Source organism: Carettochelys insculpta, chromosome 1 (genome assembly GCF_033958435.1).
Source record: "Carettochelys insculpta isolate YL-2023 chromosome 1, ASM3395843v1, whole genome shotgun sequence".
In the NCBI taxonomy this organism is placed as follows: Eukaryota; Metazoa; Chordata; order Testudines; family Carettochelyidae; genus Carettochelys; species Carettochelys insculpta.
In genome coordinates this window covers 232,671,969-232,730,669 of record NC_134137.1, presented here as the reverse complement: position 1 = coordinate 232,730,669, position 58,701 = coordinate 232,671,969, and the positions used below count along the sequence as shown (strand labels likewise).

The 58,701-nt window shown below is 48.2% G+C and overlaps 1 protein-coding gene across 1 annotated transcript; it reads right to left on the bottom strand.

Moving 5' to 3' along the window:
* Positions 1 to 9,790: 9,790 nt before the first annotated feature.
* LOC142012615 (scavenger receptor cysteine-rich type 1 protein M130-like) lies at positions 9,791 to 40,347 on the bottom strand. The gene is made up of 14 exons (XM_074993229.1): positions 40,002 to 40,347; positions 39,427 to 39,741; positions 36,527 to 36,844; positions 28,709 to 28,837; positions 24,969 to 25,280; positions 21,708 to 21,758; positions 21,307 to 21,621; positions 20,913 to 20,948; positions 20,404 to 20,541; positions 19,152 to 19,232; positions 14,565 to 14,648; positions 13,674 to 13,763; positions 12,149 to 12,301; positions 9,791 to 9,915 (listed from the first exon to the last, which is right to left on the bottom strand). Exons 1-14 carry the CDS (start codon positions 40,345 to 40,347, stop codon positions 9,791 to 9,793), a joined length of 2,493 nt encoding a protein of 830 aa, XP_074849330.1.
* Positions 40,348 to 58,701: the final 18,354 nt, after the last annotated feature.

The following is a 58,701-nucleotide window of genomic DNA, read 5'->3' as shown; positions in this document are numbered from 1 at the left end:
GTGGAGGCCTGAAAGAGACCTTAAAAGCACCTTGCCTCTCTTGCTGCCTTTCCCAACCTTTTCCAGACAGGGACCCATTCTGACAATTCAGGAAGACTTAGTGACCCGAGGCAATTCAAAACCTGTGTGGGGAAGGGGAGAGAGGAAGGGACGGAAGGCAGAGCCAAAACTAGCTGATTTTGTGCCTGGGGCAAGAATATAAGATTGTGCCCCTCATGTTTATATATTCATAGCAGTTATTTCATAGAAAAGGGGAAATATATTCATAAAATAATAACACTACATTTACTACAGTTAATCAGAGTTGTGGTGGGGGAAAGACACTCATCTCCTAACTGCTCCCTCTGGCTTAAACACCACAATCGGGGCTTGGGATATCACACTCAGGGGCTAGAGGGGTCACATTGAGGAACTAGGAGTCACTTGGGCTTCAGGGGAGTAGGGAAAGCAGGGAATATATCAGCCATCCCAAGAAGTCCCATAAAAAACCTAAAGTAAAAAAAAAGAAAAGAAAACCTGATTGAGTCTAACTACACATTTCCCTTCTACTTACATATCTGCACACCCAGGTTGTGTTGTGGCTTGAATATTTGCTGGAGCAATTTATCCTGCTCAGGATTAAACTTGGTCTCTCTACTCTGGCCACACAAAGAAAAATCCCATCAGCAGGCAACTGCTTCAATTCAAACCATCTCCCATTGGCTCGCTTAGCTGCTTCCCACTAGGAACCCACTCTCTCTGGGTTTAACCCTTTATAGGCATTTATTCATGACAAGTCCTAATGAAAATGGCTATGAAATCCTGTCTTGTTTTCTAGAATTTTTTTTTCATAAAATTATTTTCATAATTTTTTGAAGTTTTTGTGGATGAAAATTTAAGCCCATTTTTCTGTTTTCAGTTTTCCCAGCCATCCTAAGGGCTGGTGGTTTTTTCAAACTTTTAAACATGCTCGTGGCTTGTTAGATTATGAACTTTTAACGAGACCAGCAGTGGACATTAAAAAAGTGGTGGCCTGCCAGGGTTAGTGCCTGGTCGGCCTCCACTGCTTTATTTACCTGTGCCTCCACAGAAGATGGGTGATCACAGCTCTCATTGGCAGCGGATCACCGTTTGTGGCCAACAGGAATAGCAGGGACCTGTGTGGACTGCCACTCCAGCTAATTTTGTTTGAATTTCTCTGGCAGTTAAATTTCACATTAGCTGCGCTAGAAAATTCCTTGCTACAGAGTCCCTACCTTCTAGTCCCCCAGGCACAGAGAGGTTGCAGAGCTATCTGTGATCTGTACATACCAGGTGTGACACCACGGTTTGTCTCTAGCAAAATGTTTGAGGTTTCTAAAAATTGATTCACATCTTCAGCTTCACTGGTTTAAACCTCAGCTCCCAAACTGCAGCCTCTCAGGCTGCAGGAACTTACAGACGTATACTACTACTAGACTGTTCAATATCCTAACACACGGGTCATACAAATGACACTGAACTTGGCCCAACACATTTGACACACACAGCACAGTAACACTATTTCATATTGTATGGACTGTGCTCATGGAGTTATTTACAAGTTCCATGCGTAAGCACAGAGCTGGACTGGGGAATAAAGCTCGAGTGCACAGAACAGAATAACCTCCCCCTCTTAAAATGTCTCTGGCGTTGGTTGTTTGGTTGGTTGGTTGCTTTGCTTTGCTTATTGTGAATTTTTAAGCACTGAAGCTATTTGTGTTACTAAAATCAACTCTGGGCTCACAGTGCTACAAGAACGGGACAACTTTATAAACTAGTCAGAGTCTATAACTAAGTCAGATCTTTGATTATTGCCCATACATAACTTCTCTCTCTCTCAGGGTCATGTACAGGAAATCATTGAGGACACAAATTTACTTTAACTCTTGCCCTTTGTATCATGGACGCCCAGAATAAATGGAACTTCTAGTGGAACTGGAACTGATTTCCTAGTTCTAATCTGCCCAGCTAAGTGAGGGAAATAAAAACAACGCAGGCACTTACCCATAGGGACTTGAAGAGAGAACAGAAGCAGCCAAAACAGCTGAGTGGAGAGTTGATCCTTCAAGGCCATCCCCACACGACTCCCCCTGACACAGCACTGACTGCACCTGAACACACTGCCTGGGCTTCTCTGCATCTGACAAGTGACAACAAAGCAGTGGCAGGAAAATATATAGATTCAGACGCTGGCATCAGCTGCCAGAAAGACCCAATAGAAACAACACGCACCTTTTTAGCCATTATCAGAGAGTTTATCTCAAACTTTAGGCAGCTAAAACATCCAATACAATTCTAAAACTCCAGTTGTGACCATATATGAGTGACGAGTCCGCATCTGATGTCACGTTCGCTTCAGTCTCATATCTTCATGTAACCAGCCTCCTTGCCATAGGACAGAACCGTATGAAAAATGATTTTGCCATTTTAGGAGAATAAATGCAGAGCCTCAGATGCTGCTCATTTTATAAACTAGTTTAGAAGTTTTGATGGAGAAAAGCTCTCTGAAATTATAAACCCCAAAGAGATGTGCAGGTCCCATTTCAGCCATTCCACCAATGCCACAGACCAGGAACGTTACCAATACTATCAGAAACACGGAGAACAAGCCCTGCTCCTTCATTATTGCTGTCTGAGGAAGTTTTCCCCTCAGTTGGTCTGCTCCCAGGGCATGCAGGTCTCTTGCGCTTCAAACAATGTGAGTGGTGTGGGAAGTCTATGCCCAAGGGTGACCCACATGCAGTTTACTCAAAGTGCCTAGCGAGGAGTCATCTGCAGGATAAGTACTCAGTTGGAAGAGGAGTGAAGCTGTGTGACAGGGTGTCTATCAGGCTCCTAGGTGTTTCTGCACTTCTCGGCGGTTTCATGGAGACCTCAGAGGCTCATGGTGGCCCCTTGGCTTTCTGAAACCTTCTAAAGGCAAGGGTCTCTGATTACCAAGCCCTTCTCATCACAGGCAAGTCCTCAGTGAAGGTGGAGCAGAGCCCCATTACAGGGTTGCAGCTGCCCCTGTTTACCCAGCGGGTCAACCCTGCAGGGGAAGGGTGGGGGGAAGTGCAGTTTCACCCACTAACCTGGACTCTGGCCCAGGGTCCCTGCGAGAGAGGTGGTTAGTGGGGTTCTTACCCCTGCCCTAACATAGCAGCCTCTCCCTGGGCCACTTCCTTCTGCTCTGCTCTGCTCTGCTCTTCCTCATGCCCCTCCCAACTCCTCACCCCTACTGCCTGTGGCGGGGGGAAGCCTTTTATAGAGAGTCCAGAGGCTTACCACAGCAGCAGGTGCCTGATTAGCCTAATACTGCAGGATGATCCTTAACGAGCCCCAGCTGCAAGCCGAGTTAGGGACTAGGAAGGCATTGACCCATTTCCCCCGTGTGCCTGCCTTCTATTAGGTTCTTGCAGCCTGCAGGCTGTGGTCTGCCACACATCCTCCCCACAACCCCGCTCAACACCAGGCGGATGGGGAACCCAGGATGCTCAGCAATGCATGTGGGATAACCCATCCGCATTCCCGTGTCAGCTTCCAGCCCAGTGCTGGACACTGAACGGAAACGGTTACAGGGATATGAACCATGAGGTTACCCTGGCGTTCTTCTCCTTACTCCACTGCAGCCACTGAAGCAGAGCATGAGCTGTCACCAAGATGAACCCGCACCTCAGCAGGTAACAGCATAGTGTCACCATGGCTCACTTTACAGCTAGGCCCTCCCTCTCAACTATTGCATATTTACGCTCGCTGGAGAGCAGTGTCCTGCTAAGGTATAGCACCGGGTGCTCGTCTTCCCCAGCCATTTGTGACAGAATTGCACCTCGCCCTACGTCCAATGCGTCGATTTGCAAGATAAACTCTCGAGTGAAATCCCGGGCTGCTAACGCTGGGTTGCTGCAGAGAGCAGTCCTTAAGTCCTCAAACGCTCTCTCTGCTGCCTTGGATCAATTCACTGGGTCGGGCTCCTGAGCTTTAACCAAGTCTGTTAGGGGGCTGGGGTGTGTTGCAAGGTGGGGAATGTACCTTCCAAACTTCCCCACAACTCCCAGGAAGCCTCGAACTTGCTTCTTCCAACTTGGCCGAGGATATTGTTGAATGGCCTCTAATTTATTTCACTGGGGCTTCACCACCGCTTTTCCCACCACTCACCTGAGGTACTTGGCCTCTGTGAACCCCATAGCACATTTGGCTGGATTTTCCATGAGGCCCACCTGTCTAAAGCTATCCAGCACAGCCTCTGTCCTCTCCAGATGGGTGTCCAGGAGGGTTGGAAAGGCAGCCACAACTCTGTTCAGACTTACCAAGAGAGTGTGGAACAACAACAAGCTGCACACTCACATCAAAATGCAAGTCTACAGAGCCTGCATCCTCAGCACCCTCCTCTATGGCAGCGAGTCTTGGATCTTGTACACCCGTCAGGAGAAGAGGCTGAATGTCTTCCACTTGTGCTGCCTCAGGCGCATTCTTGGGACATGAACAACGCCATCCTCGAGCAAGCTGGAATTCCAACCATGCACACCCTGCTCAGGCCCCGGCGGCTCCGCTGGCTTGGCCGTGTCCACAGGATGAATGATGAAAGGATTCCAAAAGACATGCTGTATGGTGAGCTAGCCTCTGGCAAAAAACCTCCCGGACGACACCAGTTGCACTACAAAGACGTCCGTAAGAGCGACCTCAAGGAGGCAGACATCGACCCAGATAGATGGGAGGAGCTGGCAGACAACCGCAGCAGCTGGAAGCAAGAACTACACAAGGGCCTTCAGAAGGGCGAGATGAAGATCAGACAGCTGGCAGAGGAGAAGCGAGCCTGTAGAAAGGACAGCAAGGACCTGCCAGACACACACTACATATGCAGCAGATGTAGCAAGGACTGTCACTCGCGTGTGGGCCTCCACAGTCACAGTCAACGCTGCAAATGAGGATCTTAAATGGAGTTACGAAGGGGGCGATCCATAGTCTACCCAGACTGAAGGAGGCCTTGGAACCTCTTTCCCCCCTTTGCTTTCGGGTGTCTCTCCTCTTGGTGAGGTGCGGTCTGAGTGCCCCTAGTTGCCATTGTGGAGTAGAGTCTCCCTTTTACCCGTCTTCCCTCCCGAGTCTCAGTTATGCGGGGTTGGCTCCCCTTTGCCTGTCTCACTCTCCAGTCCACAGTGGGGTCCCACACTGGAACTGCCTGGGCACTGCTTTGACTTCCTGCTGCCCGAGGCCCCCACCTGGGCATCCTACAGGCCCCTTTTCACCCTCTCCTGCCCCGGTGCCCATTACGCAGTGTTGCTGGCCTCTCCCGCCTTCACCCTCTGCTTCTCCTCAGGCCCTGTGTGCACTGGGGCTGCTGCTTTCAGCCTGTCTGGCCCCAACTTCCCACTGGACAGGTTGGCCACTTCTTTCCCCTCTGAACGCTCTGCTTCCCCTCTTGCCCATGATGCAGCGCAGCCGCCCCTTAGTCCCCACTGATCTTCTGCTTCCCGTAGTGGGTTTCCCACAGGACAGCTGCCCTGTCCTCTCCTCAGAGTGCCGCCGGCCGGGAGAGGGACAAAGGGCGGTTGTACTGCAGGAGGATGACTGTGGGGTAATGAACGCGAAGGTGGGGGTGAAGGACAGCTATGCTGCATCATGGGGAGTGGAAGCAGCCGAGGGGAAGAGGCAGGATTGGCCAAACTGCCCAACGGGCACTAGAGGAAGAAATGTTGTTGGGGAGCCACTTCCTGCTCTTTCTCGCTCCGGTTCCCTGTTTGGGATTCTCCAGGCCTCTGCCCCCCACCTTCAGGGTTGGAAGCCCCCCGTGCCCATTATGCAGCACACGTGCCCTGTTGCCCCGTCCTGGCTCTTCTCCAACTTGTGTTCCTAAGGCAGCACAGCCCCCGCCCCCGCCCTTTCCTGCTGTGCATGGGTGTTACAGAGCAAAGCTGCTCTTTCCTCTCCTGACCGTCTGCTCCCCCTGATGTTCTTACAGAACGGAGCTGCCCCTCCAGAGTGGTGCCACTTAGGCCTCATAGCAAGCCCTTTCCCCCCATCGCCCTCTTGAGCCCGGGGAACTCTTCAATCACCTCCTTGGCCTCCTAGATTCCCAGGGGGCGTTATGCAGCGTGGCCAGTCCTTTCCCTCCCCTTTCACACCACCGTAGCCGCTGTGTCCCTTGAGAAGTAAAAGGGTCTTTGTCTCCTCACATCCAGCCCTTTCTGCACTACTATAGCCACCCCAGCCCCCACTTCCAGCCTCCGTTTCGTCTCACATCCCTCCTGCAGTGGAATCGCACATTTCCCCTCCTCAAAGTCGGCCAATCCCATTTCCAATGAGGCAGAGTAGCCGCCCCGTTCCTCCTCTTGACCCTATCCTGCCACTAGTGCCAGTTATGCACTGTAAGCGTCTTTCTCCCCCTTCACTCTCTACTTCCCCTCAGGCCATTTCTGCAAAATAGCAGCCCCTTTCCATGGGTCGTTTTCTCTGGCCCCCTCATAGCCCTTATCACGCAGGGCTGCTTCTTTCACCTCTTCTCCCTCTCTAGCCCCTTATGCAGCATGGCCGCAGCTTTCCACATTATCCCCCTCTCTTACCCCTCGTGCCCAATAGGGTCTTTACTACCCCTTTCCCTCCTTTGCTTTCACCTCTCTCTCCCCTTGGAGAGGAGCAGTCTAAGCGCCCCTAGTCGCCATTGGGCAGTACAGCCTCCCTTTTCCCTGTCTTCCCTCCCGAGTGTCAGTTATGCAGGGTGGGGTCTCAGGACTGGACACACTACTCCATTTGAGGCCTCATCAGCTCAGCCTACAACAGAAGAATTATGCCTCATGTGTTGCTGATGATGCTCTTTTATTGCATCCCAAAATGATGTTTGCTTTTTTTGCAACAGTGTCACACTGTTGACTCATGTTTAGCTTGTGGTCCGCTATGACCCCCACATCCCTTTCTGCAGTGCTCCTTCCTAGACAGCTGCTTCCCATTTTGTATGCATGAAACCGATTGCTCTTTCCTAAACGGAGTACTTTGTGTTTTACCTTATTGAACCTCATCCTATGTACCTCATACTATTTCTCCAGTTTGCGCAGATCATTTTGAATTATAATCCTATCATACAAAGCACTTGCAACCCCTCCTGGTTTGGTATCCTCTGCAGTCTTGAGGATTGTAATCTCAGGCTGTCTACACTGCAGGGTGTTTTTCAACATTACTTATTTCAACTTTCTAATGTCTAAATACAAAATGCTGGAAAATTGTGTTCACGCAAAAGGAGCCTTCACATGAGCACTAACAAAGCACAGCTATTCACACACATTCCTCTTCGACCTTGAAAGGGAGGGGGAACCAGCAAAAGTCATTCGTGGAACTGGAATAATTATTTCATGGGGAAAAGCTCTCATCTCAAATTATCCTGCTGGGCTGTGTGAGTGCTTTGGGGGTTGTTTCAGAAAAAAAGACTATTTAAAAAAATAAAAAAGCACTGGAGACAAGCCGCCTCTGCCATGATCAATCTAGTTGATGAAGATATTGAACAGAACTGGTCCCAAAACTGATCTGTGTAGAACCTCACTTGTTATGCCCTTCCAGCATGATTATGAACCATTGATAACTATTCTCGGAGACCATTTATTCAACCTTTATTCACCTTATATTAGTCCCATTTACATTGTATTTTCCTCGCTTATTGATGAGAAGTTGATGTACTACTGTATCTCATACCTTATTAAAGTCTAGTTATGTACATTTACTGTTTCTCCCTTCTCCACAAGGCTTGTTATCCTATCAATGAAAGCTATTACGTTAGTTTGACAAGATTTGTTCTTGACAAGGACAATTTCCCCACCTTTGGTATTCACAGGAGTGGCACCCATCTCACTGAATTTACTTCTTCCACTGATCCGATGAAAGGCAAGTGACTAAATATACATACACGCACCCTGGATTCTTATTTTTGCTCCAGATCTCATGCTGTGGGTCTTACCCACGGAAGCTCATTACCCAAAAAACACAATTGTTAGTCTTAACGTTGCTACAGGTCTGCTTGTTTTACTTGCCACCTTCTTATCTTCCGGATGTGTGCAGATGGGTTCTTTAATTATTTGCTTCATTATTTTTCCTGGCACAGGAAAGTTGACTAGTCTGTAGTTTCCTGGGTTCTCCCTATTTCACTTTTAATAGATTGGAATTATATTTGCTCACACTGGAAAAAAATTTAGACAAATGTGTGTAAACTCCAAGAGATTATTGTTCTTATGGAGTTTATAGCTGGGATTTTGAATCCTAGATTAACTCAGCTTTATTCTTGGAGGCTCTCAAGGTATATGTATGGGGCCCAGACAGGTCGTGGAGCCACTTAGAGTAATTTCCTCCGAAATAAAAGGACTGCAGTAGAGGAGTGGATAGAACTCTCCACCTGTCCAATATTACTAGTGAGATACTTGGTATCTTTAGCTTAATAACATCACTGGAGCACACAGGGGGGTTTCATCTACTCCTGAGTAACCTGGGAAGTAAAGAAGGTCAAGTTACCTCTCCAGAAAACTATACCCATAGCAGTTGGCCAGTGAGATTATAAAAGATGAACAAATTAGTCCTTGCAGCTGTGAAAATCTGATTTCTAAAGGTTATAGAAAGCAGATTTGTTTCCATCAGACTTTGGTTCACCAAGCTGGGCTTCCCGGTCCAATTCACTGCTGTTCACTTTCCCACAACAGGAAGCGAAGAGCACAGGTACCGCTCTGGTGGGACTCCAGAACAGGGGTTCTCAGAACTGCTCCTGCCCCAGAATGGCCAGTAGAAGCTCTTACTGCCCTTTACATACTGCCTTGGGAATGATAAATAGACTGGGTTTCCTTACAGACCTGACTGTGTATGAGAGGGAGGGTACAGCTGGTCGCTTAGGAAACAGGTCACATGCTGGCCATTCACACCTGTCTGTGAGGAGAGTGGGTGAGATCCTGCCTCTCGTTTCATCCCCTTGCACCGTTCCAAAGTAGCCCTGTGCAAGGATTGGAATAGTATGTGTGTGATGTTGATGTAGGGCGACATTTGCCCAGCTGTGCATTCCATGGCACCCTGCACCCAACGCTGATTCATCAGACCTGAGGCTTGGAAATAAACCACTTATTCCCATTCATTGTTTCCTATCTTTTACCTGGAGTACCTGGTGCTCAAGATCATCTAATAACTTTTAATTTAATGTAATGCCAAGCCTTTTGCTATCACCCTGACTTCCTTTACAAACTCCCTGCCCCAACGTTAAACATTTTTAGCAACACAGAACTCATCACATTTCACACTGAAGCTCTGGCTCCTGGGTGCTGGGCACTCATTATTTTATTTCTGTGGGTGTTTGAGCCCTGGGGCATCCAAGGAATTGGTTCCTATTGACCACACAGCTGACAATATTTGTTCTCTGTCCAGCAGCCCTTAGCCCAACCCGCAATACTGAGAAATGGCACTTTCAATTATCATATTTTGCGGGTTCAGTCTCCATCTCCCCAGGGAGCCTCCTTATGTACCTTGTAAGAAAGCATCCTTCCTTGAACACACTTTACAAAGGAATTAATATAAAAAAAACAAAATTTCACGATGAAGAAATATTCAAAATAAGAAAGCAGAATAAGCTTCAGGCAGTCTGGTCAATGAGAAATTACAGGGACAATCACAGGCCCTGTCTCAGTCTCTCTCATGTTTCTTGCAATTACATGAAAGCCCACTAGAAAAGCTGAGAGAACCAGATCCATGGCAGGGACTGTCCTGGTGCCCTCTTGCCCAGGGAGCATTTTGAAGAAAAAAAGTTTAATCATGCAGCATTTACATCCTCACGGGGTATGTGATGATATTCTTACACTGATGTCTCAGGGACACCAGCTTCAACGTCATCATAACCCGGGTCTTCAGGAGGTAGGGGTGTGGCGTCTCTCTCTGTCCTGGAGGCCCCTTCAATTCTTAAGGAGTGCAGACTCCAATCTGAAAATATCAAAGGAAGCACAATACAGCCAAAGTATCTGTTTTAAACCCATGTGCACTTACTTAACTTGGGAGCAGTCTATAATATGGGCTGTGAATTTTCCCTGTTCCTCTCATTGGAACCCTGATATTTTAGTCGATGATGCCAGTCTGTTCCACAAAGAAAACATCTGGGATCAGACTTTCTCCAAGCTGTGACCTGTCTGGTGCAGGGGCATCATGAAGATGTTGATCACCTGTATTGACTCCGTGGGTGTTCCAGGGCTAGAAAACTTAGCAGGTGCTCAGCACCCTCTGGCAATCGTTTCCTCCTCACCCCAGCGCCTCTCAACCACCCGTGACCCTGCTGATCAGCTCATCCCTACTTGCCGCAATCAGCTGCTTTGTGGCATTTGGATGCTCTGGGGGTGGGGGGAAGGAGCACAAATGGGGCACGCTCAGGAGGATGGGTGAAGAGGCAGGGTGGGGTGGAATGGGGGTGGGTGGAGGCAAGGCAGGGGCAAGGGCTTGGGAGAAGGAGTAGGATGGGGCACAACTGGGGGAATCAGGCATCCCCCGGCAAAAGGGGAAGTTGGTGGCTTTGATACCACTGACTTTGTGATGCCTCCCTAAAGCTTCAGCATGGGCAGCTGTAAGTCCTGATGGCTGCCACAGTCCCGAAAGGGGCACGTGCCAAGTGAGGTCTGCCAGGGAGGAGCAGTGCAGGTCTCCTACCCCAGGGGACGTGCAAGGGAAGGGCAAGGCACCCAAAAGTGGATGATGTCACAGAGCTTGTCCTGACGCAATACACATGTGCACACTATCCTCAGCAGGTATCAGACGATGTCCGTTTCGTCCCCACCCACTTTCCTCTGAGGTGCAAAGTGGGAGCTCAGTCCTCAGCCCCAGACTGGGAGATGCTCTGGTACAACTCGAATGGAGACATTCCATATTGAAGAGAATGATTTCAAACCTGCTACCAGGCCCCTAACTAATCCCACCACAGGGACCTTCTCTTCCCATTACCACCCAAGGAACCGACACCTTGTTTGGGGGAAGACACACAAGCCCTGATCTGCAAACACTGAAGTCGGCATGAGGGTGCAGTGTGTGGGGTCTATAGCGATCCCCAGAATTGGCTTAGCTCTCCCCAAAGCCATGCAGTAGCAGCTGCTGCTCTCCAGCTGACTAGCTCTGAAGGCAGAATGAGCAGAGTGGCAGCTTCTGTCTGGGTAGGCCATTGAGGCATCTGAGGGCAGCCTCTTGACCATGTCCCTCCCTCTGGGATGTGCTACCCAGAGCAAGTGGATGGTCCGAGTCTCCCTTCACTAGGCTCCTGGGCCCAGCCTGCCATGGTTGCTGCTCCCTGCAGGGTTGGCCAGCTCTGGAGCTGGGTGCCCCTGCCGGAGTGGCTCTTACTCTTTGTGATTAGCCAGTGCCTAACACATTTCCACCCAGAACTGGTTCATGTGGGTCAGTAGGAAACAGACTTCTCAGCACCACCAACTCACAGTGTTCAGAAATCAGGAGACAGCGCTCAAATATCATGAGATTAGCTTCAAAGTCTTGATATTTAAAATAAATCATTTTGGTTTCTGTTTGTTTTCTGGTTCCTGAGCCTTGACATTAAAGTTGGTTCATGATTTGAAGCTTCTTTCTGCAGCTTCCTTTTGTAAACAGAGAGCTGAGCTTCCATGTCAGTATCTGTATCTTGGAGCTGCATCTTTTCCCAGATATCAGGTACGTCTACACTAGAAATCTAAGCTGATCTATGTTAGATCACTTTCTGAGCCAGCAGTAATTATTGTGATTGTTCATGTCTGCACTGTCCTCCTTTTGCCTGTGGTGCACACTCTCACCAGGAGCTCTTCCGCTCACTTTAGCAAGGTGGTGTTGGAGCCCGAGAGCCTGGGCCCTCGGTTCCCCTCCCCAGCTCCCTGCTTCTATCCACTGAGCGCATGGCTGCCCATTGCCTAAAACCAGCCCAGCTGGGAGAGGGAAGGCAGCCAAGTGAAACCTGTCTGGAAATCAGCCTGGGCAAGACCAGGCTTTAGCTGGAAACCCCCTCCCCTCCACTCCCACCCCCACCAGTTTTCTTGTCAATTTCACAGCTCCAGCACGGAGCCATGAATTTGAGCAGGACGCCCAAGAGCTGATGCAAGTAAGACAGTATTTGTACAGAAATGCGGTGCCTAACTCGGTAGTGAAACAAGCGATCATGACGCAAGAATTGTAGCAGCTTTTCCCCACTCACCTTTCTGTGACTCCCTCTTCCTGTCATTCACCCCAGCGACCCCAGTAACTTCCTGGGTATTCTGCCCTGAACTCCAGTTATCCTCAGGGTCAGAAATGTCTCTAACATCGTCATAACCATCGGCTGGGACATCTCCATCCTGAGCAGGAGCCTCTGGAACAGAAACAGGAATCAATGGTGATAAGAAGAGACTGTCCACTGACTAGAGACATAATTTACCCATTACACACCTTGTAGGAAGAGCCCTGAACTACTGACACTTCCAGGGTGATAAGAAATCAAAAGTCCCCCCTTTTCTTCCTGCCATCTCAGTGCCAGAGGAATTTTACACAGATCACATTTATCTAACATATTAAGGACCTGATGTATCTAAATTGCTGGAAGGAGCCTAAGAAACTCATGGATATGTGGGAGATCTGTAAGGAGGCAGCAAGGATGGGGATTTACTGTCTAGGCTAAAGGAAGATTTCCCCACTCCATTTTGTTATTGTACTAATTACATAGTTAGTAACAGATAAATGGAGAACTGGGCAAATTTTTTCTTTTATCCACTTCCTAAATTTTTTACTATTGTTAAAATCTAGTTTGATCCATTTCCCTGAACTAGTCTGGCCCATGTAGTACCCTTGAGCTGCACCATCAGCCTGGGGCAACAGATGGGTCTGTGAGTGAAATCTGTACATTTCTTCACCTGTCACAGTATGTGGGAAGCTCACGGCTACATCAGAAGACTCGACACGGGCAAGGATGGTTGAGAGGGACCATTACTGACAAGCAGAAGGCTGTGCTGAGAGGGATTACCCCCTAACGTTGCGAGTCATGTCAGTGCATGTGAAAGTGAGTGCCAGGAACAGAGACTGGAGTTGTTCAGCACTGGCCGGAGCTTAACAAGCTTCTTCTGGAGTCACACTGTTTAGCTAATATGACTATTCCGATCTGCAGTACCACAAGCTTTACAGCTTCTTGCTTCCCTGAGTGTATCTCTGCACTGACTGTCTGCATGCATAGCCATGCTGTATAGGAAAACAGTTTGTCAAACAGCTGCTTGCAGAAGGCTTGATCCTGTAATAAGCCTGGCACCCTGAGCTCCTGCTGACTGCAGCAGGACCAAGGATGCTTAGTAATTTGCAAGAGCAAACCCACAATGCACAATTTTTCCATCAACAAAGACAATTACAGGTTGAACCCCCTTAGTCCAGTAACATCCTTAATCCTTTTAGTTGGGCAAACAATGGGTGTGGCCAAACTTCCTATGAGCCTATAAAGTACGTTTACAGCCACCAGTCCTGGCTCTCAGTGTTCTGTGCTGTTATTTAGCTGTAATTTACCTCCACATGTCTTCTAACAGCCCAGGAAGCAGTGGAAGTGTTAGTAATGCAGCTAAACAATATTAACCTCCTGTGGTCCAGCAACTTCTCTCATTTGGCACTAGTCAGGTCCCAAGGCCTCCAGACTACAGAGGTTCAACCTGTCTTATTTTTTTCCTGGGCTAATGCTCCTCCCAGGAGGCAGATTCTTTCCTAACCTTTGTCATCTGAAGTCAGGGGGGCATCACTCAACACAGGCTCCTCCACATCTTCATAACCCAACTGAGAACCAGCTGGGGAAGCTCCCTCTGGAACAGCAAAAAACACACTCAGCTTTCCTGGAATACACCCAGTTTCCCCGCAGGTTTCGAGCTCCCCATTAACTGCCTGTTGCATTGGAGCTCAGGCTGTTTTTCTGGGCTTTTGTAGAAGCCATCACAGGTTAATCAAGGAGAAGAGGGAAAATCCTGGAAATACTGTGATCTAGGGATTGTGCCACCTTTACTTTCACATGAATATCTAGGGGCTCAGCCCTTCCCCGCTGAATCCAACAGCAAGGATTTTTTGTGCCTTTCGGTGGGATAAGGTTCTGTGCTGGTCCTGATCTGCAGCTGGACACTCCAGAAGACAGAAGCAGTCACACCAGAACTAACCTTTGTGAATACCGTTGAACTCTATAAACTTTGTTTCAACTCTTAGTTTATAGGGGTTAGATTGTGATTATGCCTTGTGTTCACACCAAGGAAGCAGCTGGGTAAATCACAGGCACAGATTAGGGGTGTATTTAATGGAAAGCACCAAATGTAAAATTCAGATTTTTCCATGCCAAATGAATATTCCTGGGCTCCGTTATTTGCACCTTCTCCCCTGGGGGAGGACAATATGAACTCACACAGGAAGGAACAGGTACTGCTCACAAGTTTCCATCACAGGGTTTACTGGAAATCTTTGAAAGCAGTTAAATCTGATCCTATCAGAATGAATCTACTCAGTGCTGGCCCAAGAAACAGAGTGCAGGAAAGGGATGGAGGGAAATCCTTTACACGACATGCCTAGGAATTAATTTCTCCATCCAGCTTTGGTTCCTTGTCTTTGTATGACCCCTTTACCTTGTTCCGATCTGGGATTGGTTTCCCCGTCGCTGTCCCCATTATAATACTGCTGTTTTGTCACTGAATCCACCGCAGTAGAGTCTGGAGAGACAACAAACAAGTGAGAGCTGTTAACCTGACCACTTGCTGATGATCCTAGAGTAGGATTTCCAGTGTCAGTATATTCCAGGCATGGTCAAAGAGGGGCTTTTTTACAGTTGAAGTGCAGCTAGCAGAGAAACTATAGTCCAGTGCACTTTGTGACTAGAATTCCTATTAACAGAAAGTCTTTTAAAAAACCATGCAAATCACTGAAAGAATTTCAAAACCAATTTTTGCTCCGTCTGACTGGTGCTGGTCATACAAGAGTCAGAGCCATAGAAAATTTCTCACACGTGTATTTTATCAGAAAGCTGCATCATTTAACAGTCAAACTTTTTGCTGTGTGGACATTGGGTGCTAACAGACTATTCCTCATTTCAATAGGTTTTGATATAAGTGTTTCCTGGATGAAAAGGATGTTTTCAGATTGTGGGTAACACTGGTACAAGAAAAAAAATCCAAGTGTTAAGTCATTATGGGAGGAAGATTTTGCATTCACTGTTAACATGCAAACCCAGGGATGCCTTATCTGCAGTGCATCACTTGCACACGACCAAGTGAGAAACCTGAAATGACATTACATAAAAATTCATTATGGTTTTTTTTCTTAAACACCTTTCTGAGTCAGAATTACAGGGAAAAAACACCTCAGTCACATGAAAATCAGGCCTAAATGGTCAAGAGACACTATTGTCAGTGTTCAGTGAAGAAACTGACACAGCGACCAAAGCTAGTTTTGTTAGGGCTTGGAACACTGCATATGCTCATTCATGTGAACCACTGTGCAGTGCAAATGGTTGGTTTGCACTTTTGCATAGCTCAGTTGTAAGTAAAATAAAATCCTTGTTTTAACTCTTGTGACTTGGTCCTATGTTCCTATGGGAACATCTGGAAGAGGGGCAGGAGGCCCAGTGAAACCATTAAATCTGCCAGGCAAAAGTTCAGCAGTTCCAACCAGGGAATCGGGTGATGGTATTATTTATTACCCATGGCAGAAAGCAAACTCTTGGCCCAAAGGCAACGTCTCTAAGAGTTGGTGGAAACTTTGGGGGAAGTAAACTACAAGGTATGGTAGCTGGGAGGCTGGAAACAAATCTGTCACATTAATCTTTTGAAACCTTGGCAACCCCAAGAAGCACGTGTAGCTGTCCAGAGGCCCTGGTCCAGGGAGACAGCCTGCACCAGCTGTTGACGATATCCCTAGATTTAACACTAAACCAAAAGAATGAGGTATCTCAGATGATCAACCAGTACCAGGTTGTGTTCTTACTAGAGCAGGATGGACAACTGAGCCGTATCACCACATTTTCAGAAATCCGTGGGCCAAGGTAACACTAAGGCCATACAAGCTCCCAGCAGCAATGAGGGAAGAAATCAAGGCCAATCTGAAGAGAATATTGGAACTGGGAATCATTAAGGAGACCCACAATGATGGTCCAGCCTGATTGTGTTGGTGCCTAAACTTGACGGCACCCCTAGGCTTTACAAACGACTAATGATTTCCACTGGCTGAACGAGGTACCTAAATTTGATACATACCCCATCTTCTGCATTGCTGAGTGAGTTGACTGCCTGTTCAATGTCCATTTTCTAACCCTCGATTTAACAAATGGATCCTGGCAAATCCCCTCGGTCAGTGAGGCAAAATTAAAAACTGTGTTTTCTTGTGCTTGGGCCAGTATAGTCTTCTCCATTTCAGACTGCATGGGGCACCTTCCACCTTCCAGCTTCTCATGGATAAGCTCCTGTGCCCCCGTACCAGCTACGGGAGATCACTTGGAAAAGGTGGAAGTGGAACTGGATACCCTAATGTGGGCCATCCTTAGAGCCAAGCTGGCTGCATGTGCTATGGGGCTAGCTGAAGCTAAATACCTCGACCACGCCATAGGAAGGAACATGGAAAATCCTCGACTGAACAAGCCTGAGGCTTTTGAAAATTGGCCCTGGTTCAATTGGAAAAAAGGAAATCCAAACATTCCTGGTATGGTACGACACTACCAATGACTTATCTCCCACTTTGCCCCCAGAGCATATCTCCCAGCATATCTGATAAAAGCCTGGAATCGTGGTATGGCTAAGTGGACTGATGCAGTGGAGAAAGCATTCACAGATCTGTGACTAGCCCTCTGCAGTAATCCTGTGCCTATTCCTCCAGTTTTAACAAAGAATTAATTCTCAGACAGACATATCCAAGGTGGGATTGGTAGCTGTCCTATCATAGATGGCCAGGGACAAAGAACACCTGGTCCTCTACCTTCACACAAAACTCCTGCTGAGAGAACAGAAATATGTAGCAGTCAAAGGGGAATGCCTCCCCATTAAGTGGGCCATGGAAATGCTGTGTTACTACCTCCTGGGCCAATAATTTATCCTTGTGAACAACTATGCACTCCTTCAGTGGATACAGAGCACCAAAGAGAAGAATACAAGGGTAACCAGGTGGTCCCTGTCCCTGCAACTTTTCCATTTCCTCATACAACACCAACCCAAAAGCTGTCATTGCAACGCAGATGGTCTGTGGTGGGTACCTTTCCCAACCCAATGGTGTTGAGCCGTATGGTAAGGGGATATCTGATAGAGTCAGGCCAGAAGGCTACAGGAGAGTGGCAGAAGGAAAGTGCATTAGCTCCAGATTAAATAGGTTTCTTCTCCTGTGATCAAATAAAAAGGGCTCATCCAGAACAATCAGAGGTTTTCCAGGACTAATTAAGACAGGCTAATCAAGACACCTGGAGCCAATTAAGAACTTCCTGGTACTGTTTAAAAACACCTTTCCACTAGCTCACTGAGTGCAAAGAGCAGGGGACAGAAGTCTCTGTGGAAGGTCTGGGAGGGACAAATGCCGTCATGTACCAGGACAAAAAGCCTGCAGTAAAGGAGGTGCCGGAAAGGGCTGCGGAGAATTGCAGCTGTCATGCATCTGATACTGGGAATATTATATACAGGTGCTGTCAGGGTTCCTGGGATGTAACGCACAGATGAGGGGAAGCCTGGGTTCCCCCCGACGCCCATTCCCTAACCTCCTATATGCCATGACAGAGAGAAAGTTGATTCAGAGAGTGGGACACACCACAGGGGAAGGACTAATTTGGAAAAGTGCAGGGAAAGGCAAGGGCAAGTTTGTGATCCCCGGGAAGGTGTCTAAACTGAAGACTGCCATGAGCCTGAGAGACAAACGCTCCGCCTGAAAGCACAGGAGCCACAAAGGTGGAGAAAGCTTTGTCACACTATACAATGCAGCTCAAAAGACAAGCTTGTGGGAACTTAACTCTGGGATACAGCCCCAGAGCAAAGTTACTGGGACCTTTTAACCCTGCAGGACCAGACAGTGCAGAAGCCAGAGCACAGATGACAAACCCCTGACTGGCCATGAGGAGATGTCTATCTGTTTTAACAGAAGAGGAGAGTAAAATGCCTGCTCTGTGTACTCTGTTGATTTGTTGCTAAGTATTACAATGTCCTGAGTCCACCAAGAATAGGTGTTAGCGCTGAGCACTCAGAAGGGTAAAGTTGGGTTTCTTATGCTCTGAGTACCACGAGGATGGGTAGTGGTGGAAGACCCATATTGTGCCCCAAGAACTTACGAGGCAGAGTAGGCACAGAAACATAAGTTGTATGGATAACACCACTTCTTAAAACAAAATACTCCCCCTCCTCCACCTTGTTGATCAATTGGGCCACACCCCTGCTCGGACCACAACGTGTAGCCAATGGGAAATGCTCAGAGAGCTGTGCAAACTCCCAGACTGAGAGCAGCATGCTCCCAGCTGATCAACATTGCATCAAAATGGTACAAAGGGCCATGGCTCAAGTTACCCCCATCTCCTGGGCTGATCTCTGATCCCAGCAGCTGTGGTGGGTGAGGAGCACAAAACATTCCCTGCTCCAGCAGTTTTCAAATGACGCCATAGCCTGGTACCAAGAGCAGTCACTTCCCACCCCACCTTAGTTCCACTCCAAGGCCGCAGGATGTTCAGCTGGGACTGCTGGTTGTGTGACTAGGGCCGAGGTGGGGAAGGGGGCTCACACAAAGGCAGATTTCCATTTTGTGGGGTCCTGGGGCAGAGAAAGTGAGGGCCCCTCCCGACTTCTTATACCTGCCGTCCCCTGCCCACCTCCTGGTGCCCCTGCCGGGAAACAGGGTCAGGATGGAGGGCTGCCATGGTTTCCTGACTGGAGCATTGAGCAGGCACTCTCAGTGAGGCTCGCCCGCATTCCACAACCCTGCACCACAGTGCGAGTGGCTGACAAAGTTGGTAAGGGCATGGGCTAACTCTATTTTCTGGGACCCCCTCAATTGTTCAGGGCCCCTGGGCACACAGCTTGTTGGCCGTCTGGGTAATCTGTTACTGCATTTACATGACTCCACGAACTGGCTTCTCCATAGACCCAGACTCCACAGCAGTCAATAGTTCAGGGGGCAGGTGGCTGAGGAAATCTAGCTGTAGATCATGGTCTTAAGATGGAAATAAAACTATTTCCAAAAATAAGAGCCCCACAGACCTGCACGACCCAACCTCTGTTTCTCTCTCATCAGGTTATAATCAATGTCCTCATACACGGGATCTGAGGATATTGTGGCACCTGGAAGACAAAAATAAAAGAACAGAGTTTGCCCAGGGTGATACAAGTGACAGCTGGGAATCCCAATTAGATCATCCAGCCCCACAACCTGACGTCAGTGCAGGACTAAGGAAAAAAAATGTATGTTCCCAGTGCTTTGTCCAGCCTAAATTTCAATTGGCAGGTGACGGAGACCATGGCTACTTCACAGTCCCAAGTCTCTGTTCATAGTTAGTCTGAAATATACAACTATACGTTAATCTCATTACTCCTTTTACTCTCCCTGGTATTATCTGAAATAATTACTCTCCCAAACGGGCGTTTACAGCTCTTCGCACAAAAGCACTTGCAGGTATATACTTCGTGCTTGTATGCATAATACCCACAGTCCCTAGCCAGTAACTAGCCAAAGTTTTTGCAATTGTTTAAAAAACAAGTGAAACTAACAAATCCTGGAATTGTCTTTGATTTTTGGCGATTATCACCCAAACTCTTTCCCAGCATTTCTTCTTCAAATCCTCCCTTCTCCTGAATCTCTCTCTTCAGTGTCCTCCTTCACACTCTCTTTCTTGTACTTTCCCAAATGTGATCTGTCTTTCGGGCCAATATTTACAGTCCCTCTCATCCTCTATATGTTATTTCTGTGTCACCACTGCCCTCAAATGCATCAAGTTAGTATCATCTAAAAGTGTTATGTTCTCTTGGTCATTTCTACAGCCAGATCATCTATGATACTAGAGGTTGAACATCTCTAATCTTGTACCCTCCGGGGCCTGACCAGTGTCAGATGAGATAATTTGCTAGACCCCAGGAGGACAATATTGTCCACATCTAGCAGCATTACCAACACTTTCACTGCTTACTGGGCTGTTGGAAGACATCTCGGGGTAAATTACAGCTAAATAACAGCACAGAACACTGAGAGCCAAGACCCGGGGCTGGAAACAAATTTTATGGGACTGTGCGAAAACTGACCACGCCCATGATAAGTGGTCCACCCGGCTAATTAAAATCATGCCAGATTATGGATGTTAACAGATGAGAAAAGTCTGCATTAGAGAGGTTCAGCCTGTGTTATATAAGACTGGATTAAGCACGGATCTGAGGTCCCCTTACAGTTCTGCCCATACTCCTCTCCTCAGCTACAGCTACCACAGGAGCATTTCACAAAGTGACCCCCCTCAGGACTCACCTCTGCGCTGGGCCCTGGCCCTTTGCACCTGCATGCCCAGAATGATTATGACCACGCAAAGCAGGACCCCCAGGATAATGCAGATAATGACAGGCACCGTTACTCTCCCACTCTCGCTTGGACGGTGGCTGGGAAGATCTGGAAGGAAATGGGTAATAGGGAGACGTTATCCTGTCGAAGTCAGGGGAACCCAGAGGAGCTCCCCAGTCTCTTATTGAACCACGAGGAAGCAAAGTAACCAGCTGGGATGTGGGGGTGGGGGTGGGGCCTGCGCATCGCCCACAGGCTGCTGTTTAAATCATGGCCCTGCAGGTGTTCTCAGCTCGAGCCAAAGGGCAACAACTGACCTGCTCAGCACCCCCTGCGACTCCCACTGGAGAGTCACTCACCCCTTAGATTTCACACTCTGTGTAATGCAGCTCATTCGCTCAGGCTGGGGGGTTCCAGCTCATCGCTCTCTGACCCTGGCTCCAGGACAATTTAACCCTCCATTTGGCAGAGAATGTTACCTGTTTTAGCCAGCGCAGCTGTCGTCAACGTCACACCTGCAAGGGGAAAAGGCAGGAGAGTTGGAGTGTGGGCGAGGAGATGAGCCATTAACGTGATTGTTCATTTTAGTCCCCGTGTGCCTCTGCACATCACCTTCATTTCACCCATTATCCCATTATCCCTTCCTCAGAGCAACACAGGCTCAATGGCCTCGCCTGTGCTGGGTAAAGGAAGCAACGTGATCCGATGTCACAGCACGTCCAAATCAAAAACGGTTCCATCCCATCCCATCCATTGTCTACCTCCATGAAAGAAAAAGGAGGCCTGGTCGATAGGTTTGCTCTGTCAGCTGCTCTGACAACTGCTCTCCCTTAAAACTTATATAATGAAGTCGAAACATCTCCTGTCACTCACCCGAGCAATTCACAGCAGCATCCTCCTGATGACCACAGATGCTCGCACCCCAGGGCATGGCAGGACAGTCCCAGAGAGACAACTCTGTCCCTTTGCAGTTCACTTTCTCCACCCAGATGGGACCAGTCCCCGCACCGAATGAAGCCTTGCCTGGAGCAGACACGGCAGCGCCACAGCCCAATTGTTTACACACAACGTGAGCATCCACCATGTCCCAGGAGTCATCACAAACTGTTCCCCACGAGCCATGGTACCAAACCTCCACTCTGCCCGAGCACCTGTCCTCTCCTTCCACGAGGCGCAGCTTCTCCTGGTCTGGAAATGCAGAAACCTCACATGTTAGTGAGACAGCTGGGAAAGTCTTTAGGGACTGAGGAGGAGACACAAAGAGACAGAGATACCTGTGCAGCTTGTAGAGTTTGGGCATTCAGCAAAAGATATCCCTTTCTTTCCTATGGAGATAAAACGGGGAAGTGAATTGACGACACAGCATATGTACATAAAGACAGAGCAGGGTTTGTAGGTATTTCAAACCTGTAATACCAACACTATAAATTGGCTTAAAGTTAAATCTGAGCACTTAGAATAATTAGGGCCCTGCAAATCAATGAGTGTGTGCAGATGTGGACGTGGGTATCGGCAGCTCATTTTTGCGGACACAAATGCGGATGTGGATACAAATTTTGGATCTAGAACCCTGCAAACGTGTGGATATCTGCTTTGCATCCACAGATGTGGATACAGATATCCAAGGATCATTTTTGCAGATGACGATGCAGATCTCAATTTTGTATTCCTGCGGTTCACTGTGACCAGTTGGCTATTTTCATGATCCTCTGGATTCGGGAGACTGTGATCAGTTCCCTGCTGACATGCATTTGTCTTTATGTAGTTGGCAGGATAGTATATCTAGGGATTTCTATGGCACAGCTCTCTATGTCAGTATAGACACAGGGGGAGGGGAGCTTAGTGCAGGTAATCCATATCCCCCACCCAGCAGTGCCGACAGCCGCCGCGGAGCATGGTGGGAGGGGCGCCTGGCTCTGTACTCAGGAAGCGGCAGGGCCAAATGCAGTCAGCCCTCAGCACCGCCCAGACCTTAGTGTTGCTTCCTACACACTCACACACACACACACACACACACACACAGAGCTGCATGCAGTGGGAGCAGCACTGCTGGGACACTTCCAAGGGTGCCAGAGTTGTGGCCGTTGCCACAGCCAAAGTCGCTGTGGCAGCATCCAGGCCTGGGGATAACTGCCCCCAAACCTGCCATTAGCAGCTCTGCCCAAACCTAATGCTATTGACATGATTAATGATATCACTCAGGAGTGTGGATTTTTCACATCCTGCACAAATTCAGTGGGATGACATCATTTTTTAGCGTGGACCAGCCTGGAGTCTCCACTCACGCAACATTCCTGAGTCCCTGCATGGAGACTGGACTGTAAGAGACACAGGAACTGAAACACACCCTGGTTGCTGGGAGAACCAGTTAAAGAGGAATTTTAATATCCAGAAGGGGCTGCATAGGAGCTCCAGGTCTGTGTGTTCCCATGCTCTTAGGCAGTGTATTGGTGCTGGTGATGGTCCTAGACCAGGACTTAGACCTGTTTTCTTCTAAGACCTGTGTCTCTGCCCTCAATCTCTTGTGACACCTTGGGCGAGTTACTTCAGCCCCACATGCATCTGCTTCTCCTCCCACGTGCCCCGTCTGTCACCGCTGTAAACTCGTGTAGCCGGCCATGGCTCACCACCACTGATCCCTCTTCTGGTCCGTCTGGGAATTCCTTCTTCAGTCTCAGCACACCCTCTGCTGGCTGCGACTTTCTTGCCTGTTACTGACCTCCATTTAAAGTCCCCACCACCTTGTGTCAGGCTCCGTGTTCCTCCCGGACTGCAGTACCCCGTACGCTGGGTACTGCCCTTCCGGTGGCAGCCACACCTGGTCTTCTCCCTCCCTGGGGGAACCCAGTTACCTTGTTTCAGTGACCCCCTGTCATTCATCATCTGGCCTCTCCCCACAGAGACAAACTGCACTCTGGATTGGGAACTCATTATTGGCAGTCGGTGGGGCGGGGAGAGGTTGGACCTGCTGCCTATTCTTCCCCTGACTTCTCCTCTGCTGCCCTTGCACTTTCATGGGCCCCTGTGGCTGAGCCTCACTCTGGGGTTTGTTCAGGCCAGAGCCTCCCTGGCTCGCACTGCCTTTCCAGCAAATCTCCGTCCACGGTATCCCTGCAAGTAGGCAACTCCGTCCCTCTCCTGCTGGTGTGAGAGTGAGCTCTGTCTGTCCAGGAGCTCTTCCTATCGGGTCCTGATTGGCTCCCTTCAGCCTTTTTCTGATTGTCTCCTGGCCCCAGCTTTCTGTCAGGGCTGTTTTAATGCCTCATCGCCCAGGGTGGGGGACCACCCGGTTACAACTTTTTATAGCAATGTCTCTCTCAAGTCTGTGTTTATACGGGGCCTTTGGAGACTTTAGGTGTTACAGTAATATAAATAATACTTCAGATATGGATCTATTGAACCTGACAGCCCAGACCTCTGATTTTTATCCCCAGGAAATTGTTTAACCATAAAGACACAACACTGATGTTCTTCACTGGATGACTCTCAATGGATCTCCCCAGGAGACTGATCCAATACCCATGGAAGCCAACAAGTCAAAAAAGGGGGTCAAGTGGTTAAAACATTGGCTTAAACACAATTGATTTGCAGCCAGTTCCTCATCATAATCCAGGCTCCTTGGGACAGTTTTATGTCTGTTCCCCACCTATAACATGGGAACAATAGTGCTTTGTGGAAAGCAGTGTGTGTGCGTGGGTGACACTTGTGTTTACCACAGGAGAGAGCAGGGTTCTGATCCCCATTTTGGCAGCTCTTGAAGTGGAGAAGGAAGCACTGCTTACTGAAAATGGCTATGCAAGGCTTTGTTAACAGTGTTTAGGTACCTACATGAGGAGAAGGTTTCTGAGCGAAGATAGCTTTTTAATCTGGTTGGTCCTGCTTTAGGCAGGGGGCTGGACTGTGTGACCTCCTCAGGTCTCTTCCAGCCCTCGGATTCTAAGACTACATTCCACTGTCTGTAACCGCGGACACTGAAAATAAGCTTGTACCATTGCTGTGCTAAAAGAATTGAACTCTGCATGTCACAAAAGAGAGTGACAATGTATAACACCACCATTGCCTCAAAACCTCTCAGTGAGTTAGATTTCTCTTTTGAGTATTTATTTAGCACAAATCATTTACAACTAGAGGCCTGGCTGCAGCTCCACTTGCAAGCAGCCACTGGGCTGGAAGAAAGTTCTAGACAGAAACTTGTAATACACATCCCAAGTGTATGGGCTGGGCCCTGTGCTGACTAGGGGCGGGGGCGGGCTGGCACAGTGTGGGGGGCTCCTTTGGGGGCTGAGGCGGGCCCTGCGCTATCTGAGGAAGGGTGGGGCTGGCATGGCTTGGGGGGTTCTGTCGGGGGAATGGGCCAGTCCCTGCCCCGCTCGGGGGAGGCGTGAGGCTAGCACAGTGGAGGGGAGTGTTGGGGGACTAGGCCAGGCCCTGCACTGTCCAGGGGGAGGGGCTGGGGCTGGCACAGTGCGGGGAGGTGGGGAACATAATAGAACATTGTCCAGACAGACACAGCAAAAATAATATATATGATTTACCTTCACAAGATATGTGGGTTTCTTCTCTGGCACTACATGACTCCTGGCTCCATGGGGCTGACTGGCATTGCCACAGAGAGCTGTGATGCTTCTCGCATCGAATCCCATCCACCCAGCGGGGGCCAGAGCCTGTTCCGTATGGAGAATCACTTAAAAGAGTTCCACTCTCTCCACAGTCCAAGTGTTTGCAGATAAGTGCTCTGGTGACTGCATCCATAGGACTGTTGCAAACGCTGCCCCACATCCCATTGTAGAAAACTTCCAGACGCCCTGTACATGCACTGCCATTCACCAGTCTCAGATCCATCAGCCCTAGAATGAAACACGGAAGTTGGAGAACTGGTTGTGATGTTTTCTGATTCTGAACCTCAGTGTGGTTTGAAGATTGAATCCCTGAGATCGCTAGCAAGCCTGCACCTTCTGCTGTAGAAACAATATTCATTTCATGAGTCAGAGAGACCCTTCTGGAGACCAATGACAGAAATATTAGCAAGGAACTGTTATTTAAAAGGAACTATGCACCAACAGTTATACATAGAGGTACCCAGGGTTCAGAACTTAATCCATGTCCTAAACGCGAGGAAACAATGCAATATTTTAGGAACCCTTTGGTCTCCTTAAAGTCTCATGGGGGACGTTACTCACCCTGTCATTTGTTGGGAGCCCAGTACAGCAGCACACAGACAACCCAGGAAGTTTTTGGAGAAGGGTGGGGACAACTTTCTGGTACAAGTGCTGAGGGAACCAACCAGGGGCCGTGCACAACTTGACCTGCTGCTCACAAAGAGGGAAGAACTACTAGGAGAAATAGAAGTGGGCAGCAAGCTGGGCTGCAGCAATCATGAGATGGTGGATTTCAGCATCCTGACAAAAGGAAGAAAGGTGAGCTGTAAAATACAGACCCTTGATTGCAGAAGAGTGGACTAACATGGGCAGGGTCCCCTGGGAAGCTAATACGAAGAGAAAGAAGTCCAGGAGAACGGACGGTATTTTAAATAGGTCTTATTCAAGGGAGAGGAACAAACCATCCTGTTGCTCAGTAAGAGAAGCAAATATGGTGGGCAACAAGCTTGGCTTGCCAGGGAAATCCTTGGGAGGTTAAACTCAAAAAAGGATGCATATAAGAAGTGGAAACTTGGACAGATGACTTAGGAGGAGTATAACTATGCAGTAGTCCCTCGAGTTACGTGAGGGTTGCATTCCCACACATCCTCGTGTAACTTGAATTTCATGTAAGTTGGGGGGCAGCTTTTTTCCCTGGGTGGAATGCATGTTCTGCAGCTGGGGAAGCAGCAGAAGCACCTGAAGCTCTTTTTGAAAGGTAATTCTTGCGATCACAGAGGCATTTGGGGAGGATTAAGCCTGGAGGTGGGCTGGGGCCATGTGAAGGGGCAGGGGTTTTAAGCCTGGGGTGGGTTAAGGCTGAGGGGAGGGTCAGTGGGGTGGTGAGTTGGAGCCAACACAGCCCTTAGGGGGGTTGAGCTGGAGCTGTGCAGTGTGGGGGTGAGCCAGGGATGTGCAGGGGGGTGAGCCGAAGAAGTTGGGGGGGGGTGAGCCATAGTGGTGGTGGTGGGGAACCAGAGCTGGGTATGATGAGGGGGGGAGCCAGTGCCAGGCGTGGAGGTGGGTGGGAAGGAGCTGGGCATAGGGGAGGGTGAGCCGGGGCTGGGCGCAGAGTGGAGGGAGCCAGAGGCAGGCAAGGTGGGGGAGCCGGAACCGGAGCCGGAGCCAGATGTGGGGTGGGTGAGCCAGATCCAGAGCCAGATGCGGTGTGGGGGTGAGCCGGAGCTGGATATGGGCGGGGAGTGGGTGAGCTAGAGCCACGTGAGGAGGTGGGTGAGCCACAGCTGCCCATGGGGGAGTTTGAATTGGGGCCACACGGGCCGGGGGTGGGTTGAGCCGGGGCTGGTGGGGAGCCAGAGTTTGAGCTGCACTTAGCTCACATTCATGTGAGTTAAGCACAACTCAAAACAGTGCATTTTGAGGGGTTATTGTATTGCTCAAGAATACAGGGGAGTAATCAGGCAGACAAATTCACAATTGGAGCTGCAACTAGCAAGGGATGTGAAGGGTAACAAGAAAGGTTCCTTCAGGCATGTTAACAATAAGAGGGTGGTCAGGGATGGAGGGGGGCCGTTACTGGATGACAGAGATAACCTGGTGACAGATGATGTGGGAAAAGCTGAAATACTCAGTGCTTTTTTTGCCTCCTTTTTCTCAGACAAGGTCAGCTCTCAGGCCACTGCATGAGTCAATGCAATACGGGAAGGACGTGGGCAGCCCTTGCTGGGAAAAGACCAGGTTAAGAGCTGTTTAGGAAAGCTAGACATACACAAATCCATGGGTCCAGATTTAATGCAACCAAGGGTACTGAGGGGATTGGCAAATGTCATTGCAGAGCCTTTGACCGTCATTTTTGAAAACTCGTGGACGTGGGGAGGTCAATGCACGTGATATACCCTTAGTTTAGCAAAGCTTTCGATACAGTCTCCCACAATATTCTTGCCCATGGGTTCCAGAAGTACGGATTGGATAAATTTGATTGGACTGTAGTGTGGATAGAAAGCTGGCTAGACAATCTGGTCCAATGGGTAGTGATCAATGGCTCAAGATCTGGCAGTCAATTTCAGGTGGAGATCCCCAAGGATCACTTCTAGGGCCAGTAATGTGCAACATCTTTATTAATGACCTGAATGAGGGAGTGGATTGCACTCTCAGCAAACCTGTGGACGACACTAAGCTAGGGGGACAGGTAGGTATGTTGGAGGGTAGGAATAGGGTCCAGAGTGACCTAAGTAAATTAGAGGATTGGGCCAAAAGAAATCTGATGAGGTTCAACAAGGAAAAGTGCAGAGTCCTGCACTTGGGATGGAAGAATCCCAAGCATTGTTACAGGCTGGGGATGACTGGCTAAGTGGCAGTGTAGCAGAAAAGGACCTGGGGATTACAGTGGATGAGAGGATGGATGTGAGCCAAGAAAGCTAATGGTATATTGGGGTGCATTAGGAGCATTTCCAGAAGACCTAGAGAAGTTATTACTCTCTTCTATTTGGCATTGGTGAGGCCATATCTGGAGTATTCCATCCAGTTCTGTGCCCCCCATATAGAAAGGATGTGGATGCATTGGAGAGGGTCCAGTGGAGGGCATTGAAAATGATTAGGGGGCTGAAGCACATGACCTACAAGGAGAGGCCGAGGGGTGTGGCCTTATTTAGTTTGCAGAAGAGAGAAGTGAGGGGGGATTTGATAGCAGCCTTCATCTCCCTGAAGAGGGACTCTAAAGAGTATGGAGACAGGCTGTTTTCAGTTGTGACTGATGGCAGAAAAAGGAGCAATGGTCTAAAGTTACAGAGGGGAGGTGTGGGTTTGATTTAAGGAAAAATTGTTTCACCAGGAGGCCGGTGAAACACTGGAATGCATTCCTGAAGGAGGTGGGGGAATTTCCATCCCAAGAGGTTTTCCCAGGTGGGCAATGTCCTGGCTGGGATGATTTAGTTAGGGTTGATCCTGCTTTAGGCAGGGGGCTGGACTCTACAACGTCCCTTCCAGGCTCAGGATTCTATGATTAGCTATTGTCAATGTAGATTTCTTAAAAGTGACCATTGCAGGTAGGTAGGTTGGGAAGAAAGACAGAGAAAGAGAGAGAAACTTTTTGTTATATTCTTCACTCTCCTCTAGTACCACCATATTTCTGCAAATCCCCTGGTACCCAAGCTCATGAGATCATTCACAGAGCAGACCTGAGCAGAGAACTCCCGCATCCTCTTTGTGTCTGCAGTTGTGCTGGCCCCAGCCCCTGGAAGGACACTCCCAGAGCTCGGATTCATTCCCAGTGCACTTCACATCGTCCAGCCAGATCTGCCCAGATCCTTGTCCATAATGAGCAGAGACAGTGGCATTGATGGCGTGTCCACATCCCAGCTGTTTGCAAACCACATCGGAGTCTGGCAGGTCCCAGGCATCATCACAGACTGTCCCCCAAATTCCGTTGTAATAAATCTCCACTCTCCCGGCACAGCGACCCGCTCCATTCACCAGTCTGATCTGCCTGCTCCCTACAAGGATAAATCCCAACAGGTAATAGGCAATATAATGATAATTGAATAGCTTCCACACAAATCACTGATGCTACTGTCAAGGCGGAAATATTGAAATGCTTTTCAAAGTCTGTCTTTAAATAACAAACATAAAGAGATGAAGTCAGCAGGGTTAGAAAGAAATTAAGGCATAGTTGAGATCTTAAAAGGGCATGCCGGGATAATACTTAGTTCTGAGCATCTGACTTACCTAAGAGAAAGAAATAGCTGACAGTTTGTGGATTTGTAGAGTCACTTGTGCCTTAAAAGCTCAAACCTTTTCAAATATACATTGATTCTGGAGTTGTTATTCTGAAATAAGCTATTCCGGAATCACTTCCATGCTACAGGGCCATTTCTACACATGCCACTTGTTCTGGAATCAGCAGGCTAATGAACAGCCCAGAAGATGCTAGTGAGGCATAGATGTAAATTTGTGGCACCTCATTAGCATATGCTCACATGATTCAGAGTCCAGAAGAAGCTCTTCCGGCCTCCAAAAGAGCCGTGTAGAAGCGAGGCCCCCAGGGTTCTCTTGAAAGGAAATGTAAATCCGCAGCTTATTAGCATCTTCTGGACTGTTCCTTAGCATGCCGATTCCGCAACAAGTGGCATGGGTAGAAACAGCCCAGAGGAGCCTCATAATAAGCAAAAATTATTCAGAAATTGTGTGTCCACACACAATAGAGTCTAGTTTGGATTAGAGCCCTTGAAAACACACTGGGGAGGGCACCAGGGTGGGTACTTCCCCTGGCTGTTAGTTCAGTAAAACTGCTCTGAATGGCCATCTCACAAACACTCCTCCCCCTCTGCCCCAGACTGCACAAGGAGCCCCTGCTTTCCTCTATGTGCCATCCCCCACCTGTCCCTTCCTCTGCTCTCCCCACAACACACACAACAAACAAGAACACGTTCTGGAAGACAATGGATTATTTCCTGGGGGAACATACAAAAGGCGAGGGAAGGGAATGGGAACCTCGAGTACAGGAAGGAAGAGACGGCTCAGAGATGGGGCTGGAAGTGGAGAGGCTGCAGCGGCCCAGGGCATCCTGACGTCCTGTCTTTGGAGAGTTCAGCAGGCCCTGTGGAGCCTGGGAGGGGAAGGCTGGGGGGAGGGGGAGGACATGGCCAGTGGCCCACTCCATGCAGTACACCAGGCACTGCCTTGCTGCAGCCATGGTGTCCTGCTGGCACATTAGGGGTCCCAGACAGCCCTGTGGTGCTCCTGGTCTGCTTGACATTCCATCCTCTCCTCCTTCATGCCCTCTGTGATGGTCCGCAGGCAGGACGTCTGCTCACAGAGATGGTCATCCTAAGAACTTTTCCTCCTGCCAATCCCACACTGATGGGTAGATGACGTTGGGGTGGGGGGAAACGTGCCAGACTTGCAGCTGGCCCAACTGCAAAGAAAAGTTAGGAGGGCTGTCATCACGGGAGACTCCATGTATGATGCCCAGCCCCAATCCCTGAGCCAGCACCAAGGGTCATGCCACAGATGCTGGTGATGTGCTTCAAATGTGGCCATATGTTGCCCAGACAGCGGCCACTGTCTAGCAGCGATTCGGATGTCCTAGAAGAGCATTGTGACATCCTTGCCCCAGAGATGAGCAGGTTCAGGAACATGCCAGCCAGGCCATGGACCTGAAGGTGGGAGGAAGGATGGGATGGTTTGCTCTCTGCCCCAGTCCCACACACCCTGCATCCAGACTCGCTGTGCCCCGCACAGGGAGGACTCCTATCTGTGCCCTTTGGAGGGGAGTACTGGAGGATGTGTGTGAGCCGCAGATGCCTCTTGCTGGGGAGAGGGTCACTGGGCTCCCCTTCTCTGCCTCCCCCACTGTAGCTTCCCCTGCACCACATCTATCTCCTGCCACAGCACCACGCTACAGTGGGAGCAACTGCTGCTTGAGCGTAAGCCCAGTCCTGGGCCATAAGTGGCACTGCTGTGTGGGTCATTGGCCCCAGACACCTGAGTGGAGGCTTGTCATGGAAAGGTGTCCTACCACAGAGGCTGGAATTAGGCAGACCACTGCAGAAACATTGTGAGCGGGACGTTGAGGTCACCATGTAGGAGCATCCTGGAGCTGATTGCTCTGATCTGATAGGCCACGTGTCGACAGATGGCCAGGCTGTTCTGCAACCCCCAGGCTGTGTGGGCCGCACCCTCTCCCAAGCCATCATCTTCCCCCTAGGTGTTAGGGAAAGCTGTCTAACTCACCTGAAATGTTCTCACTGGGATCCGGGGGGGACATCCTGGGAGTTGGGGACCAGCTCTGGTGTCAGCAGGACACCCTGGCTGGCAGGCATAGTGGTGTAGCTGTCCTCCTCCTGCTCCTCCTCTTCCTCCCCATTGCTGTCCTAGGACACCCTTACAGTGATGGGCATGTCCTGGTCGAACTCCACAACTGTGGGGGGGACAGTGCCATGGGCCCTCCACCTCCTCCCAGGATGGCATCCAGCTGCTCATAATAGTGTCTGGACTCCTCCCAGGCCTCGTAGTTGTCCTGGCACAGCACCATAATTCTGAGGCAGCTCTGCTCCAGGGTCCAGGTTTGCCTCTCCTCTGCCAGTCCCGTGGTTATCCGGCTGTCGATCTCAGCACTCCAGCACCTGCTGGGGAGATCCTGGAGAGTGCTCGACTCTCACCACAGCTCTGTGAGGACCAAGATCTCCACATGGGTCCAGGGTGGTGCTCGCCTGTGTCCCAGTGCGCTGGCTGCCATGGGAGCAGCTTTCGCCTGGCTCACGGTTCCCTCTGGCTGCCCTGCAGCTCAGGGCTCCAGGACAGGCCGTGTGCCTCCAGCTCTTCTGCCTGTGGCTGGCTCTTTAAAGGCTCCGCAGAGGGGGATGAGCAGTAGAGTTGGACACAGCTGAGCCAAGAGTGCTCAAGTCTGCAGCTGAGGCAGGCCTGTGAAGGCCAATTACTTCAGAATAACAGACTCTGCCCATGCACACTGGCACTATTTTGAAATAACTAAGGAATTAACAACTCACACATTTGCTTGAGCATTCATAGTTATGTTTGTAAGTGCTGAAGAACTGGAGGTGCTAGAAGATTAGAGGAAAGCAAATATGACACTAATTTATTTTAACAAATATGTAAAAAGACTAGTGCTCCTGTTTAGTGCCGTCCTGTAATTGATATGCCCATCCTGAATCCAATGGAAGCATAAGCCACTAGCAGCTCAGATTTACAGGTATGTCAAGCGAAGTACCTTTTACTGCTTTCTGATACCTGTCACATCAATAAGAATACATTCGACATAATAACGTCTCCTGTCAGCAAACTAGTTGGTAAAGTTTCTCACAAAATCAGGCATTCAGCATTCACCCAGATGTGATTTTGCCTAGGGTGTGATCAGCTTCAGAATACTAAATGTAATGATAAAAGGGCAGTGTTGTGTTTAGTGAAAGCCACACATTAGATACAACTGTGAGAGACAGTGACTATTGAAAAGTGGGGGTGTCATAACAAAAATATAAGGCTCTATTATATACCATTAACTTTTAAGTATAAGTTCCCACTGATGTTAAAGGGGAATTGTTCTTACATCCTGATGACACTATATCAAAATGAGATTCAGTTTTGGAAAATGCAAGTGAGTATGTCTGGGAAAAATAATATGAAGCCCTCATAATCATTGAGATCAGCTGAGAAGGAGCGAAAGCGAAAGAGACCAATTGACAAAAAGGGAAAATAAAATAGATCTGAGTCTGCAATACAAAACGGCTGCAAGAAAGAGCTGTATATTCTGGGCTGCCTGATCCGGGACATCTTGTGGGAGAACTGGGGGAGGAGAGTGTTTCCCAGTGTGGTTCTGCAAAGATATAACTGAATTTGTGACAGAAAAATTTTCCGTTTGAAAATGAAGATTTGACAAACTTGCAACAGTGCTATTGATTCTGTTCAAAATTGAGATTGAAATGATCAAAATGTATCATTTTGACAATGGTAATGATTTAATTTCTATTTTATCATATTTATATTTTTGTGACACATTATCTCATATTACATTTACAATAAACATAAGAGTCAAGGCAGTGCAGTCAAAAGAAAATGTTTCAATTTTTCTGAAACGTGATTTTGGAATTTTTGCTTCTGGGAAATTTCAAATTTCTCTTTCAATTTGGAGAGTGAAAAATTAAAATTTCCCAGCTTCCTGGAGAATGGGAATTCTGCTTTCTGATCCACTCCGTTTCTGAGGAGTAGTAAGTCCCTGAACTACCACATTCAGTCATGGGCAAATCAGGCCACATCCTATTCCCTTGACACTATGAGGGGAAAATAGGAAACATTTTAATGTGTCCTTAGTAATCAATTCAATCGAATCGATGACAGCAAACATCACTCTGTAATAACCTCAAATGCAAGGATATGGTATCACTACAGGGCAGAGGTAAGGCTGGTTGTACACCTTACCTGTCTTATTTCTAGGGATCTATTACCTCTCAGGACCGGGCTTGCATCACTGGGCTGTGGAACATCCTGTTGTGGATCTCTCTCCAATTGACATTGTTTCACTTTCATTAAATATAATTGGGACTGAGAAAGAATCATTCTATTGTCTAAAGCACTCCCCTGAGAGGCAGGAGATGTTTGTTCAGAGCCCTGCTCCTCATTCGGGAAAGAAGGGTCTTGAACCAGGTTTGCACATCCTAGGTGAGCGTACTAGCCATTGGGATAAAAGTGGCTTTTCTATTCCTTAATCCCACTGCTCCCTTTCGCTATTCTGCATGGAGTTACATACTCTCGGAGCATATTTATCAGCTCAGATTCTGCACATGAGTCAGGGCATGTCTATACTTCCCGCAGGTTTGACACGCCACAATCCATCCTCCACAGTTTGATACTGTCCCTTCTGTGAAGACACTGCAAAATCGATCTCTCTGGGCTTGGCCATCCACCCTGCTACTCCACACTATCCCGTGGAGTAAGGGCCATCAGTGAGAGACCAAAAACTCCTGATCTACCCCAGGAAATAAAGTTAATCCTGATGCATTGATTCTAGTTATGCTAATGGTAGGGCTAAAATTGTACATCTGGGATCAACTGTGTTCCCTAGGGTAGACCAGGGCTCCGGTGTAGGAATGCCTTCATGGAACATAGCCAGAGATTGGTGCCTCCTTGCACCTAAGTCTTTGGCTATGTCTATAATAGGAAATAAAGTTGAGCTTATTAAAGTCGACTTTATACAACTAGATCTTATGAATTCGAAGTAGTGTCCGTAGTTGCTGACAAAGTCAACATTGTGTGTCCCCACTACGTTGTCTTTGTTCAACTGCTCCAGGGGTGCATTGTGGGCACCTATCCCCCACTTCCTGTAGCACCATTGCATTTCGGGATGTTTTTGCCAGCGTGTTTAGGGGAAAAATGCACCACATATGGTTGCGGATGTGTGAAGTCATCATCGCAGAGTGCATTGCCCTCATTCCCCTCTGCCATTGAAAACAAACATCCATTTTTCTGAAGCCTGCTTCTCAGTCAGGACACTGTGATGGCTGCCACCATTGGAGCTGGCTATTTGTGTGCCAATCTGCCTGGAGCACAAGAGACTGACAAAGTGGAGGAAGTAGCAGAGGATAGTAAAGGTAACGAAAGTGAAACCCTTATGAGCGTTGTCAATCCCACATTTTAGGACATCTGTGCTTCAGCTGCCTGTGCCATGCTAACAGGTGCCTGAGTTTTCCCTGCTGAAAGAACTCATGAAAAACCTGTAAAGTAGCCAAAAGGATTGGTAAAAGTGCTCAGGCCACAATAATGCTTGAACATTTCAGGAAACCTGTAAATTTACCTGCTTAAAGTGAAGCCCATCAGAAGTAGATGTCTGGCAAAATTAAGGAAGTAGTAGACAATAGAAAAATTAGGAAGTGAACCCTTGAAAGTGTTGTCAGTCCTACCGGGTATCTGTGCTCCAGCTGATTGTGCTGTGTTAACAGGTACTCATTTTTAACCCTGGTGAAAGAACACTTTTCACAAGGCAGGGCAGACCTCGTCAGGGAGCTGTTTTGCCCCAGAAAATATGCAACAGACAGGAGACCGTTAGGCTCCTCTGAGCCATACACTTTAGGAAGAGAGAGTGGGGGACTGCCCCGTAGAAATTTGAACCATAGAAAAGAAGTTTTGTGGCCTCTCCTATAAGCACTACCCCCACAGCGTAGTTGCCACATGGTGTATTGGGGTGGGGGCTGGCCCACCAGCCACATGACACCAGTGGCAGAGGGGCAGGTTAGCCACATGGTGAGGTGGGGGCTAACCTGTGGGGGAGGGAGACTGCCACACACAAATGTGAAGTGCAGGAAAAAAATAGCTTGGCCTCTCCTGCTATATCCTCTGCAGGGAAGAAAACTTCACCCTGCGCAGGACATGCCACAGCCCTGTCTCATGTGCAGCTGTCTGGTCCTCATGGCCAAGTCGCCATGTGGTGTGGTGGGGCAGGGGCTAGCCCGGTAGCCAACCTGAGTCCCTGGCTCCCCCGACGGTTCCATGCTTAGGCTGCCTAAAGAGGCTAGTTGCGACTGACACGCTGATCATAAAACTATGAACTCAGAATTCCAGAGTTTGTTTCATACTTCCTGCACACCCGGAGAGAAGCAGGGGTGGAGCGATGACCAGAAAGGACACCTCGAGGGGCATTGGGGGACAGTTTAGAGGCTAACAAAAGTGATCTTAATCACACCGAAGTTCCACCTGTATAGTTCAACTTTGCACATTTCACCTCTCGAGTCACTGAGGGGGGAAGTCAGCATTACAAAAGTTGACATTAGAGCCCCTTAAAACTGACATTAGAGCACCCACATGTAGACACATAGTTTATAAAATTGAACTTAGACTCTTAAATTTGACTTAATCTCCTCGGCTGTGTCTACACTCGCAAGTTCTTTTGAAAAAATCCTGGGCCTTTTCTGAATTAACTCGCCAAGGGTCTGCATGCAAAACGTGCTCTTCTGATCTGAAAGTGAAAGACTGCAGCACTTTTTCTGGCAGCCCTGCTTCTCTCCCGGATGAGGAGGAGCGCCTTTTCCTGAAAGATTCTTTTAAAAAAAAAACATGTGTGGACGCTCCGTGGGCCCTTCTTCCGAAAAAGCTGTCCTCGTGGCACCAGATTGTTTGATCCCTGGCCCATTCTTTCCGAAGAGCAGGGACTGTGTAGATTTGCATTTGCTAGTGCAACCTTATTATGGGCTTTATGATACAGACGTAGAAGCTATGATCGTATGCTGTCTCTTTCACAAGCCCCCTGCCTCATTCAGTGCACAGGCTGGAAGCACAAGGAGGCAGCATTGATGCGTTGCACTGACACAATCCCTCATGTACTTTTAATGTAGTTCCTGCATATAACAAACATACTTTTACTGACGATGGTCAATAATACGAATCTCAGATCCCTCTCTATGTAAGAGATCAGCACAAGAAGGTCGATTGTGGGTCATGTTCCTACTGAACAAGCACAGGATGTTTGTACGATTTTCACAGTAACTCACCTGAGCAAACAACACCGACATCCTCAGCAATTCCGGCCTGGGCTGTCTCAGACACTGAGTTGTTGCAGAGAGTCAGACGAGTCTCATTCCCGACACACTGGACCCTTCTCAGCCCCACAGGGCCTGTTCCCCGCTCAGACTTAGGGGGGTTATAAGCTTTCTCAGCGACTCCACACTGGAGCTCCCTGCACACCACGCTGGCATCGGTCATGTCCCACTGGTCATCCAGCACTCGGGTCCACGCACCACCGAGGGAAATCTCCACTCTGCCGTCGCACCGGCTCTCTCCGTTCCGCAGCCTGAGTGACTCTGAGTGACCTGGGCTCCGGAGAGAGGGAAATACGCTGTGCGTATTAGAAATTATACACACTTTATAGCAGCGCCACAAATAAAATTATCCATATTCAAGACAATGCATCAGTACAGGCATCTGCATCTGTCATGAGGAGGGAGTTATCATGTGTGGCCCTAATGCGTGTGACACAGAGCTCCCTTGGAAAAGTCTTCCCAGTCTTTTGAAACTTCTTCCTCAGGTCTGACAAACTCACTACACTGAACACAAGTTCTGTAAGGAATTTATCCATAAGGCGTAATGGAAATACAGAAAGCACACAACTTCCCACTATTCAGAACCACTGTGAGATGCATGTCTTGGTAATATTTAATGGACCATAGAAATATACGAAAAGAAAAATTTACAGCAGGGGTGGGGTACTTTTTTGGGATGGGGGCCACCGGCCCACAGAAAAATCAGGTGGGGAGACGTCACATAAAAGTGAGAAGCAAAACAAAAAAAACTTCTCTGATGTACCCACTGACTGAGACACCTCTCTCGCCTTATGCTCCAGCCCCATAGGCAGGCGGGTGGAGAAGAGGAGACTGTGGTTTTGGGCTTTCCCCAGGCCAGATTAACTCTTCTGGGTGCCTGAAGTAGGACAAAAAATGGGAGATTTGAGCTTCAATGTGTGCGAGGGGGATAGACAGGGAGCAGGTACAGAGCCTGGGTAGGAGGGAGGGTGCAGGACCAGGCTGGGGTGGGTATTTGGGATCTGGCTGGGAGAGAGGTTGCAGGAACAGGCTAATCATAGAATGCTAGGTCTGGAAGAGACCTCAGGAGGTCATTGAATCCAGCCCCCTGACCAAAGCAGGATCAACCCTAACTAAATCATCCCAGCCAGAACTTTGTCAAACCAAAAGACCAAAGCAAAGAATCAGTTTATTTTCCCCACAACGGCCTTATCATCTTTGAGTGCTCCCTTAGCATCTCAATTGTCCAGTGGCCCCACTGGTGGTTTAGCAAGCTTCCTTCTTGTGATGGTCTCAGAAATATTTTCCTGTTAATTTTTGAGATTTTGGCTTACTGTTCTTCTTACTATTTCCTCCTCTGGGATTTAACTTCCACTTTAAAACAATGCCTTTTCATGTCTCAATTCTTCTTTTACCTGCTTGTTAAGCCACGGTGGCACTTTTTGGTACTTATGGGCCATGTCTACATTGCCCCTCCCTTTTGGAAGAGGCATGTAAATGCAGCAGATCGAAAATGCTCATGAGGTGCTGGTATGAATATTCAACACCTCATTTACATAATCATGGCCACCCACTGTGTCAAAAGTGCTGCTTTCAAAATGCAGAATAGCCATGTAGATGGGGTTCCTTTGAAAGAAAGCCCCACTGTTGAAAGCACCCTTCTTCATGTAAAAAAAATAGCTCTTATGTCCTCCTCAGTCTTCCCTCTTCAGGTTCGTCTACCCTTGCAGTCCTCTTTCCAAATAGGCATGCAAATGAGGGAAATCGAAAATGAAAATGAGCTTCAGATTTACTTATCTGGCACCTCATTTGCATATTCCTCTTTTGAAAGAAGAAAAGCAGTGTAGACACTGATCTTTCGAAAGTAAACCCCATCTTTGAAACAATCCTTCTTCCCATTAAAAAAAGGAATGGTTTTCCAACCAGTTATGCGCTCACATTGTCGTAGCTCCATCTAGGTTGTATTTCCCTGTTTATTTAGAAGTCGTTCGCACAAGACAGTTTCAAAAGCCTCACTAAAGTTGAAACTTACCACATCTACTGCTTTCCCTCATCCTCAAGGTCTGTTACCCTATCCAAGAAAATTATCAGGTTGGTTTGATGCAATTTGTTCTTGACATATTCTTGTTGACTGGTACTTACTGCTTTATTACATTCTAGGGGTTTGCAACTGATTGCTTAATTATTTGCTTTGTTCTTTCTGGGTACATTTGTTAAGATAAGTGGTCTGTATTTCCCTGGGTTTATAAACTGGGATTCTAAATTGGCCCTTTTCCAGTGTGCTGGAATCTCTTCCATCTTCCATGACTTTACAAAGATAATAATTAATGGCTCAGATATCTCCTCAGTTGTCTCCTTGAATGTTCTAGGTTGCAATTTATCGTGCCTTGCTGACTTGAAGCCATCCACTTGTCTAAGTGACATTAAATTTGTTCTTTCCCTATGTTAGCCTCTGATCCTACCTCATTTTCATTGACATTCATTATATCAGGCATCCAGTTGCCACCAAATTTCTTGATGAAAACTGAAACAAAAAAGTCACTCAGCACCGATGCTATTTCTATAATTTCTGTTATCGTTTTTTCCACTCATTGAGTAATGGGCTTCTGCTAAACCCAGGATTGTGAGTTCAATCCTCGAGGAGACCATTTCGGGATTGGGACAAATAGATGTCAGCGATGGTGCTTGGTCCTGCCAAGAGGGCAGGGGACTGAACTAGATGACCTCCCAAGGTCCCTTCCAGTTCTAGGAGATGTGTATCTCCAATTTACTATTATTTTAACATATAATCCTGGATCCTAGATCCTTCTTCCTCTCCCTGTATCACAAACTGAAGGACAGGTGTCATTAATCAGCATTTCTCTTGCACTTACCTGAGCAAATCACACTGGCATGATTCCCGTGTGGGCATTGAGAGGCCCCCAGGGCAGTCACAGGGCAATCTCTCAAAAACGATTCAGTCCCTTTACAGTGAAATGTGTCTGTCCAAACAGAGCCCTTTCCACTCCCAAAATACCCTCCTCCGGGGGTTGATACAGCTGCTCCACAGTCAAGCTGATGACAGAGAACGTTGGCATCAGAGAGATCCCAGCCTGAGTCACACAGGGTTCCCCAGTCACCGAAAAGCTGGATCTCCACCCTCCCTGAGCACTCTCTGCTGCCGTTCACAAGCCGGAAGACCGTGTGACCTGGACAGAAGACAGAAGGATTTACAGAGCGAGCTCTGGAACTATTCCTGTACCAAATACATACGAATGGCAAGCTGGGGTCCAGGGGTGAGTGGAGGGGAAACCAATCCCTTCCTTATTATCTTTAATTATGCAGGTTTTACCAGAATTTGATGCCAGCCTATTGTCCCAGCTCCCTACAGACTGAGATTGTTGTATTCGTGCACCTAATCTAGACTACACACCACCGGGATTTTAAAGACATTAGATTCAACTCTGACCTGAGCATATGATGCTGGCGTCATTTGCATGCGAGCATGTCTGATTCCCATGTGATATCGTGGGACAGAACGCCAGGTGTGACTCATTCCCCACACACTGGAATTCCTCGGTCCGGACCAGCCCACGGCCTTCTCCAAAGTGAGCTCCACTTGGAATAGACAGTGCTGTCCCACACTCTAGTTCTTTACAGATGACACTGGCAGCTTTAAGATCAAAGTGTGCGTCGCATTGTGTAGCCCATGTTTCACCATGTCTTATTTCCACACGTCCGGAGCAGAGGTTGTCTCCTCCAGACAGCCGGGGCTGTGAATAGCCTAGAGACACAATCAATCCATCAATGAACATTACACGTACTCTCCTCTATGTTTTTAAAAAGACTGGGAGGTTTTTCAAACTTTTTCATAACAACGTTTATATAAGCCATGAACATAAGAACGTAGGAAGGGTCATACATGGTCTCATCAAAGGTCTACCTAGCTCAATATCCCGTGTTCCAAATATTGCCAGGTGCCTGGGTGGGAATGAACCAAACAGATAATTATCGAGTGACCCATCTCCTGTCACCCAGTCCCAGATTCTGGCAAACAAGAGGGCAGGGATGCCGTGCGAGCCCATCCTAGCTAATAGCCATTGATGGACTTATCCTCCATGAACTTACCTAGTTCTTTTTTAAACCCTTCTCTTAACTTGGCCTTTATAAGCTCCTCTGGCAGGGAGTTGCACAGGTTAACTGTGTGTTGTATGAATACTTCCTTTTGTTTCTTTTCAACTTGCTGCCTTTTAATTGCATGGGGTGACCGCCAGATCTCGTGTCATGGGAGTAAGTAAATAACACTCCCTTATGTACTTTTTCCAACCCAGTCATGATTTAGGACACCTCATTTATATCCCCCTAAGTCTCTTTTTGAGGCAAAAAGCCCCAGTCTTATTAATCGCTCCTTATATGACAGCAGTTCCATATCGCTAATCATTCTTGTTGCCTATTTCTGAGCCTTTTTCAAGTTCATTATATCTTTTTTGAGATGGGGCAACGATAGTTCAACACATTATTCAATATGTGGGCATGTCATGGATTTCTAAAGAGTCAATAAGTCAATCTTCGGCTGTGTCTACATTGCCAAGTTATCTCAAAATAACAAATTATTTCAAAATAACTTTGGCAGAGTCCAAATGATGCACATGCTATTTGGAAATAAATTCAAAATAACAGGCGTGTTATTTTGATTCCAGTAAACCTCATTTCATGAGGAAAAGCGCCTATTTTCAAAATAAGCTATAATGGGCTTCAATGGCACTATTCCGAAATAGTGCTATGGACCTGGAAGTGTTATTTCAAAATAGCTAGATGCTAAGTTGAAATTCATTGTGTGTAGCAGGATCTGGTGGTGATGGGGGACTTCAACTATCCGGCTATATGTTGGGGACCTAACACAGCAACACACAGACTATCAAGTAAGTTCTTGGACTGCACTGGAGACAACTTTTCATTTCAGAAGGGTGAAAAAGCTACCGGGGGGAAGCTGTCCTATATTTCATTTTAACAAATAGGGAGGAACTGATTGAGAATTTGAAAGTGGAAGGCAGCTTTTGGGTGAAAGTGATCATGAAATCACAGAGTTCACAATTTTAAGAGCTGCGTCTACACGTGCACGCTACTTCGAAGTAGCGGCAGTAACTTCGAAATAGCGCCCGTCACGTCTACACGTGTTGGGCGCTATTTCGAAGTTGAAATCGACGTTAGGCGGCGAGACGTCGAAGTCGCTAACCCCATGAGGGGATGGGAATAGCGCCCTACTTCTACGTTCAACATCGAAGTAGGGACGTGTAGACGATCCGCGTCCCGCAACATCGAAATAGGGGGGTCCTCCATGGCGGCCATCAGCTGGGGGGTTGAGAGATACTCTCTCTCCAGCCCTTGCGGGGCTCTGTGGTCACCGTGGGCAGCAGCCCTTAGCCCAGGGCTTCTGGCTGCTGCTGCTGCAGCTGGGGGTCCGTGCTGCATATACAGGGTCTGCAACTAGTTGTTGGCTCTGTGTATCTTGCACTGTTTAATGAAAGTGTGTCTGGGAGGGGCCCTTTAAGGGAGCGACTTGCTGTTGAGTCCGCCCCGTGACCCTGTCTGCAGCTGTGCCTGGCTACTTTGGCGTGTAGACGTTCCCTCGATGTGCCTATTTCGATGTTGGGCTGAGCAACGTCGAAGTTGAACATCGATGTTGCCAGCCCTGGAGGACGTGTAGACGTTATTCATCGAAATAGCCTATTTTGATGTAAGCTATTTCGAAGTTGGGTGCACATGTAGACGTAGCCAAGGAAGGGTAGAAGGGAGAACAGCAGAATTGAGACAATGGATTTCGGGAAGGTGGATTTTGGTAAACTCAGAAAGCTGGTAGGTAGGGTCCCTTGGGAAGCAAAACTGAGGGGAAAAACAACTGAGGAGAGTTGGCAGTTTTTCAAAGGGACGTTATTAAGGGCCCAAAAGCAAGCTATCCCACTGCGTAGGAAAGATAGAAGATATGGCAAAAGACCACATTGGCTTAACGAGGAGATCTTGAACGATCTCAAAATAAAAAAGGAATCATTAAAAAATGGAAACTAGGACAAATTACAAAGGATGAATATCGGCAAACAACACAGGAAGGCAGGAGTAAGATTAGAAAGGCAAAGGCACAAAATGAGCTCAAATTAGCTACGGGCATAAAGAGAAACAAGAAGGCTTTTTATAGATACATTAAGAGGAAGAGAAAGACCAAGGATAGGGTAGGCCCATTGGTCAGTGAGAAGAGAGGAACAGTAACGGGAAACTTGGAAAAGGCAGAGATGCAAAATGACTTCTTTGTTTCGGTCTTCACCGAGAAGTCTGAAGAAGGAATGCCTAACATAGTGAATGCTAGTGGGAAAGAGTAGGTTCAGAAGGTACAATAAACAAAAGAACAAGTTAAAAATCACTTAGAAAAGTTAGATGTCTCCAAGTCACCAGGGCCTGATGAAATGCATCCTAGACTACTCAAGAAGCTGATAGAGGACGTATCTGAGCCATTAGCTATCATCTTTGGAAAATCATGGGGGACAGGAAAGATTCCAGAAGACTGGAAAAAGGCAAATATAATGCCCATCTATAAAAAGGGGAACAAGAACAACGCAGGAAACTACAGACCACTCCGTTTAACTTCTGTGCCAGGAACGATAATGGAACAAGTAATTAAGGAAATCCTTTCCAAACACTTGGAAGGTGGTAAGGTGACAGGGAACAGCCAGCATGATTTTGTGAAGAACAAATCATGTCAAACCAATCTGATAGCTTTCTTTGATAGAATAATGAGCCTTGTGGAGAAGGGAGAAGTGGTAGATGTGGCATACGTAGACTTTAGTAAAGCATTTGATAAGGTCTCGCATGTTATTCTTACCAATAAATGAAGCAAATACAACTTAGATGGGGCTCCTATAAGGTGGGCACGAAACTGGCTGGATAACCTTACCCAGAGAGTAAATATTAATGATTCTCAATCCTAATGGAAAGGTATAACAAGTGGGGTTCTGCAGGAGTCTGTTCTGTTCAATATCTTCATCAATGATTTAGATATTGGCATAGAAATTATGCTTATGAAGTTTGCAAATGATACCAAGCTAGGAAGGGCTGCAACAGCTTTGGAGGATAGGGTCAAAATTCAAAATGATCTGGACAAATTGGAGAAATGGTCTGAGGTTAAACAAGATGAAGTTTAATAAAGACAAATGCAAAGTGTTCCACTTCAGAAGGAACCATCTGTTTCACACATTCAGAATGGAAGGCGACTCTCTAGGAAGGAGTATGGCAGAAAGGTATATAGGAGTTATCATGGACCACAAGTTAAATGTGAGTCAACAGTGTGATGCTGTTGCAAAAAAAAGCAGACATAATTCTGGGATGCATTAACAGGTGTGTTGTGAACAAGACATGAGAAGTCATTCTCCCGCTGTACTCTGCACTGCTTAGGCCTCAGTGGGAGTATTGTGTCCAGTTCTGGGCACAGTATTTTAAGAAAGATGTGGAGAAATTGGAAAGGGTCCAGAAAAGAGCAACAAGAATGATGAAAGGTCTAGAGAACATGACCTATGAAGAAAGGCTGAAAGAACTGAGCTTGTTTAGTTTGGAAAAAAAAGGATTGAGGGGGGACATGATAGCGGTTTTCAGGTATCTAAAAGGGTGTCATAAGGCGGAGGGAGAAAACTTGTTCTTTTTGGCCTCTGAGGATAGAACAAGAAGCAAAGGGCTTAAACTACAGAAAGGGAGGTTTATATTGGACATGAGGGAAAAGTTCCTAACTGTCAGGGTGGTCAAACACTGGAATAAGTTGCCTCGGGAGGTTGTGGGATCTCCATCTCTGGAGATATTTCAGAACAGGTTCGATAAATGTCTATCAGGGATGGTCTAGGGGACTGGATAGATGACCTCTCAAGGTCCCTTCCAGTCCTAGCATTCTTCGATTCTGTGTTTCTATGTCCACACTACAGCATGCTTGCAAAAGGTGATTATCCTGAAGAGATCCTCTGGAAGACCGTCTTTTCAAAGAGCGCATCCACACACAATAAGTGGATCGTTCCTTCAATCTGCTCGTTCAAAAGACCAGCCCGTTCTTTCAAAAAAAAGCATCCACACAGCCACAGGCGCTCTTTCCAAAAAATGGGCCAGGAAAAGCCGCTGTGATAGACCCCAGCCCGCAGCCAGCTACAGCACCGAAATGGAGGAGAAATATGTTGGCAGCTGGACATGTGCTTTCATGTTTCCCAAGGACTAAGGCCCAGGAAGGATCAGCTATAGGTCCCTGAGCCAGAACCTGGGACATGTGGGAGGGGACCAGGTTCCCCCCCGACCACCCCACACATCAGCCTACCCTAGAGGGCAGGAAAAGACAGGCCAACACAAGGGCTGGCAGGCGAGGAGTGAGCCTCCTCCATGGAGAATTGTATTTGGACATACCAATGACGAGAAGGGCCTCGTGATGCTGTGATCCAAACTCCTGCAAGTACAGGAGACAGAGCAAGGAACACAGTGGGCCTCTGAGGCTACTTTTAAACCACTACTCAGTGCAGGGACCCACCAGGACAAGCCTGGGTTTTTGGTTACACCGCGCACAGGATCACATGGCTGCCAAACCCTTCTGGGAAACTCAGCCAGCTGCTCTTTTTAAGGGTCCCTCCCCAACACCCTCGTCCTGCACATGCTGAGGCCTGCAGATCTGCCACAAGCCCTACAGAGCAGTGCATAGACCAAATGGCTATTGCACCGCCTGATGGACGCACACCAACTCCTACTGCTAGCCATCGTGAACGCACGGTCACCCTGTTGGCCATTTGGCCACCCTTGACCTCCTCCTGGGGTGAGCCCCCTGCCAGGGCTGTGGAACCCCTCGACACAGAACCCCATCAGCACTCCCCAGGGGTGCCCCAGTGACTCTGGATCCACCTCAGTAGCTCCGACTGGTGGGAGCAGATGGTGTTAGGGAAGTCAGCTCTGGCTCACTCTAGGAGGGGGCCATTTTTCTGGTGCTTGTCCAGGCCCCTGCGAGTCTTGTGAGGACTTTGAGGGGAGCCTTGTGGCTTCTGAGGTGGCTGGCTGCTGGCCATACTGTTGTGTCTTTAATCGGGGTGGCTGCAAGGGCGTGCTTCTCTCAGCTCATGGCTCTGCTGCTCACGTGCTCTCAGCTTCCAGCCAGGGGGTTCCTGGGTCTGTGCAGCTTTAAAGACAGCTGGACACAGGGAGCATAGAGCCCCACTGCCACCGGCCAGAGTGTCTCCGTGACCCAGGTGGCTGGTGCCATGGAGGACGTGTCTTTCAACAGAGCAGCTTGTGGAGTGTCTACACGTATCTTCTTTTGAAAGATTCTGGGATTGAAGGAGCGCTTTCTAACGCAGCACCGCGTTCTATTGATTTACTTTCGAGAGAGCATTTTGCGTGTGGACTCTCCGCATACTCTTTTTAAAGGGCCCCTGGTTTTCGACTTATCTTTGGGAAGACTGTGTTAATGTAGATGCAGCTTGTCTAGTTGTGTTATTTCCAAATAAGATATTTCTAAACGAAATACCTTATTTTGAACCTGGGCTGTTGTGGAAACGTAGATTTATTATACTGTAGTTATCAATATCCCCTCTTGAGCCCTTTTAAAAAATTGGCATACCAATAACTGTCTTCCAGTCATTTGGTACAAAAAGAAGATTTAAATAATAGGTTACAAACTACATTTAATAGTTCTACAATTTCAAATTTGAGTTCCTTCAGAATTCTTGAGTGAATGCCACCTGGCCCTGTTGACTTACTGCTATTGATCACTTTGTTTCAAAACCCCCACTAATGACACCTCAGTCTGGGACAGTTGCTGAGATTTTTAATCTAAAATGACTGGCTCTGTTTTGGGAATCTCCCTCACATCCTCAGCCACGAGGACGGATGGAAAGAATCCATCTTACTTCTATTCAATGGCCTTATTGCCCTTGAGTGCTCCTTTAGCATCTCTGTCATCCAGCAGCCCCACTGGCTGTTGAGCAGACTTGCTGATTTTGATGTACTTTAAAAAAGGAATAATTATTTTTTGAGACTTTGGCTAGTTGTTCTTCACATTCTTTTCTGGCCTTCCTCATTTAATTTTGTATCTCTATACCATTATAAAATGAGAGGCGTCACTCCCTCCATCTGTGTGTCCATCCAACTATAGTCGGTGTGAACATTCCCCACCCCTCCCAGCTGCAGCCCTCACAGCCCCTCCTCCTTTTCTCTCTTCCCACTACACCTCTATGTTCCCTCTCCCCACTCTGAAGCCTCTCCCACTGTCCACCCCCCATGCGACTGCAGCCCTCCCTGGCTCACCACCAGCCTGTCTCCTTGCCTGTCCCACTGTGCTCAGTGTGAACATTCCCCTGAACTCCAGTGCCTGTGGTGGTGGGAATGGGGTGACTGGTCCCTGGGCAGGTGGTGGACAGAGACAGCCACCCAGGGAGGAGGGGGTGCAGGGATGGCCACCCCAGAGGGGCAGGTGGGGGTACCCCATTGACCAGTGTGGTGGGAACACAGGATGAGGGTAGTAAACACCCCCTACAGCTCTTACCAAGCTTCTGTGGGGGAGGAGGGGGTCTGGTGTGCAGTCCCCAGAGAAGCCCTATTCCCTGCTTTACCCTAGGCTCCTCCCCGGGCAGGGTGGCTGCCCAGGTACCATGTCTTAGCCGGGCTCATCCCTTGCACCAGCTGGGAGCAGGGACCACAAGTTCCAGCTGCAGTGGGCCACTAGCAGAGCAGAAGGCCAGTGGCAACTGGTCTGCAGCCAAGGCAAGGTCTGGCCAGGGTGCAGCCACTAGGAGCCAGCATAAAACCTGGCCGCGTGTGCTCTCTTCTTCCACCTCCCTTAGCCTTTGCCCACACAGCCACCACAGGTAAGTCATGCCTGGCCCTCACGCCTACTGCCAGTTACCAACCTGCCTCCAGAGAGGTGCCTCCCCTGCCAGGGCACTGTCGGGAACAGACTGGTGCCTTACCACACCAGGAGCTCACTGGCTGTCCCTGTCGCCTGACTAAGGGCCTCCCGGCGATGCCTCCACACAGGCACCAGTCGCCCCTGCTCCCTCGCCACACAGGGGCGGGGGCCCTGCTCGTGTATATAAAAATGACTGCATTCGCACACGGTACCTGTAATCAAATACCTGTTCTTGAAGTATGGAGTGCTGTTCCACTGTCGAGAAACAAACGTCGCCGTCAATATCTTTGAACTCGTTGGGAAGGGTGTGAGAGAGACGTGTGCTTTTATGAAGACTGGCTTGTCTGCAGGTTGTGTTGTTTGCTACAGAATTACTACGGCCACATCTGCTCTTCTGGAGTTCAATGTAACGTGGCTGGTAGGGACACATTAAACTGAACTCACAGGGAGCCTGCACCAGCACCAGTACTCCGACCCATTGCCCACCCCTTAGCTGAGACAGCGCGAAAGCCTGAATTAAGGTACATCGACTCCAGCTATGTAATAGCATAGCTGACATTGTGTACCTTATTCCGACCTTCTGCTGTAGTGCAGACCTGGTCTTAGGGTGCAGGCACACTCCAAGAAGAGGTGTGTTCTTCATTCAGTTAGCAAACTCGGCTTCAATAGCAGTGAAGAGAGAGCAGTTCACTTTTTAGCTCAGGGTGAATTTATACTACAAATACTGCATCAGCACACCTGTGCTGATGCAGCTGTAGTATTTTGATGAAGATGTTCTGAGCCAAAGGGAAAGAGCTCTCCTGTCAGCTCAGTCGCCTCACTTCTGTGAGGGGTGGTAGCTACACCGTGAGGAGAAGCTCTCCTCCCAGCATAGCACAGTCTATAGGAAGGGTTAAGGTTGATATAATTATATCTCTCAGGGGCGTGGATTTTGCACACCTCTGAGGATGTAGTTATATCTGTTGTGTACACCTGGGCCCTAATTTGCAGTGCGAATCAAGCCTAGGGCAACCTGGGTTGAGGGTTAAATCCCCTCGGTAGTTTGTTTTCATAAGAAACAAGAGTGTGGCTTTAGAAAACACGTTCACTAATAGTCAGTAGACAATACGGTCACGTGGCTGGACTTTTATATTGGGTCTGCAAAACATTTTATATGCCCAGGGTGGCTATTGGCCCCAAATATTGTACTATGAGGGTTGTGTGAGGTGCCTAAGGAAAACAGATGATGCCCTGAATCTATATAGGCTACTGGTGAGTCTGTATCATTTATGGAGGTAAAGTTATAGATTTCCAGCTCTGCAGCTGTATGAGAAATGTTGCAGTGCTGAGGTTCACAATGGGAGGTGGGGCTCCACCCCAGCAACAACAATAGACTGAGCAATGGCCCAGATAGCCAAAACTCAGTTTGTCATGGTGGGGTCTTCCTACCGGGACTTCAATGAATGGAAACTAAGCACAGTGACCCACCTGGTCAGGTGGTAAGCCAAGGCCTAAGAAGAAGAATGGAATTTTCCCTCTACATGTGAAAAGCTGTAAGATGGGCCCTGGCCGGTACTTTCTTTGTTCTTCAGTGCTCATGAGTTAAGCCTGTGTGGACTGGGGGCCCATCCCTCAGAGGGATGATGTGGATTTAGCAGTGTCCCGCTTGGATCTTTTGTCTTATGGTCTCCTAGAATCCATGTCCCAGCATGTGGATCCCAGTGGAACAGATCTACAATGCTCCAATGACTGAATCTGTATAACCTGAAATGAACTTTCAGAGGCTTTCAAGAATCAGCAAATAAAATCGCTGGCCAACATCCATAATTACGACTGATGTATGTGAAGTATTGCTTTAATAATTCTTCTCTCTAACCCTGTTCTTTCTTTTTTATTAATAAACCCTTAGATAGAAGATTGAAGGAGCTGGCTTTTGCGGGGTGATTTGAGTAAGATGCAAGTGTATATTGACCGGGGTCTGGGGTTGGGTCCTTCGGGGTCTGGAAGAATCTGTGCGGTGTTTGGTGAAATAGGCTTAAGAGCCCCTCACCTGAATATGGGAGTCGTTGGTCTGGGCTGGTGTAGCAGCTGAGAAGTCTATGAGTTTGCTTGTGTGGTTTCTAGCTGTCCAGTGGGACTGGCAGAGGTGCTGTTGGGGCTGGTTGGATTTTCCTTAGCGTGAAGGAACTCCCAGGCTCAGGCTGCAAGTGGCCTGGATTTTGAGCAAAGGTAGCCTGGAATGACTTCCCTAGCTGTGTCCAGAAACCCTGTCCTATTACAAATACAAGTGACTCTGTCAAGATAAAATAGCTTATTAAATACCAATTATTTCCTGAGCACAGACTTCAAAATTAATTCAAAACCTATGAAAGGAAATTATAAAATGTGTTATTGAGACAACTGCAGGGAAGTTGATAAAGGGGACTCTAAAGATATCAGGCTTGGAATGACAGGGGGTTGCTCACTACAGCATGAGAGTAATAATTTCAGGCTTTGATCATATTTATCTTTTTCTACATTCGTTTGCAGGAAAGCAACTTCTCTGGATTCAATCTTCTTCTGTCATGGAAAGTAGGAAGATGGCTGTTTCTTACCTGAGCAAGTCACTGCAGAAGGATGAGAGCACGTTGGCTTTACTTTCACATCCCGGATGTCCACTCTACAATCCCAGGCTGTCAGCTCATCACCACGACAAACATCTCCAAGAAGCAAGTATGGTGTGGAATGTTCTCCAAAATGGGCAGCACTATGGACACTAACTGCGGTACCACATCCCACATGTTTGCAAGCTACTGCAGCATGTTTCATAGGTAAGACAGTGAAACACAATGTGAGGCTGTGTTCACCGAAGATCTCCAACACTCTCCCGGCACAGGGATTGCTTCCACTGACCAGCTTCAGCTCAGAAGGGACACCTTCAAACAGAATCAGGACAGAGTTACCAGAAAGAGCAACTGAGCCACATCTCCATTATTGCTATTAATGGAGCTGATGAAATAGCATTTGACAAATGTGTTAAGCAAATGTCATTAGGTTATAGCTTTGGGATCGTTTGCAAATCTGTCCTGTGAATCTTGACCTCATTCAATGTTCTAAAACTGGGGTTGTCAAACCCTGGCACACATTCTGCTCTCAGCAGGTTAGCAGATGTAGAGTGGCATGTGGCAGGGAATTTGGTCCCACCTCTGCTCTGCCATGCAGCATGGGAGGGGGCAGGAGAACGGGACCGGAGCTGAAGCCTTGCTGTGGTGCAGGGCTGGGGCCGTGGTGTGGGGCTGGAGCTCTGCCACGGAGCCCCCACTACAGTGCAGAGCCAGAGCATGGCACCCTGACAGAGTGCAGGGCCCTTGACAGAGCACAGGGCTAGAGCCAGGGACCCCAGCTGCAGCATTGGGCTAGAGAATCCCTTTCCCCCTCCCAAGTCCCCGGGGGCTGGGGCTGGGGCCAGGGCAGAAGCTGTGGGGCTGCAGCTGGAGGCCTGCTGTGGCCACCCCTGCCATGGTGTTACCCACTATGGGGCTGATGCTGGAGACCCTGCTGCAGCATGAATCTGGGGTCAGAGCCCCCCTCCCAGGAGACACTTCCACAGGGTTGGGTCTCGACACCCCCCACTTCCGAGACCTCTGTTCTATGCAGGGGTGAGGCCAGAGTCCCCAGCACAGCTCCCTCCACAGCATAGGGTTGGGGCCAGTCACCCACCAGAGCATGGGCACTGGGAGGTTTGTGTTCAAAGGAAAATTAATGGTTTTTTATTGTTGATATTTTGATATAGGTTACTTACAAAGAAATTAAACATTTGAGGTTTTGCATACAGGCGTTCATGGTCAAAGACAGCCTAAATACCACATTAAAAGATTCCTTTCTTCTCCCTTTCCGCCAAGAATACATTTACATTTCCACTAACAAAACTGAAGTAAGTTAACTTCTTTGTTCTGAAGCCCTAATTATACTTGTGTATTTTTACAGCACTATTCATAAGAATTATAGAGCAAACTGACAGGTCTGCCACTGATGGGCTTTACATAAGTATTAATGAAGCTGTTGTAAGTTGGACTATGAAGCTGTGTCTACACGTGCACGCTACTTCGAAGTAGGGGCACTAACTTCGAAATAGCGCCCGTCACGGCTACACGCGTCGGGCGCTATTTCGAAGTTAACTTCGATGTTAGGCGGCGAGACGTCGAAGTCGCTAACCCCATGAGGGGATTGGAATAGCGCCCTACTTCAACGTTCAACGTCGAAGTAGGGACCGTGTAGATGATCCGCGTCCCGCAACGTCGAAATTGCTGGGTCCTCCATGGCGGCCATCAGCTGGGGGGTTGAGAGATACTCTCTCTCCAGCCCCTGCGGGGCTCTATGGTCACCGTGGGCAGCAGCCCTTAGCCCAGGGCTTCTGGCTGCTGCTGCAGCAGCTGGGGATCCATGCTGCAGGCACAGGGTCTGCAACCAGTTGTCGGCTCTGTGGATCTTGTGTTGTTTAGTGCAACTGTGTGTGGGAGGGGCCCTTTAAGGGAGCGAATGGCTGTTGAGTCCGCCCTGTGACCCTGTCTGCAGCTGTGCCTGGCATCCCTATTTCGATGTGTGCTACCTTGACGTGTAGACGTTCCCTCGCTGCGCCTATTTCGATGTTGGGCTGAGCAATGTCGAAGTTGAACATCGACGTTGCCGGCCCTGGAGGACGTGTAGACGTTATTCATCGAAATAGACTATTTCGATGTTGGCTGCACGTGTAGACATAGCCTGAGTGACCTTAAAATGTATAACCAGCACTCAGACTGTACCTAGAGGTCTAAAGGTCAAATTTCAGCGCTCTCCTTCGGAAAGGTTGCCAGCCCCTGCTTTAAACCAGTACCTGACAAAAACGGGTAAAAAAGGCTGACTAGGAGCCATATAGAAACTCTACAGTGTTTTTGGGACTTGCTAGTCAGACAACAAAATAAATCTCCCAAGTCACCTCATTTGCTTTTTGGTTCTTTTTTATTTCCTTTCCCTGAATACAATGTGTTGTTGTGTGGGTGTGGCAGAATGAGCAGACAAGAAGAAAGAAGTACCTGAAAGACATCATTGCTGCTGTGGGAGCTTTTAGGTAAGCAGCTGGCATAGGGTTCTCTTAGCTAGAACAGGAGACTTTAAAGCTCTTTTGAGGGACACTGTTACACATAGAGAGTAGGAGCTTACTTCAATGATTTAGGTGTCTGATGGACAGAGTAAACTCATCAGAATCCATAGCTCAATGGTTTGAGCCTTGGCCTGCTAAACCCAGGGCTGTGAATTCAATCCTTCGGGGGCCATTTTGGGATCTGGGGCAGAGAGAGTTAAAGAAAAGCTTGTCAGGGATGGTGATAGGTCCTCCTGTGAGGACAGGGGACTGAACTCAAGGACCTCTCAAGGTCCCTTCCAGTTCTATGAGACAGGCGTAGCTCCAGCTGGTTCACTGTACAGAATGTGCCGAGACAGAAGCCTCCAGTGCCTCTGCAATGGAATGTCAGATCTCAAAATGGCTGCAGTCGTTCCTTAGTGACTGAGAGCCCGGGACAGGCAAGGTATGGACGGCGTCTTTTATATGAAGGAGAGTCCCCTCATGTATTCATACTCCAAGAGGAGTCACTGAGAACCACTCCCCTGTTGGCATTTGGGGAATCCCACCTGTCCAGGTTCCCAGCACACTTCCAACCAGATATGTCTACCTCATTCATATTGTACACATCTAGCAGGTACAGGGTGACCAGATAGTAAACTAGGATAGGGGGTGGTGGGGTAACAGGCATCTATATCAGCATATCAGAACAGCCCTTATAAAATCAGGACATCTGGTCACCCTAATGAGATAGAATCAGCAGCACCTAATCCTTAGCAAAGTTGGCTGCTGAAGTGACTCTCACCTCTCCCCAGGGTTTAGTTGGGATATGCAGATTCCAGCCACAAGAAGGGATGACCTCACTCTCCTGTTTGTCTCTCTGTTATGTCAGCTGTGTGTTTGCCCCCTGTTGCTAACATAAGCATTGTCTCATCCCACCTGCCATTACTGCTGGCTGCATCAGTAGCATACACATGGGGTCAGATTTTCATTGGGCTTTGCACCACTGCACAGGGGGCTGTGAGGAGAAGAAAGTATGAGGGCCAGGGCCAGTTGCAAACCCTGGACTTCCTTTATATTGTTCCAGGAACAAACATAGACCAACAAAGGTCGGGCAAAGGGGAGACCCTGTCCATGTTCTCAACTGGCCCAAAGAACAAGCCATTCGCACCAGGGGTGGGAGACCCACCACCATATCGGAGAAGGCAGGTTACTCACATCTCCAGTGAGGTTGCGCATGTTCACCAATGCAGATAACTGCCTGAGTAGCACAATTTAGCTGATACAAAGAAAGGGAACCAGAGTTCCAGAAGGGGAGAGTGGAAGGGGTCTGCTGCAAAAAAGACTCAATTTGGTCCTGTACAGGGACTCCCTTAACATGGGCATCCCCAGCAGAGTTATACTGTTCTCCCCTCCCACCCTGCCATGCCCCCACCACCCAGACATGAAAGCACTTGCCATAGAGAGCCAGTTTATTTTCAGAAACAGGCAGAACAATGAAGGCTACATCTTCACTACAAGATAAATTTGAATATATTAAAATAGATTTTGTAATGCTGGGTTTTATAAATTTGAATTTGAGTATCCTCACCTTCCCACAGATTCCCCACAAAGTCAACTGATTGCTGCCAGAGTCAATCACCAAACATTGACTATTGCAGTAGTGGACTGTGGGAACCTATGCCACAGTTCCCTCAGCCCCATTGCATTCTGGGTATTTTTGCTGGTAGAGTATGGAAAAAACTGCCCCACAAGTGGTTGTGGATGTGTGATGTCATCTTCCCATATTGCATTGTCCTCATTCGCCTCCCCTGGAAAGCAAACAACCATTGTTCCAGAAAGAAAAGTTGGGCATAAGCAAAGATCACCACATTAACTGAAATCTCTTGCTTCTATAAATGAATGGCTTTTTATAACTGAATTATCAAAGGTTTTACAAAAACCTGCAGGTGTCTGAATCTTCTCAGTTGTCCCTCCAGCCACTGTCCCCCTTCCCTTGATGCCCGAAAACAATAAAGGAACAATGCAAAGCTTAAAGAAAGATTGGAGAAAAGATTTTGTGAGGCAGGGATTTTGGCTTTCCAGTTCACAGAGTTACACAGAGATGCCCAGCATGGGGGCTGGGGCTTGCCAAATGTACACACACATGAATGCTTCTGTGTCCTGGGGTCACCCAGGAGTCTGTGTCATTTCAACTGCCCTCCAACCACTTTTGCCTGTCTTCAGGAGGCCAACGTTTGAGGAATGAGAAGTTCAGGATAAGAAAGAACTGAAATATCAAAGATTTTTCAGAAAGCAGCAGGTGTCTGCAATGGGCTTAAACTGCATCAAGGTGTCTGTGTCTGTGTCTTCTCAACTGGCCCTCCAGCCACTTTTCCCTGTGTTAAGGGGGCCAAAATTTGAAGAAAGAAAAGGAGAGAAGAGGTTAGGGGAAAAGATTTTGGGCTTCCCACTTCACTACACCGAGTTGCCCAATGCAGAGGATGGGGCTCGCCAAATTTCAACAAGCGGTGGTGCTCTGGTTGAGGGGACCAGCCCCAATTGACTGTTAAGGGGCCTGACCCCATCATCCTATTAAATCAGAGGATTAAGGGCTAGTTGACAAGGTCCCTTCAGTGGTGCTCAGGCAGCGGGGACAACCCCCACTGACTGTTCGGGGGCCAGCCCCCTCATCACCACAGATGGGCGTGGGGTCCATGGCTGCAAAGGCAGTTGGCTTGGTCCCCCCACAGCAGCAAACCCCCAAAATTATTTTGGGGCAGTGGGTGGTGGAGGGGGGTCCTTGGCTTGAGGGCCAGTTGAGATAGTCCCCCCAGTGGCAGCAAGCCTCCAAAACTCTTTCCCGCCCTTGGAGACCTTACCACACACAAGCCAGGACATGGTGCTGCCTGGCAGCATGGCCCGCACTGAACAGCAGGCACATCCTTTTATTGGAATGGGGGCTACCCACATGATGTGGTTGGATGCAGGAAAGACCCTGACTGTGTGGCACCTGTGGGGGAAGGAGTGGGGAGGCCCTGCACAAATGTAAACCACTGAGGAGAACTCTCTTGGTCTCTCATACAAGCATGACCCCTAAAGCCTAGCTGCCATGTGGTGTGGTGGGGCAGAGGCTGGCGCCAGCACAGAATTAAAAAGTGCTCAGCTTGCAGAGGGAGAGACAGAACCATGAACTCTTTGAAAAGTTGTAGAGATTGGGAGAGATCCCGCATGATTGGAAAAAGGCAAATGTAGTGCCCATCTTTAAAAAAGGAGGAAGGATGATCCAGGGAACTATAGGTTGGTCAGTCTTACATCAATCCCTTGAAAAATCATGGAGGGCCTCCTCAAGGAAGTCATTATGAGGCACTCAGAGGAGGGGAGAGTGATCAGGAATAGTCAGCATGGATTCTTGAAGGGCAAGTCATGCCTGACCAACCTGATTAGTTTCTACGATGAGATAACTGGCTCCGTGGATAGGGGAAAATCAATGGATGTGATTTATCTTGATTTTAGCAAAGCTTTGCTGTGGTACCCCAAAATATTCTTGTCAGCAAGTTAAAGGAATGTGGATTGGATAAATGGACGGTAAGATGGATAGAAAGCTGGCTAGAAGGTCAGTCCCAGAGGGTAGTGATCAACGGCTCGATGTCGGGATGGCAGTCGGTTTCTAGTGGAGTGCCTCAAGGTTCGGTTCTGGGTCCTGTTCTGTTCAACATATTTATCAATGACCTAGATGAGTGGTTGGATTGCACCCTCAGCGAGTTTGCGGATGACACTAAGCAAGGGGGAGAGGTAGATATGCTGGAGGGTAGGGACAGGGTCCAGACTGACTTAGACAAATTGGAAGACTGAGCTGCAAGAAATCAGATGAGGTTCAATAAGGGCAAGTGCAGAGTCCTGCACTTGGGCTGGAAGAATACCAAGCATTGTTACAGGCTGGGGTCTGACTGGCTCAGTAGTAGTTTTACAGAAAAGAATCTGGGAGTTGTAGTGGACGAGAAACTGGATGTGATTCAACAGTGTGTCGTTGTAGCCAAGAAAGCTAATGGCATATTAGGCTGCATCAAGAGGAGCATTGCCAGTAGATCCAGAGAAGTGTTTATTCCTCTTTATTTGGCTTTGATGAGGCCACATCTGGAGTACTGTGTCCAGTTCTGGGCCCCCAATTATAGGAAGGATGTGGATACACTGGAGAGGGTCCAGCGGAGGGCGACCAAAATACTTAGGGGGCTGGAGCATATGACTTACGAAGAAAGGTTGAGGGAATTGGGACTGTTTAGTCTGAAGAAGAGAAGACTGAGGGGGGACTTGACAACAGCCTTCAACTTACTGAAGGGAGGCTGCAAAGAGGCTGGAGAGAGGCTGTTCACAGTGGTCACGGATGGAAGAACACGGAACAATGGTCTCAGGTTGCAGTTGGAAAAGTCCAGGTTGAACATTAGGAAAAACTTTTTCAGTAGGAGGGTGGTGAAGCATTGGAATGGTCTACCCAGGGAAGTAGTGGAGTCTGCATCCCTGAAGGTGTTTAAGTCTTGCCTCAACAAAGCCCTGGCGGGGCTGATCTGATGGGTTTGTTGCTGCTTAGAGCAGGGGGCTGGACTCAATGGCTTTTTTAGGTCTCTTCCAGCTCTATTCTTCTGTGATTCTATGAACTCTGTGTTAGGGCTATTTTTAATGGGTAACTGTGCTCACAGCGCTGATAGCAAAGAAGGAAAGAAGTTTCTCAGTCTTTCATACAAGCATGACCACAGAGCCACGGGCTTCCTGGTGCCGAATTCAAATTCATGGGCTTCCTGTTACCTAATTCCTGAACACATGGAGAGCAGTGGAGATGAAAGCAGCCAGAGTGGATGACTGCGACATTGTGGGATACATACAACACACTTCTGAAGTTTAAGGAATTTTGTTCAAAGACATGGCACTTCCACACTAGCCTTCATTCGAACATTTAAATTCAAATCTGATGCAACACCCAGCCACTTTCAATGATGTTAAGATATCAATCTTAGTTCTCCCTGAAAAGAAATAAAATCAGGCTAATGGTATTTATGGTAACGTCGTAAAATTGAGGTAACTGCCTTAAATTTGACTTTGTTGTGTAGTGTAGACATATCCGAAGTCAGACACTGGGATGATTTTGCTGTATGTGAAGGATATGGCAAGTGCTTGTCAGGTGGGGAAACTCCCAGAGTCCTTACGGGAGGTTTCCCACATCCCAGCCATGCACCTCTGCACAAACAGCAGCCTTCCCTTCTGGCAGGAGCTGGGGCAGGTGTCAGACTTAGCACCAGAAATTAGCACCATACCGAGCAACAGAACAAGGCTTTTATTTACAGAGGAAAAGCCAAGAGTAGACCCAGGTCAGGAGCAACCCAGATTCTCTTGCCTCTGACGACCTACAGAAAAGAATCCTAGAATCACAGAATCACAGGGCTGGAAGGGACCTCAGGAGGTCATCGAGTGCAGCCCCCTGCTCCCAGCAGGATCAACCCCAGCTAAGTCATCCCAGCCAGGACCTTGTCAAGCTGGGACTTAAAAACCTCTAGGGATGGAGATTCCACCACCTCTCTGGGCAACACATTCCAGTGCTTCACCACCCTCCTGGTGAAATAGTTTTTCCTAATATCCAACCTACACCTCTCCCTCTGCAACTTCAGACCATTTTTTCTTGTTCTGTCATCCATTACTACTGAAAACAGCTTCTCTCCATCCTCTTTAAAGTCCCCATTCAGGAAGGGGAAGGCTGCTATCAAATTTTCCCTTCACTCTTGTCTTCTGCAAACTAAATAAGATCAGAGCCCTCAGCCTCTCCTCATAAGTCACGTGCTCCAGTCCCTTCATCATTTTCATTTCTCTCCACTGGACCCACTCCAATGCATCCACATCCTTTCTGTAGTGGGGAGCCCTGAACTGGATGCAATGCTCCAGATGTGGCCAGTGCCAAATAGAGGGGAATCATAGCTTCTCTAGATCTGCTGGAAATGCTCCCGCTAATACACCCCATTGTGCCATGAACCTTCTTGGCTACAAGAGCACACGATTGACTCCCTCCCTCCAGATAGTCCCTGGCTAGCTGCATAGATGCTTTGCCCCACACCAATGTAACAATCTCCCTCTACTCCCTACATACCACCAGCTGCATCTGTCCAGCCTGTCCAGGCACTCTGGTGCTGCCATGCGTGGTGAACTCCAAATGGTAGGTCTTGCTGTGTGATATGG

What these genes read in the sequence shown, in the direction of transcription:
- LOC142012615 (XM_074993229.1), bottom strand. Translation starts at nt 40,347, where the DNA reads ATGTTCATTGATGGATTGATTGTGTCTCTAGGCTATTCACAGCCCCGG. An exon ending in CGCCAGCATCATATGCTCAG is followed by an intron (nt 39,742 to 40,001) that starts GTCAGAGTTGAA and finishes TCTTCTGTCCAG; the next exon opens with GTCACACGGTCTTCCGGCTT. An exon ending in TGCCAGTGTGATTTGCTCAG is followed by an intron (nt 36,845 to 39,426) that starts GTAAGTGCAAGA and finishes TCCGGAGCCCAG; the next exon opens with GTCACTCAGAGTCACTCAGG.